General features: G+C 44.3%; 1 long non-coding RNA gene across 1 annotated transcript; it reads left to right on the top strand.

Annotated features, from left to right (window-relative positions):
- The first annotated feature begins 13,889 nt into the window (after positions 1-13,889).
- LOC140689705 (uncharacterized) lies at positions 13,890-40,780 on the top strand. The gene is made up of 3 exons (XR_012064754.1): positions 13,890-13,997; positions 38,173-38,295; positions 40,701-40,780. It is a non-coding gene; the product is annotated as an uncharacterized lncRNA (long non-coding RNA).
- The last annotated feature ends 31,309 nt before the right edge of the window (positions 40,781-72,089 follow it).

Below are 72,089 nucleotides of genomic sequence, written 5' to 3'. Positions count from 1 at the left end.
TGATTCAACTATGGTTGTAGCCTTATAATAAGTCTTGAAATGGGTCCTGTTAGTCCTCTAACTTGTTCTTTTTCAAGGTTGTTTGGACTATTCTAGGTTCTTTATGTTTCTATGTGTATTTGAGAAGCAGTTTGTTAATTTTTACCAAAAATAGTGTGGGGATTTTGAATAGGGATTGTGTTGAATCTACAGATCAATTTGGGGGGTATTGGCATACTAGTAAGATTAAATCTGATTACTGATGAGTGTGACATCTCTCTCCATTTATTTAGATCTTTAATTTATCTCAGCAAGGTTTTGTATTTGTCTTATCTGTTCCCAGTTCCCCTTTTCCTCTTTTTTATGTCTTATTTTGCTTTAATCAAATATTTTTAATGATTCTATTTTATCTCCTCTGGCTTGGTAGTTATAATGTTCTGTTTTGTTATTTAAGTGGTTGCTTTAGGGCATGTAGTATACATCTTTAACTTCCCACACTCTGGGTGATATTATATGGTGATATTATGTGACTTGACATATGATGTTCTGTGACTTCTGATGATACTACATGACTTCGCATGTAGTACGAGAATGTTACAAAATAGAATACTTCCATTTCTTCTCTCTCAACCTTTGTAATATTGTCATACAATTGATTCATTCATCTGCTATAACCCCACACTTCATTGTTATTATTTTTGTTTAAATTGTGGATTATTTAAAGGTATTTTATTAATAAGAAAATCACCTTATGTACTCATCCACACGGTTACCATTTCTGGTTCTTTTTCCTGTGTGTAGAGCATATGTGATACCATTTTCCTACCCCTGGTGGACATCCTTTAATATTTCTTTCAGCAGGGATTTGATGCTGATGAATTCTTTCAGCTTTTGTAAATCTGAAAAAGTGGGTATCTTGACTTGGCTTTTCAACATTTTGCTTGGATATAGAATTTGAATTTGACAGTGTTTTTTTTTTTTTCCTTTCAGTATTGAAAAGATGTTGTCCATTGTTCTGTTTTGCTGTGAGAAATATGATGTCATCCTCATTTTTGTTGTTCTGGAAGTCATATGTCCTTTTTTGCTGCTTTGAAGATTTTTCTCTTTATCACTTGTTTTGATTAGTTACGCTTATTTGATTATTGTGCTTGAGGTTTGTCAAGCTTCTTGGAATTTGGGAATTACAGTATTCTTTGGTAAACTTTTGGCCACTATTTCTTCAAACCTTATTTCCTGCCCTCTCCGCCATCCTTTTTGAGGATTCGGATTAAATCTATATCAAGTTACTTAAGTCCTACAGCTCACTAATGCTTTGTTCATTTTTTAAAAAGCTGTTTTCTTTTGATAGTTTCTATTCCTGTATCTTCAAATTCACCGATTTTTTTCTTCTGCAATATCTAATCTGTCATTAATACCATTAAGTGTATTCTTCACTTCACGTATTATAGATTTACTCTTTAGAAGTTTGATTTTAAGTCTGGTAAAAAAAAAATCTTTCAGTACCTCAAAGCTGGGGGATAAAAGAAAATCTCTCGATCTCTACTTAATTTTTGAACATATGGAATAGTTATGATAACTGTTCTCGTGTCCTTGCTTGATAATGCTAACATCTCTGTCGGCTCTCATTCCGTTTTCATTGATTATCCACCTCATTATAGGTCATGTCTTCCTGTTCCTTTGCATGACAGCGAATTTTTCTTATTGTTTTCCAGACATTGTGAATTTTGCCTTGTTGAGTACAGAAGATATTTTTATTCCTATCAATGTTCATGAGCTTTGCTCTGGGATGAAGTTAAGTTGACCAGAAAGAGTTTGAGCCATTTTAGGATCCTTCCTTGTCTTGCTTTTAAGATCTATTAGGCAAGACTGGAGGGGAGCTCAGTCTAGGGCTTATTCCCCACCTCTGAGGCCAGATCCTCCTGTGTGTTTGCCTAATGCATTGTGACGTTTTCCAGTCTCCCTGTAGGAACATGTCCTGCATGCAGCCCTGTGTGAATGCTGGGCACTGTCACCTCTAATCCTGTGATCTGGTCTGTCTCCATCCATGAGTAGTTTCCTCGTGCGTGTGTGTGGATCACTGCAAGGGAGGCTCTGAGCAGATCTCTCTGTGAAGCTCTCTACTCCCCAGTACTTTGTTCTGAGAACTCTAGTTGCCCTGATTCTCCTCCCAGATTCTCAGCTCCTTCTCCTCAACTCAGAGAACGCTCTGGGCTCCACTGGGGAACGCAGTCCCTGCACCCTAGTCTGGGAACTTGCCAGGGAGTCAGATGAAGCAGTTTTATAGGGATCTCCCCATTTGTTTTCTGTCTTACAAGGAGCATCTTGCAAACCATTGTTTAATATATTTTGTCTTTTTTTTTCTAATTCTTGTAATCTCAGGCTGGAGAGTAAATCTGGTACCATTTTTCATCTTGCCTGGAAGCACAAGGTGTATTACCATTTATAGATTTTTGGGGGGTCATTTATAAATTTTTCTCATACATATTGCCAATTGCTCTCCAGTAACATCAGACAATAAGTGGCAAAGCAGTTGAACCACATTTATGAATCTTCAATGGTCATCCCTTTATTAAAACTGTCAATTTGTAAGTGGCAAGTAACACACGATTCTTTTCATCACCACTGAAATGTAATGTTCTTTCATCTCTTTGTTAGCCATTTGCATTTCTTCTTTGAGGGGCCTGACTGTTCATGGTCTTTATCTTATTTTCATTAGTTTCAAGGAGCACTTATAGGATCTGAGCCAACACCAAGGATAGAGAGGCCAAACACTTCAGATTTCTGTTCCAGAATGTTGCTCTGTGTGGACAGAGGCTGTGGAGCAAGAGAAGGGGTGGAGTAGGATGGAGAAGTCAAGCCAAGGTGCCGTGAGAGCCAGAGAGGGCCTATCACCTAACCCAGAACGTAAACGAACTAGATCTTTGTTAGCAGCAAACAGATGTAATTAAACTCGAAGAACCAAGCTCTGTTCCACTGTTCCTTCCAACAGTGAGCTGCCTTGTGTGTTTGCAGATGGAAGCCAGAGATCTGGACTTCCTGGCAACCTTGTAGAAATGATGGGCGGGTTGGCAAATAGAGCTGTGTTGGTCAGGTCTGAGATTAGTCAGACTCTGGGCTGTGATGTCTACGTAGGCTGAATAATACTCCCTATCTACAGTAAAGTTTTGCTCATCCTTGGCCCATTTCATTTTAAAAAGTTTATAATTTAGTTGATTTTCCCTACCATCTTGCTTCAGCAGCTGATAGATCAAAGGTAAATGAGAAAGGGTTGTCTGAAATTTGAGGTTTTAGTTCAACAAACTTTGAAAGTTCTTTTTAATAGCCTACATGTCTTTGATTACACTGGTCCAATACAAGTATGTGCAAGAATGTTTTATTTTAATCATGACAATTCCCAAATGAGTAAAATTTTTGAATGAAACTGACAGTTATAATTCATCTAGCAGATCAAGTTTAATTATCTACAGATCGTCCAATCTTCTCCATCATCTTTAAATGAGTAAACTTTGTACCAAATTAAAAAATCAGAGTAAAACATAAATTTATGCACACAAACATGTTTGCACATATCCCAGAGCCATCATTAGTCTGTGCATTTACCACGAAGAACTAGGAGATGTTTAAGGTTATTCCAGCAGTTCATCTGTGTATTAGACTCCTAGGGCTGCCATGAGAAAATACCACGGATTGGGAGGCTTAAATAATAGACATTTATTTTCTAACCATTCTGAAGCCTGCAAGTCCAAGCAAGTTCAAAGTGCCGGCAGGGCTGGTTCCTGGTAAGACCTCTATTCCTGGTTTGCAGATGGCCGCCTTCTTGCTACGTCATTAGTGTAATGGCCTCTTCTTTGTGTGTGTGCCTCCCTGGTGTCTCTTCCTCTTCTTATGAGGACATCAGTCATATCGGATTAAGACCCCTCACTTATGACCTCATTTAATCATAATTACCTCTTAAAGGCCCTATCTCAAAATATACTCACACTAGGGGTAAGGACTTCAATATATGAATTGGGTGTAAGGGCAGGGGGGCAAAATTCACTACATAACAATTTGCAAGGGAGTTCTTGTGCTTTTGGGAAAGTGGAGGAAGCACAGAAGAGTTTAGGCTTCACTTTAGGTCTCATGATGTTTCTGAAGAATACTGCTAAAAAGGTGTGAGCGGCATACTATTCAACTCCTGATGGTAGGAGTGGTGGTGGGTTTGTGGCGGGGGAGGGGGTATCATGTTTGGGAAAAAGAGAACTTGCCAAAACACAGAGAAGGGACAGTGAATCAGAGTCTGCTCTGGAGATAACATGAAATATTACTAAGATGATTTACTTTCTTAAGGCAACTCCAGGGAGCTTTAGGTGACATACACGGGGTTCTTCATTATTGAATCCTGTAGGTTACACAAGATTTACTAGGAAAGCAAAAGTCCTCATAGCATGGAAAAATCCACTAAAATCTAACCAGTTTAAAAACAGTTCAAACCTCACTTTCTGCTTAGTCCTGGGATTTATTCAGTGGGGTGCTGGAGCTGGCTCACACAGCCTCTCAGAATCCGTGTACACATGTCTTCCCTACTCTGCATTCAGTTACCTCGCATGAGTCACTTGGAATTGACCGTGGTGGAGTGCTGATACTAGGTAACTGGAAAACACTATAAATCAGAGCTCTTTGTTTTCCTGAGAACCGGTTGTTCAAGATTCAAGCCAATCATTGGATTGATTCATGCCCATTGAATCGATATCATTGCTGGACCACTTACTGCCTATTGCTGATAATAAAAATTCAGTGTAAATAAAAGGCAGAGTGAAACTCAATGTCCTGCAAAATGATGTTAGATTTTGTGACATTGTTGAAAGTGATGCTGTGCTACTATTCACAGCACACACAACCACTGACAGACAAAGATGGGAGAAAGTTTGGTCAATTATCAACTAAGCAAAGGAAAAAGAACAAAATGCATCCTTAAATGCAATATCAAAATATAAGAGAGGCCCTAGTGAAACATGATAACATCTTGATCATTTCTTTTCAAAAGTATTTTTATTTTTACTTATGGCACAGCAGTCTAACCTCAAACCACAATGTCCTCATAGACGCTGTCAGAATTTTTTGAAAAATTTCGTCCCCCAGTACTATTTCTAAAAAACAGTGCCTACTTAAACATATTCTAAATTTTTTATGAAAGAACTTATTTCAATATTTTAATCTTATTTTTAACATGAAGTTCAAGGTAATTTTTTCTTTGTCATTTTAAGTGAATTTAAAGAATTCTTTCTCCAGTTTCAGTTCTGCTCAGAGAATCAAAACATGGAATACTTGAAAATGTTCATTGAGCCTTCGTCCATGCATCCATCCATCAATTTATTCATCAAACAGTAAATGAGTATCCAGTATTAGACACTCTAAAAATGTCTAGGAACACTGAGAGAAAAAGACCATGTTCTTGTACTTAGGTTTTTATTCTAGGAGGAAGACAGAGGTATAATGAACTTGCAGTACAGCCAGAGAGGAAGTGACAGTAGGATCACACACAAGGTCCCAGAAGCTTTACAACGAGGAGAGTCGTGTAAGCCCAGGAAGGACCTGAGACAAGGAAGGCTAGATTCAAGCATCACTCCAACGGAGAGCCTTCTCTAAACACCTGGTCTGGCACCTTTAGATGTCCCTCACCTGTGCTCTGCAGTACCCCATGCAGTTTTATTGGAATTGTCAACTCATTTGTCTGTCTCTCCATCCAGACTAAATACATCTTGAGGGTAGAGATGGTTTTTGTGTCCTGAGGATGTAGCAAAACTCTGCTCCATGCTTGAGGTTATGATGAATAATGAATGAGGGTAATGGGCACTGAAAGATGTTGCTCAGAGGAGTATTTTAGCTCTAGCTGCTATGACAAAATACTAAGGACTGGGGAGCTTAAACAACAAATGTTTATTTCTCTCAGTTCCAGAGGTTGGGAAGTCCAAGATCCAGGTGCCAGCAGATCTGGTGCCTTGGCTGTCTTCTTGCTGTATCCTCATGTGACTTCCAGAGAGATCAAGGTTTCTCTCATCTTTTCTACTGAGAGCACTAATCCCATCATGAAGGCTCCACCCTAAGGACCTCATCTAAACCTAATTGCGTCCCAAAGCCCTCACCTCCAAATACCATTACATGGAGGACTGGGGCCTCGACACGTGAATTTTGGAGAGGCACCAACGTTCAGCCCAAAAAAAGAGTTTGAAGAATAAGTAGGACTTTCCTAGAAGGTCTGGGAATGCTGGGTGGAGAGTGAAGGCTGAGGGCTCAGTATTGAAAGGCAAGGAACCCTAAAACAGCATGTGCAGATTGGCCAGTTCTCCTTGAAGAGAGATGGGGGCGGTGGATCTCCACCAGTCCCATGGGCTGAAGAGTTCACCTTACCAATTTGGGGAACAGATAGCCTTGGTTCAAAGCCTGGCTCTGACAGTGGTAGTTTTCTTAACCTCTCTGAGCCTCAGTTTCCACTATAAGGGGTGTGTGTGTCTGTGGTAAAGGCTAGTAACAGTGCCTATTTAGTGGAGTTATGGTGAAGATGAAGAGAGATAATACTTGTTAGAGTGCCTGGTGCATAATGAACTTTCAGTAAATGTTAGTCATTATTCAAAAGACATCATATGCTTTGAAAATCTGAATGTTCTACATGGAATGGTTGAGACCCTAGACCCAGAACATTTTATGGCGTATTGCATTTCCTTCTTACGGAATTGAAAACATAAATATTCATTCTACTTGACACAATTTACATGGATGGACTTCCATTTTAACAGCAGGGAGAGAAATAAAAGCTCGCTGTGAATAATTTGGGAAATATGCTAAAAGCTGATGCATGGATTTGTCAATGCCTTTCTTAAACCGAAAGGCAGAATAAAAGTGAAAAAAATAACGTCAAGCTGATCCCTAAAGTTCCCTGAATTCATTTCATTTTCTTCCTTGTTCAACTGTTGAAAAGAAGGGTAGGCATCTCCTGCTCTCTGAACTCACCCACTCTGCGCAGGCTTGTCCAAGTGTTTGCTGCCGGCCTGGCTCTCGTGGCGTTTCCCGTGAAGTTGTCTTTCTCCTCTGCCTTCGTCAGATGTTTCTTACAACCTGAAACTGTTAATCTTCTTGTGAAAGTGCGTACACGCATTTTGTCAGTTAAGATTCAGCAGTGGATACAAGGGCAACGCCTGATTTAGACGTCCCCACCCACGCCGCAGGAGCACAGATGGCCGTCATTTTCTGAAGTGAAGATAATTTCTCCTCCAATCCATCCTATTTGGAGTCCAGCCTTTGGCTTACTGGCAAATTCTGTAAACACACACCAACAAACCAGCCCCCGTGGTGCGAGGCCAGCTAACCCTCCGTGGCTGACATCTTTTCTCCTTAAACATTTGAATCAACTTTTCACTGGACAGCAGATTCTTATAACTGTCTTCTTCAAGGATACAACTTCTCTCCTCTTTCCCCACCTACTCAAGTGAGCAGGTCCAGGGTTGGAGCCCTGACCAGCTGACCGTGGCTGGGCTCCAGCACCCGGGCGCTGCCTGAATCACCCACGTGACTGTCAGGAGCAGGAAGGGGGGCCCGCGGATGTGGTGGGAGCGAGCACAAGTCCCAGGTCCTTACAAGCATAATTACTGGACATCCGTGTCTCATTAACATTGTAGTAATAATACCAGTTAAACCTTGTAAGGAGTAAATTAGCATCCAAGAGACATTGTCCAACAGCCTGCAGTTCTCTGGCTGGCTGTCTGCTGAAGGATGGTGAGAAATGCTTTACACCGTGTGCATTTCTGCCCCTCCTTCCTCCTGATGTAATTCTGCCTCTTTTGCAGCAACTCAGAAATTTTCCACCTCCTGCATCAAACAAGTTTTTCTTTTCTTTTCTTTTCTTTTTTTAACAGCCTCCTTGTGAAGGGCAAAGCCTCTTGCCACCTCCTGGACCACACAGACCGGGAGTCCATCTCTCCTGTTGTCCCCAGACCAAAAATGCCCGGGGGCTTGCATACTTCCCCGCAAAATGAACTTATCCTAGTTTCCGCAAATGGTCTCATCGTTTCCATCTCCCTGGTGATTTCTGAATATACAAGAGTGCTTTTGAAGTGCAATTCAAAGGCTAATTGTGAATACCTTGGGGCATGCACTGTTCAGAAATGATTGGTCTTCCGGACCTAGGGGAAAATCTTCCGTGTGACTCAGTGGGGTCCCTCGGCATATGTCAGTGGGCTTCATGGGCTTCTCCCAATACAGGATTATTTGAAAAGGGGAGACTCTGCCCAGGTGATCACTGCATAGACTGTGAGTGTGGTAAAAACTGACTCCGGAGAAGCCTCTCGCAGGTTGTCGTGGCTCAAACAGCTTTGTGCCTCTTTTCTCCCAGTTTTGGATTAGCCAAACGTGTGCCTGTGGATTCCAGCCTTTGGGGGGGCCGCCTCGTCCCCCTCTCAGCTCCCCACTCTAGTCCTGCTCCCCCTGCCCTCTCTGCTCCCACCCCTGCTGATTCAAGGGGTCTTGAATGCGAACCAACCCAGAGCTCTGGGAGCCAGATTTTGAAGGAAGGGAGGGCAAGCACATGTGTTTGGGCATGTGGTGCTTTTTTCCAGAAACAGCCAGGTATCTAAGCAGAGGGGGCATGGAGGTGGAGCTTGGGAATTCAATATGAATGCTGCTCCTCTGTGATGAGCTGTGGGACCTTACTTTAAAGTAAGGGAGTTTTACCAGGAATTCTGAGGTCTCGTCCAGCTCCAAAAATGTTCAGTGTTTTCGACTCTGACTCAGCGTTAAATTCACTCGGGCAACTTTAAAGCAGGCTGGTGCCCAGGTCGCATCCCCAGAGACTCTGATTGAGTTGGGTTGGGTGGAGCCTCAGTCCAGGGGTGGATCCAGGTTTGTGGGTCTGGAAGAGCATAGAGTTTGAGGGCCTTCATCAAGAGGAACACAAGAGCATCTTACTTTTGCAAATTTTACAAAAATCTGACCTTGTGAACACACTGCAGTGTCCCTCCCCTCCCAGGACCTCGAGAGGTGTCTGTGCAAGTAAGTTAACCCCAAGGTTAATTTTACTGCTTCGGTATAAATCCAGGGGTCTCCAGGCATCAGGAAGTCATAAATGCTTCCCAAGTGATCCCCACATGCACCATTCCAGTGTGACAGTCCCGGGGTGGAGTCTGAATCCTGTGGTGAGGATGAGTGTGAAAGCACTTGGTGATGTGTCCAGCTCTGCCTGCAATATCCTTGTTTGGAAATTCCCCCTCCATGTATCCCTCTTCTTACTAATTCCTACTCACCAGTAAGGCTCAGATTCAAGGTCACCTCCTTTGGGACCTGTCCCTAATTCTCCGGTTAGGCTCTCTCTTCTGTGTTTATCTCAGACCTGTGCCTGGCTCTGATACAGCCCTTAGCACATGTTGTTATGATTATTTCTTTAGATTCATTTCTCCCTGCTAAACAATGAGCAATTTGAGGGCAAAGACTGTGTCTTAAGCATCTTTGCATCCCAGGACCTAACGCGGTCCCCAGCACAGAAAGCCTTTGTGGAAAAAAGGGGGGAAATGTAAGTTACTTTTACATAGAAGACCTTTGGGCCTCCCCTCACCCCACATTATATTTTCTAGCCTCTTCTCAATAGTCATTAATGATACCACACTTGAGATCTAGTCAGATTCTCCTTGTTGACAAATGTGAGCTCTCAAAACCCCTGGCAAAGACCTAATTAAAAAAAAAAACTAGATTAACCATTGGATGGCGCTGCTGTTGGATCAAAAGGGCATCAGCACAGACTGGGGGGGTATCAGAAAGAATCCTGGCACGAACCAGGAGACACGCCCAGCTGAGAGTCTGAAGGTAACGGAAGGTAAGGACTATTGACAGAGGCGTGTACAAAATGAAAGGAACTTGTCAGAGAAGTTGAGGCATCCAGGAGCCCACTATCCTCCAGGTGTTAGAAACCATGCTCCCCAACCAGGTTGAGGGTTGGAGCCCAGAAAAGGGACTGCCCAGTAGGAGCTCTGATTTGAGAAGCATGGAGGCACCACTAGAATGATGTTGCTAAAGACAACAGCACAGGAAGAAATATTCTGATCTCTATCCAGCCCTCCAGTGTCCCCCTGGTGTCTCCCATTAACCCACCCACTGGAAACCAGAGCCCCAGGGACGCCTTACCTAGGGATGGCTCCCCTGACCCCAGCTCAGAGGTGGGGGATAAAGGTGGAGAAGGATCTGGGGAGAGAAGATTAAACAGAGAAATCAGCACAATGAACTGGATGATGCCATATTATAGGGAGGGGAGGAAATAGCTGAATGTCATCTACATCTGTAATAACGTGATGTAGTTTAAAGTAGTTCTGCTGTACTTATTTAAAATGAGAAACTTACCAAACCCTAGGCAACTTATAAGTAGCTTAAAAGTAAGGGAAGATCGCAAAAGTGATTCTACGTATCCAGGAAAGAGATGCAGCGGTGTGCAGGAATTCCGACTCCCACCTTCCCACCCCTGCCCCTCAGTTTTGAGAAGTCCTTGTTTCTATTGTACTTGCTGCTTGGGTCCCAGAGCTGTTGGCACCCACTTCTTTCCCTGACCACCTCCCGCATGACCTGCAATATTTCTAAGGGATTCTCCTTCCCAGTGTGAAGATCCAAGTTTGCCTATTTGAAAGAGCTTCCAGCTTAGCTGTCAGCTCCCGTGCATGGCTGATTACCTCGGGGACAACATTTGGGATCCACTGGTCCCCTCCTCAACCGGAAACCTCACACCCACCTTGAAAGGGGACAGAAACAGCGCTGCAGGTTGTGCGTTCACGGGGAAGGCAGGCTGGAGGAGCCCTCGCACTGGGTACACGGGGTCTGCACTGCTGGAGGCGGCCAGCAGGGGCGCCCTCACCGCACGCTCCCCTTAGGAGTCCCCTCTGCCCCTGCTCACGGGTCCCTGCGGTCTGACGTTCCCCTGACCGCCTGCCTCCTCGCGCAGGCAGTGGCCCCAGGCAGTGGGAAGAGCCCGCTCTCAGAGGCTCTGCCAGGGCCTTTCTCTTGCCTGAGGTCCGCCGTTCCCCCCACCTCATTTCTCTGCTTCTCTCGCTCGAGTTCTTCCACAGTTGGGAGATGACCGTGTAAGGGGCACGTAGATGGGATTCTTTGGTTTCTCGGGTTCTTCAATACCTCTAGGGGGAGGGTTGCAGATTGAGGAGGCGGCGGACCCCAATCATTTCTGAACTTTCTAGCTTCTAACCTGTGGAGTGGGCCACTGCGTTGTCGAGGAGTCGCTGCAGCTTGGTGGTGCAGAAAGAAGGGGGGGGTCCTAATGGAGTTACAGCAGGGGTCTCAGCATCTCGGTGGGGGGTGGTGGCGGGGAGGGGGGCTCTGACCTCTCTTTTTATTCTGCTCTCAAGTCCAAGTCTATAAAATCAGACCCAGAGCTCTAGACAGGGTGTGCCCTTGGCGTTTTGGGCATATGCTCCAGCAGGCAGAGCCTTCCAGACCACAGGATTTGTCCAAAATCAATCTCCCTGTATCCGGGGGATAATTGTGAATAACCATCCCTATGCCAGAACCGGAGATTTCCAGGGCCTTAAAAGCTCATTAACAATACCCTGGGAGGACCAAGTATGTTGCTATAAAAACCAACTGCCCTGTTGCCTACTCCAGCTCAGAGGGCTCCGTGACTCACAGGGCTTGTGACTCAGAACGCTCCTGGGCAGGTTTTAATGGGTTTTGAGAGCATCTCCTCTTGCTACTATCTGAAGACAGGAGGGAGGCTTCGCCCAGGTGCTAATTGCCTTGACCTCGAGTCTAGTAAACACTGGCGAGGAACATGCTATTGTGGTCTTGGAGTTTTCAATGCTTGAGAAAGTGGAAGCAAAGCCGGAGGGTGTGGAGACAGAACACAACCTGGGTCCACAAGTGGGTCGTGAAATGGAATGATCTCAGGAGGCCTCGCAGAGAATCCTGTGGCTTCCATGAAAAGCCCAGTCCTAGTTAGTAGGCATGAGGCCACAGGGGGGATTTATTGTGGTGGCTCCGAGCGGGACTGATAGCCTCAGACCTCCCAGCTCTGTGACCATGGCTTCCCTGAGCCTCCATTTGCTCCTCATTCAAATGGAGATAATCGTAGGTTGTGAGGATTAAACAAGATAGCATAGTGCCTGGTAGATAATGTGTCCTATAGCAATCACTTTCTTCTTCAACACGCCAAGGTGAAGTTGATGGTTGGGCAGAAAACTCTTTCAGAACATTTATATTAAATAACAATGTTTTCCTCTTTTCCCACCACTGATATCAGATCCAGCAAACAGACAAATAAAATACATAAACTGCAACTGGAAGGTTGATTCTTTTGCTGATGTGTAGCAAAATTCTTCACAGAATCACAGTACTTAAGCAGTACCCCAGGCCGCACCGAGATGCGACCAGTGTATTCTCAACAGGCTTCCATTAAATGCCTATGTTTACAAGTTGACCAAGAATTATGACAATTCTGCCCTCAGGAAGGTCATAGTCTACGTCGGGACACATAATATTGGCACAAGGGCAGTTGTGCTTGAACTAGCCTGTCTCATAACCATCTGGCAAGCTTGTTAAACATGAATCCTGGACTCCGTCCCCACTGAGTCTTGTTCAGTAGGTTAGGGATCTGCCATGAATTTACATTTCTCACAAACTCCTGGTGATGCTGACCCTTTGAGTAGGGCTGTTATAATAGAAGTCAAAAGTTACAGGGCTACTGACAGTGCAGAAAGAGAATAGTGAATTATTTTGCTTTATTACTGGGAGGAGGTGCTATTAGGAGTGACTTCACAGAGGAAGTAGTTTAAGCAAAGCCTAGAGGTACAGACAAGACTGCAGCAGGCGGCAACTAGAGGAAGTGTTTTCACGTGGACAAAATACTAAAAAGTCAGGGAAAATCAGAGTACATTCAGCAAGCTGAAAAATGCCAGAGTGTATGTGTTGGGGAGGGAAGGGAGGAAATGTTGGACATTGGTTTCCAGAAGACCTGGGTTCTCAGGCAGGAGGCTGGGTTTAGTCCATCAATAATGGGGGCTGCCAAATGTTTTTAAGGACAGGAGTAATGTCACCAACTCAGTGAGCTGATGCTTTACGTCTGTGTGGGAGACAGATTAGAGGAAGTGGTGAGAAATGGGAAAACCAGCTGGCTGGCTGAGTTTTTAAGTCCTGTAAGTGATAGGAGTTCATCCAGAAGCCTGAACTAGGTGAGCTGGAACAGAAGGAAGGATTCAGCCATGAAAAGACCAAGCGGAGGGAATACCAGGACTTTAAAATTAAATTGCATATGATTGATGATGGAGAGAGACAAGTCAGAGGTGGTCCTAAGGGGCAAAGCCTGAGTCCTAATGAGGAATTAGGGGCTTTAGGAGGGAGAAAGATTTAACAAGGAAGATAATGACTTTGGTTTGTATCTACTGAAGTTGAAGTGCCTACAAGTTATCTAGTAGTTTGCAGTGTAAGCCTGGGTTCAGTAGAGACTGGGTCTGAGCATTTATATCTGAGTGTCTCACAGATAGAAGATTGTGGAAGCTGGGAGAGAAGATGACTTCATCAGAGGAGAACCCCGAGAGAGAAGGATGTAGGCAACAGAACATGTCTGCAAATGTCTGCATCAAGTGGCTGGTGGAAGAAGAGCTAGCCAAGAAGACTCAGAAATTGTGATCAGGGAGGTGGCTGAGTGTCGTCAGTGAAAGCACTGACAGACAATGAAGCAGACTGTAGGAAGGGAGTGATTCATCCTGTCACTGCCAGAGAAGCTGAGACGGACAGGCCACTGGATGTGTCAGTTGGAAAACTTCAAGAGTGCACTTTCCAAGGTGGGGCGGGATCTGGGCTGGGAGAGTCAAGGAAGAAAGAGGAGGCGAGGAAGTAGAGGAAGTGGGTGTTGAGTGGTGACAGAAAGAAACTGGGACAGGAACTTGAGAGGGAAACAAGTTCATGGGCCTGTTTTGTTGTTGTTTTAGGATCTGGGGGACCAGAGCAAGTGTGCAGGCCAAGTGGAAGGAGCCAGTGGAAAGGGAAAGATTAAAGAGGTAAGAAAGAGAGGAGATGATTGATGCCGCAGGGTCTGGGAGGAGATGAGAGGGTGGGATGGAAAGCCCTGGGACAAAGGACCACTTTATAATAAGGTCCTCTGGGTGTTCTGGCAACAAGACTGCTTTGGATGGGATCCAAGCATGACTCTCCTTTTACTAAAACAAACAGCATGGCGGCACCAATGTAGCTCTGGGAATCTCAACTACAGAGGTGTCTGCTTTTTCCCAAGACCAACCTCTCCCCTTTCAAGCATGCAGAAAGGACCAGAGGTTAAATGAGAGTTTCAGGATTCTAATTTTCCAACAAATTTATTTCCTCTCTGGGTGAGCCAAACCATGGAGTCTTTTCCCCTCACCTGGGCTCCCAAATTTAATTAGCCGACTTCCTCCTTCCCCTCGGAGAGTCAGCTCATAGACCTCCTTTCTCTCCTCCCTTCCTAGCTTTTGCTTATCTAAGCTAAGGGCCCCAGGGGAGCTTTCCGCTGATTTATTTCAGCTGGTCCTTTGTAGCCACCCCGACTCTGGGTTAACCTTTTTGGCCCCTGTGGGACCATTTTTAGGAAGGCTTGCTAGGTATTCTGACCTCCTAATGGGCCCCCCGAGGGGAAGTCCACACTGTCACGGTGGATCTTACTACCTAACACCTAGTGAAATCCTAGGCTTTGCTGAGTGCAGCCAGGACACTGCAGGAAACACACGGGCTGGGGTTCCCAGAGAGGTTGTCTAGATCTCAAAGAATAATGCTAAACAGACAGCGTACAAAGCCGTCTGCAACAGGAGGCTTTGGGGTTTGAGTTTAAAAAGCTGTCTTTTTTTTTTCCTAAAAAGTTTCTGGGGAGGGAAGAGCTTTCTAAGGATGAAATGTGTCTGTTTCTCAGAGTCTGTATTATTTTCAGATAGTATTACGGCGTTATTAATTATGAGACGAGCCGTTTGGAGAAACGATAGTGTCAAAGCCGTCGTCCCCCTTTTGTTTGCCTGGAGGGAGTGGCCTCCCCGCCTTGGCCTTGCTCCGCGTGCTTATGCTTTTTTAGGGGCACATCATCTTTCTGAGTGACAGAGACCCATTCTGCGCCCTCATAGAGACACATTAATCGCTGTTCTTAAAACCTCTTCTTGAACATCAAGTTCTGTTTCCTACCATTTACACAGCCATAGCACTGGAGGTTGTAACTCTGTCTCTTCCTTCGTGTTAAATTGAAGATGTCAGGAGAAAGAAAATGGCCAAACGCGATTATAAACACAGTGAGGGGGATATGAACTTCTGCTCCAAGACCTATTTTTAAAACTCTGTTCCAACACGTATATAAGTTTGTCTCCTGCTGTCTTTAATTTTTATTTTGGCCTTTAAAAATAAGATATTGATGAAAATCATGAGACACATAGAGTCAGTGACATATAATGAGCTGTGCTCTAAACTTAGAGATGGAGTAAGAAATAGGCACTGTTGCATGAGGGGTGCATGTGTTTGGTGCAGGAGCCTTGCTCACAAGTCTCTGTTCTTTTCGGAAGTGTGGGTCTGAGTCAATCTTTACGTTGCGGTAGTGAAAAATAGTTACTGTCTCTTCGTGAAATGTCATAGTCATTTTGTCTGAGGGAATGAGACTGCTAACCCAAGAGACTCAGTGAGTATGTAAGGAAGAGAATTTGCCTGTTATGCTGCTTCAGATCCTCCCATGCAAAGAGCAGCTCCGTATGGAGGCTAGGCATGCGTGTTTGGGGCAGACTCCCTTGAAGTCATGGTTTTGTGCAATCTTCATCAATTTCCTGCCCTCTCGGTGTCCGATTCCTCTTCTGTAAAACAGGGGTGGTAACCTACCTGGGAGGTTAACTACCTCGAGCAGTGTGGAGAGTAAATCATATTTAATATCGGTAAAGTGGTACCAGGTGCTGTTCCTATGCCACAGGGACCCCTCTTCCGGACATGACACCCATCCCGTCTGCTACAGGTTTGGCCTGCTCACACCTGCACCCTTCCCAAGAGACTTGCCCACTGCTGGCGGGCGCTGTCTTGCTGGCCATGCTAGTTGTGAGCTCTCCCCCCCCCCCACCCCGCTGAGGGTGACCCAGAGCCAGGGACCTCTGGTTCAGGAAAGAAGAGCCAGCACTGTTGCTTCTGGAAGGGTCAGTACTGGGCACAGTTGCCACCCGGGGCTTCCGTGGAGTCAGGCTGAGGCTAGACTTCTCTAGAAAGTCCGGCTCCTCTCCTCGCTTCTCTCACTCGTTTACTGGTTTCTCCTCAATACAGGTCTCCCCGGCTGGCACAGGGCTCCCCATCTCAGGCCCCGCCAGGGAACTTGACCCGAGCCCAGTCCTTCAAAGAGTGCTTGGCACTGAGTATTCATTCCATAGATCTTAGCAACTTGAAGAATTGAAAGTAATCAGAAGTTTTGATCTAAATCAGGTGTCTAAACTGGAGAAGGCTCTGCTGTTCAGACTTGAGGGACCTGCAAATTTGTCACTGGTGCTGAAAAACAAGTGCTTCTCCAATCAGTTGTCTTTTGAACTATTTTTCTTTTAGTGGCTGTGCTTGAGTGTCCAGAGTGGTCAGTCAAGGGTTGAAGGTGAGCACACACAATGAGGGAAGCCAGATCCGTCCCCACAGTCATGAGTGTGCGGAGTCTCAGGTGTCCCAGGTTTCAGGTCCAAGGGCTACGACAGGAGACGAGGGAGGGAGCCGGAGCAGAGGCAAAGCAGTGGTGACTGCGGAGGAGAAGTGGTCCAGTTCTTGCTCATTTCTTGACTGACAGGGGGCAGGTTTGAACCCTGGGGCTCAGTTGTTTGGGGTAACCAGACTGGACATACTGTTTTGTTCAGATCATCAGGATGCAGGACACTCCTCTCAACCTTGGGAGGGAAGAGGGACAGGGCAAGGAAAAGAGGAACGGAGAGGAGAGGAAGGGGGCTTTAGCTGCCAGAAGGTGGTGGCCCTTCTGGTCGTGCAGGGGAGAGAAAGGAATTCTCTAGATTTGGGACAGTGGACAGAGGGTTTTGAGTCAGCTTAACTGCTAAGCCGAATCATCTGTGTTGACAGGCAGGCAGTATTCCCTCCCGGAAGGTGTTGCTCCTGGGGAGAAAGCCACTGCAAAGAGCTAAGGGGGCCATGTGGCAGGAGCACAGCCCCCAGAGCTGTGCCATAGCCCTTATGTGACAGAGAGTGACAGTCAAAACAGGCCACTGAGCCTGCAAATTTCAGCTTCATAAGTCCAAATGCAATCTTGAAGAAGTTCTTGCCCATTTGCCATCTCACAGTCAGGAACTCAGAGACCTGGGGAGCAATCTGCAGGTGTGTGACACCCATTTCATTAATCACCAACCACTGGCTTTTTCTCCTGGAAGATGGGCCATTGTCACCAACATCATTAACAGCAGATAAATTCAAGACACCTGCGTTAGGTCAAAATCTGGTCTTCTAGGCCTTAGCATCAGATACTGATTTGCTTTACGACCAGGATCACTCATGTGACAAAGGTGGGGTCACCTGGAGGCAAGATGGTAAGGCTGGCTGCATGGTTGAGATAGGAGGTACAGGAGAAGCACTTCTAAGGGTCTCAAGTCCTTTCTAGTGAGACTTCTTAGAGAAGGTGATGTTCAAAATGAAAGGAGGAGGAAAGGGCGCTCTGGGGCTCGGGTTCATGGTATTCAGCAAGACCCTCGGAGTTCACCGCATCAGGCTGGTTAATAACCACTGGGCACTGGGACTATTTTAGGGTTAACTCTGCCCTTTTACACTTTGTCTTGGTCAACGCTGAACACAATAATATTGTTGTTTCCTCCCTTTTTTACTTTAAATGAGAAAGCATAACTCAGGAAGCAAGAAAGTCAGCATTTGGACCCTGACCATCTGCCTGATATTTCTCTTCACTGGAGAAAAGAGCTCAGCTGTGCTGTAAATATGTTGAGAGAGAGTGTGCCTTTAAGCACAGGACATGCCATTTGTCTCTTATTTCTTGATTCCTATTACATTCATGTGTATGAGACTCCCCCCAAAGATAAAACTCTCCCTGCCCTCCTAGCCCCTCATCTGCCAGGTTCTCCCCTCCCAGCCCCACGGGTGCCCTCTGGGATTAGCCTCCTCTGTATTCTTGCAGGGTCTCCTGACGTCCTAAGAGGAGGTAATGGGAGTCAGCCCTTCTTTCTGCCTTCACATGAAAGTTAGCGTATTAAAAACATTGCTGAATCCTTTTTTCCCAGTGAACTCTTCCTCCTAGAGATCTTTCCACATCATTTGACAGGAAGCTTCCTCAATCCCCTTTCCAGCTGTATTGTGTTCCATTACGTGGAAGTCCTGTCATTTATGGACTCAGTGCCCTACTGATGAAACTTTGGGTTGTTCCTTATTCACTATGAGAAAATATTGCAAGGAGTAACTTGCACATTCATCCTTCCACACATACACAAGTACACCTTTTGGTTAAATTGCCGAAGGTAGAATTGCTGAGGGAAATGGGACGTATTTGTATTTTTCTGTGGCTAGTCACCAGAAATTTTGATAAGGCCACAGTGAGACACAAAGCACTTGCGAACCATGGACACACCCAGCTAATGAGAACCCCAGCCGAGCTCCTCCCGGGGGTTAAGCACTGGATGGGTGCCCTGAGCGCTCACTGGAGCCCAGGACGCCGGGCTTTGGCTCTTAGGTCTCCCTCCGTTCTGTGCCGGCTGTAATGCAAGGAAACTGGTATATCCTTGGGGTGCTTCCTCTTGCCCTTGGACACGTCGTACTGTGAGACAGAACTGAGACAGGACACCGTCTGTGCCCTGCCTTAGAGACACAGAAAGAGCCCAGGCTTGGGGCCAGAAAGACCAGAGTTCCAGTCTTGGCTCGATCACTCTTTATCTGTGTTATCCTCTCTGGGCCTTGGTTCCTTCATCTGGGGAGAAGGGAAAATAATCAGACCCATCAAGAGTGGTTACGGTGAGGATTAGAGAGAATGTGTGGAAAGCCCAGCACGTGCTCAATAAACGGTTGCTCTGATTTTGTAGAATTATCCTAAAATCCATGCCTATAAACATACTCTGTGTCACTGAGGCCCAGCACCGGCCTCTACCTGGCGTCCCTGTCAATGACTCAGAGCCCAGCTACAAGGCATCTCATCATGGACGGCCTGACTCTTCGGAAGCAGTTCCTGAGTGGTTTGCCACATCCTGTTGATGATGCAGTGTCAGTCACGACACAGCCACATTAAGCGCCAACCACACTCTTATTGAAGGATCCTGGCTCGTTCATTAGTCAGAAACCAATTTTTCACTATTCATTCCAGCACCTAAGCAAGCCCTTAAAAGGCACTAAGATTTATCTAGAATCAGATGAGCTTGGAAATCCTGCAAATAGGGCCACCCGCAGCCTCACCGTCCAATGACAGGTGCCTGGACTCACAAGAAGGAAAGACCCACCAAGTACAGGGCAGGTGTTTTCAACGCCGATCTGAGACTTGCCCCTTCCAATTCTTTTTCTCATCTTTTTTTTTTTTTTCTGGCAGTTCTTGACACCCAAATCAGTACACAGAGGTCTGTGTCCTCTTGGAGAAGGAAGTGGACGCTCTCTGAAATACATCATGGCAGTGATGCAAGAGGGATTTCTCTTAAGTTTCCTTATGCTCTGAATCCCTTAAAAGGGGGGAATTGGATTTTACCTAGTCAGGCCCCCCCCCATTTCTTTCCTTAATTGCTTTTTAAACCACTGAAACGAAAGGCTGCAAACAAGGCACACATTAGCGATTCCTCCCATTTTCGGCCTGTTCCTGCCACAGTCACATCTTCTGCCCTTCCAAGTAGTTCAGCAGCAAAATGTTCAAACTGTGAGTCACTCCCGGATTGTTCAGGCAACCGAAGGAAAGTCTGTTAATGGGATTCACAGTGCTTACAGCTGAAAATAGAGTGAGATATGGAACGGCCAACGTGTAAAGGATTCTTCCGTGTCGTTCAGAGTAATGAGATTCTGTTGCAGCTTCTTCCTGAGTTGAAATCACTGACAGTATATATGCATATTCATTTTTGGACACTTTGATGTAAAAACCAGTCATCTGAGGAAGTCAGTCTAACATCCGAGAATTGTAGGCACTTGGGAATAAAGGAGAAATTCTCTAAGTTTATCTTCTTCCTTAACATTTTTGCGTTCTTGAAGAAGATGTTGAAGACTGAGTATCTGGGGTGATAAGCTCACGGGCAGGAATATTAACCTACAGTACTTGCAACTTTTGACTTTTCTATCCTCAAGGATTAGCTGCAAGCTCTTATATCACTGTGGAGATTTGAGTGGAAATGTTCTTATATCTGCTCTGTGCAATACGGTAGCCATTAGCCACATGCGCTATTTGAATTTAAACTAAAATCAAATTTAAAGTTTCAGTTTTTAGTAACACTAGCTATGCTTCTAGTGCTCAGTGCCCGCATGTGTCTGCTGGACGGTGCAGCTCGGAGGTGCAGAAAGTGGCAGGCATCTGTGTGGTGGACATGGCTCCCCCAGCCTGAGTGTGACGGAGAGCTAGCTCCCCAGTGGGTAACGGACTAATCGGCAGCCTCTTGCAACAGCCTTTCCTTCTCATGAATGTGGGACTAGACATCCCTAAATGTGGTTAACTCTGGAGGGATAGGCTTGCAAATTCAAGTTCGTACATTCATGTTCAAGAACTAGGTTCTTATGCTTCAGTGTGACTGAGTTATGTGTAGTAGTCAGCCCTTCTGAATCACCAAGTCTGGCCACATTTCTTGACTTAAAATGAGTTGGGACCTGCTTTGGGAGATAATGTTCCCTCTAGAGAAGAAATGCATCAGTTTTGCAGACTGATGTTATTTGGTGTACAAGCATTTGCAAATTTCCCACCATTTGAAGTAGTGCAGGAGTTGGGTCAGATATATGCCAGAATGAGCCAACAACCCACCCCCTGCCCTGCTCAACTTAATGGTCTGCGTTTTCCGATAGAGTTCCACTGCCAAGCCTGATGATTTAAGTCAAACACACCTTGATGCAAAAACGGTATGAGGCAGTATTACGTGTGTTTTATGAGTAAAATCTAATCATTGTTCAACATTCGTGTGTTCCTTTGGAGATACCTCCTAGCGAGTTAATGGCTGTTACTACTCTCTCCCTCACCCCCTGCCCTCCCAGCCCCACCTACTGCCAGCATTACGGTCTAGCAGAGACCATCAAATGAACCCCACCAAAGGAAGTCTTGAAGGAGAATACAAATTCAAAGGGCTAAATGTGAACATCAGTGTGAATTACTCTTTGAGCTTTATCAAGGGGGACAAATGGTGATACAGGCTTAAGTGATGTCTCCAAAGTAACTAACTTTTATGAAGGAAGTCGGCAGAGAAAGACAGATAACATATGAATGACACCAATGAACTTACTCACAAAACAGAAAGAGACTCACAGACAAAGAAAACAAACTTATGGTTACCACTGGGGAAAGGAGGGGAGGGACAAATTAGGAGTTTGGGATAGCAGATACTAATTACCATACATAAAATAGACAAACAACAAAGTCCTACTGTATAGCACAAGGAACTATATTTAGTATATTGTAATAACCCATAATGAAAACAAATACAAAAAAGAATATATACATGTATAACTGAGTCATTCTGCTGTACACCAGAAATTACCACAACATTGTAAATCAGCTCTACTTCAATAAAATACTAACTAACTTTTAGAGGGTTTATTCTGTGCCAGGCACTGTTCTGTACACTCTGTATTTACTCATTTTATTGTCACAGCAGCCACATCTCTCTGATGAGGAAACTGAGACAGGGAAAGGTTAAGCAATTTACCCAAGTCCACATAACCAGGCTACAAAACCAGGCAGTCTGGGGGGGCCTAGACTCCTATAACCATGAGGCTAATTGCTTCTCTGTTTGTGTCTTATGTCTGCATAAGTACCAGGCGGGCTAGTCCTTTGTCCCCAGTACAGTCTAGTAGGGTCGGCTGCTCCCTGGAGCTGTACGAAAGCCTGGAAATGTATGACGTGAGCCCAGCACCATGTGTCATGACTCAACCAGAAGCTAGAAGGTGAGCTGAGTAGTCACTGGGATGCTCACCTCCATTCTCCCCTCACCTGGGCTTCTTCTGTTGGCCAGGTACGGAGGGGAGAGAAGTCTTTCCCACTCTCCACCACCCTATAACAACCTCTCCTTGGTCCTGCCCTGGGCTCCCTCGGGGAAATTCAGGAGAGATGGCCCAGTCCTGCCAGCTCACTCTTTTGGTTCTTTGGAGGATTTGAAGTAACCAGGAACTAGTGAAGGCTGAAGGTACGCAACGTCCCTTAGGAACAGAAAATTGTCTTTGGTAGGGTCCAGCCTGGGTCCCCAGTCCCCTTGAATAAAGCATGAGGGTAAACAGGCTCCCAGCTCCAAAACAATTCTACTTTAATGTTCCATACCTGACAATTAAAACCTAAGATATGGTTTGAAAAGGGAAAAAAGGCTTTCCTTTGTAGAAGCCCAAATTACCCCATTGCCAGTAGCCTCTAGGGCATATACATGGAAGCACAATGTCGTTAAAAAGCAGCCAGCACACTGTCTATGCAGGCAGCAGACACTTAGCTGACTCACGGTCTGGCTGCTTGGTCGGGGGAAGCCGTGTGATTGGCACACGCACGTACCCGGGGCAGTCCTGCTGTGTTTGTGTGGCTGGGCTGGGAATTCACTCCCCTATCTTATCTGTAGCTGGGTGACTGACAGATGGTAGGGTTACAGGGCCAGGCGGAAGGCGAGAGGGCCCTCTCTTCTCTGCCTGGGTGGTCTCTTTGTTCCCATCTTCCTAGAAAAGATGATTAGATACAGAGCTGGGTTAGGAAAGAACCTTTGAGGTCATGTAGACCCACCCGCATTGCTGCTTTGCAGATAAGAAAAAGGAACCTTGCGGTGGTAAAATGACGAGCCTAAGGTCAGTTTAATGTCACAGATGATGATCGTGGTTGTCATCCAAAGAAAGTCCCAATTCTTGTCCCAGCCTACCAAGTGAAACCAGCTTGCAAGATCGCTTTCTCAGAGGTCTTCCATGCTATTTCTTGGTTAAAGCCTCAGTTTTTGTGGTTTATGCTGGGCAGACGAAATTGAGGCAGAGGGAAAGGGTTTTTATTATTATTTATAATGGGTACTCTGCTAACTGTCTAAAGGGATTTGTGGTGGCTTGTAAGGAAAGGGAGGCATCTAATAAAGCTGTTACTTTTTTAAAAAAATTACATATAGAAGGACAGGGAAAAACAATATTAAACTTCTAAGTTCAAGGCAGCCAAGGGGAACAGTATGAGTAACTCAATTCTCATTATCTGTTGAAATGCATTAATTCTTCAGGTACAACGTTCTTGCAGAAAAGTTCGATGGCTCCCTCACCACTCCCCACCCACTGCAGAGCTTTTGTTTGTTTTGTGATCCACCTCGGCAAGGGCCCTGGGGCTGCAGCGATGCTCTGGTCCTCACTGACCGGGTGCCTGGTGCCCCAGAGAGGGTGCCCAAAGGCATCATGACCATGCTTCACCTTTATTCTGAGACACTATTTTCATGGTATGCTGTTTTGACTCCACATAACTTTCATCTTGGAGTGTATATTGTCACCTAATAATTGAGTTGTCTTTTTAGAGACTGTCAGGGTCTTTTCTTCTAAATACAAGGACACATCTGGGCACACCAAAGGCAGAACAGCCAGCCAGGGAGGTCTCATTGGAATTCCTTTCTCTGAATTCAACAGCATGTACTGAGTACCTGCTGCATGTCCTACCCTCACTGAGGAGCAAGGGATAAGATGCGAGTTGGGCCTGATAGATTGATAGAGGTGGGTCTGATGACTTACAGTACAGTGTAATGACACAATGTGATATAATGGAACAGTGATCAGAATGGCATGTCTTAGGAACACAGTAGAACATCAGATTCTGCCCAGGAGCATGGGAGGAGGCTTTCCAGGAAATGTAACATTTTATTCATTCTTTCAACAAATAGTTAATGAATGTCTGTTTTTCTCCCCAGACAGTGTGTTGGGTACTGGGCTGATCAAATCAGTTCTGATCCCCCTATGTATAGAGGGAGAAGGGGAATCCTAGAGTGATTCTAGAGGAAAAGAACCCTGTGAACAAATGTGGAAAAGGCACAGAAGTTAAAGGGTGACCAGATAATGTAAGGGCACGAAGGAACTTGAACTTAATCCCATAATCAATGGGGAGATGGGGAAGGATTTACGGAGGGGAGTGGCATGATCAGATTTGTGCTTTCAAAGTTAATCAGCCACAAAGATTTAATTATTTCAAAAACAAAACCATTAAAGTACTAGAAAAAGACATAGGTAAATATTTATATAATTTTCACTTGGGGGAAAGCTTTGTCAGTGTATGACCTGAAAAAGCTAAAACCATACAGAAAAAGATTTGAATATGTAAAGATTTAAAAGTCGGGTAACAACAAACCACTATTAAAAGGACAAAAGGGTTTTAAAAAACTTAAAAAATGTTTGGCAAATTGGAGAGAATTTAAAAGCCTTGGTATAGAAATAGCTCATACACATAAGTAAGAAAAGGAAGATCACCTCCTAGAAAATGGGCACAAGGAGATGTTCAAATGTGCAACAAAAGAGATAAAAGACGTTCAAATGCACTAGCAGCCTGAACATATGAAAACAGGCAGATACCAGTTTTCATTTAGCCGAATGAACAAAGGCTTTTTTTGTTTGTTTGTTTTTTGTTTTAAGAAAGTCATGCCCAGTGTTAGTGAAGAACTAGAGAACCAGGCACTTTAAAAGTACTGGTGGCGTAAGGGGGTGTGGAAGAGCCACCTGTGATGTGTGTGACAGTGAGAGGTGCACTGACTCAGGAAACCTACTTTTAGAAATAGGTCCTAAGTACATAGGTTCTTTCATAAAATCTTCATTCCAAATGGTTCGTTCTTATGTTGTTTATAATAGTAAAAACAAAGCAAAACCCAGCACAAACAACAACCCAAAAAACGCCAGGAGAAAACGATGTAAATGCCCGCCCCGAAACAGAGGACTGGGTAGCAGTGCGGTGGCCAGCCGTGTGCCACGGGGCCAAGAAAAAGGCTGTGGCTCTGTGTCTGCCGACGTGGACGTTTTCCCACAAAATGTTACTAAAGAAGAATGGAAGGTTATGGAGAATGATCATAGTAGGATCTCGTTTTTGTGAATATATACTCTATGCACACATACATCAGAAAAATCTGCGAAAAAAGACAACAAAGCGTTACATGTTATTTCTGATTGTAGCTGGTATTTCTTTCATTATGCCCATCTTTATCTTCTCACTGTGCTTCAGAAAATATGAATCAAAGAAATCAGTTTTGGGGGGAGGGTGTAGCTCAGTGGTAGAGTGCGTGCTTAGCGTGCATGAGGTCCTGGGTTCAACCCCCACGGCCTCCATCAAAATAAACAAATCTAATCACCTACCTCTCTTCCAAAGAAAAAAAATCAGTTACTGTAACACAGTAAGATGATTAACTCAGGTGCAAAAGACTGATGGCTTTGAGGAGGCCTTTGGCACAATCCAGGTGAGAAATGAGGAAGGCTTGTGCTGGGCTCCACTGGTTTCCTGCCCTGGCTGAACTTCAGAATCACCTAGGGAGGGGTCAAAAAACACTAATTTCAGGGCACAACCAAGACTGATTCATTTCGAGTCTCTGGTGTTGGCTCTGTTTTAACAACTCTGCACCCCAGCCCCAACCCCTTCTAAGTGACTAAAATGTGCAGCCAGAAATCAGACCACTGCTCTCTGGGGCAGGGGCAGCTAGAAAGGAGAGAAGGATTTGCTGTTTCATGGGTGGGATCTCTGAAAAGGATATTAATCGTAAGACACCCACGAAGCTAGCTTTAGTGGCTTTCCTTTCATTCTGCGCAGCTTTCAAGGTCAAAATGTATTGCTGAGACACGCAGGGGCACTGAAAAATGGCCCCTGTTGGTTGATCCTTCTGGGCTAAGCTGCCTCTGGTATTGCAGATTGTTCCATTTTTGCTCTTGTGTGGAGCAACGCTGCCACAGGGACAAATCCTCCATCTTCCCAGCGACTGCATGTGAGCAGTCAGCTCCAGAGCTCAGGCGATGCAGAGGGCTGAACAGTTCACACAAAGGATGACATTTCATATACGTCTGTGAATGGGGCTGTTACTTACATGATGGTTTTTTTTTTAGAGGAGGTTTTGTTTTAAAGCTCGCTGGAGTTGGTCTTTCGTTGCTAATTGCAGTGTAGGTAGGTGTTAGCTAATGTTCCAATAACTGTTTCCAGCAACACTGCAGTAGCTTCCCTTAAGGTTTAAAAATTATGATTTGCTTTTAATTGCCACCCTTCTTAATAGGGGTTACTCAGACAGGAAGGAGAACTTCACATATTCTCACCAGTCTTTGATGTTAGAGGTTACCGAGGCAACTTGGAGGGGTATCTTAAAAGGTGTCAGGTAAATACAGGTGAATTTTAATCATGATACGCATTGACATTTTAATTCGCAATAGCAACAGAGACCCTTTTGTATGGCTGGGGAGGAATTATATCAGATTTTGGCTATGGATACAGGATTTCTCACTTCTTATTGGCTAAAAAAAAATAAATGAGGCCATTATAAACAGTATTGAAATATTAATCACGCCTCCCATAATTAAACACCCCCTTTAAAAATAAAAGTTACGCAATCTGTCTTTCACTTCATCTTTGACTTTCATTCCAACACAAGTGGGAGGAAACGAGCTCTGGTCGAAGTTAAACTTGAAAGTGATTTTGACTTCGCAGGGAGTAGCAGTGCTGAGGCCAAGAACTGGACTTTGTCTTCTCTCCCGCTTGGGGTCAGTATTTCTGTAGACGCCAGAGAGGCTGAGGAGACAGGACCAGAAATGATAATGCTTCCACCAAAGGCCAAGGGAAGATTAACAGAAAGGTGGCACTGCAGACCCAGTGCGGACCGGCCCTCGTGAACTGCTCCCAAAAGGCACGGTGAGGTCAGGAGCAGTAGGGAGGAGGTCGATGTTGGGGGTGAGGCTGGGGGATTCAGCGAGCGGCTCCAAAGTCCCCCTCCGAGGCAGTCTTTGACATCAAAGGGCATGTGTCTGCCTTAACTGGAAGGTGAAGGTGCCGTGCAGGTGAGAGCAGGCCTCTGGGAAGATAAGAACAGAAATCATTGAGCTTCAAATCACTGATCTTTGTGCTTCACTAAAACTGGTCCTGTCTCCCTGGGGCCTGATGACAGAACCCTGAGGGCAGAGGCTCGGGTCCTAATAAGCCCATGGAGTGAGTTAATAAACTCTATTGCCATCATTTCCATTTTAATTTTGAAGAATACAGATAAAAGTAAAAAAAATACTAAAAGGTACACATTGAAGAGCCAGCCTCCCTCTGTTCGCCACTCTGTTCCCTGGACCCACCTTCCCGTGTCCCTTCCCTGGAGACCACCACCGCTAGTTACTTTTAGACATCCTGCCACAGATCTCCACTTCCTCCACTTTCTTCTTTTCCTTTGTCTTTTCTCTCCCTCCTCCCTCCTCCATCCCCTCCTCTCTGTGTGTGTATATATATATATACACACACTACGTATATGCACACACGCACACTTTTAACACAGGCGAATGTCAACTTTTCACATTGTTCTCTCTTACTACGTTCCCTCATGTTCACTTATCAATAGATTCTGGAGATCATTCCACACAGGACCTACACGTTCTGTGAAAGTCTGCACATCACTCCACTGTGGAATTGGACTGTAATATATGCAGCCAGGTCCCTAACTGATAGCCTTTCAATTTTTTTCTAACCTTTGTCCATGCTTCAACGAATGTCTTGGCACAACTGTCTTTATGCATGAGGGAATGCTTCTGAGGGATTAATTAACTTGGTCATAAAATTTCTGAATCAGAGTATAGGCATTTCAAATTTTGATTGATAGTGACCCATTTTTATCCAAATATTGAGTTAATTTACACTTTATCAAGAATGAATGAGACCTTGAAAATATTATGTTCAGTGAAAGAATCAGGTTACCAAAAGGCCACATCTTATGTAAGTCCATTTATAATGAGATATCCAGAATAGGCAAATCCATAGAGACAGAAAGTAGATTGCTGGTTGCTAGGGGCTCGTGGGGAGGAACTGCTAAAGGGGACAAGGTTTCTTTTTGGGGTGATAAAAATGTTCTGAACTTAGATAGCCGTGATGGTTGCATGACTGTGAATACACTAAAATCCACTAAATTGTATCCTTTAAAAGAATGAATCTTATGTGAATTATATCTCAATAAAGCTGTTATTTAAAAAAAAATGAATGAGAGCATCTCCCTCACCCTTGACAGTATATGTTCACATTTTTCTTTTATCCTCCATTCTAAGAGTCTTTCTCCATTCTTCCTAAAGGAGAAATATGGAAAAAAGTCCAAAGATCAAATGGGCTAGCCAGGGATCTAAGGATTTGGGCCGTCACCTTTATAGTCTAACAACAGTGAAAAGGACCAACATGGCAACAATCAAAATAGCAGGTTGTTAACAATTGCCAGTGAATTCAGCCGTCCCATAGGATTGAGACTTAAAAAATTCCAGAGAGGATGAAGGACCCATTTCTCTCAGCCAAAAGGATTTTGAGCTCTCCTTTTGTTTACTTAACTAAGGACGTTAATGCCGTATCTCCTGAATGCAGAACTTAATCCAGCAACCTGTCTCTATAAGAAAATATACTGAAGCCCCGTGGAGGTAAAGAAAGTTTGGAAGGCAAATAAAAACGATTATTTTGCAGCCCAGTTCCAGAGCTCCTGAGAGTCAGGCTGAAAAATTAACCATTGCCCGTCTCCAACTGGCATGTTCATCAAGATGAGGTTCCTCAGGATTGCATTTCACCCCTTTTCACCTCTTGCCTCTAGCTTAACCCTGCTTGATTCTTCTTTTTCTATGATGTCTTCTATTTCAGCCTGCTTGTGCCCCGTGGGATTAAGAGCTAAACACTCTTTAAGAGGAGTAATCCCCTAAGTGGACATGTTTCCGAGGTTGTTAGACATTTGATCACAAAGGAAAGGAGAGAAGGGAGACGTATGAAAGCGAAGAAGATGGAGAGGCTGGAGACTTTCACCTTAGTAATAACTGATTGCAAAGGGGCTCTCCAAACCAATATTTGCATGAAAATAGACCTGTTCCTCATTCCCACGAATAAGCTCATTTTCTGTCTTCCTTTGAGAGACAAACCCAGCTCCAGCAAGGAAAGTCTTGATGCATTTGACATTTCTCAGTTTTTGAAAAAACAGCTAGCACTTACAAACAAAGCTTGATTCACACGAGGCAGCCACTGGTCCAGGCACCCCACATACACAGGCTCATCTCCACCACAACCCTATGAGGAAAGCCCTGTATTTGTACCACTGCCTTGAACTGAATTGTGTGCCTCCCACATTCATATGTTGAGGCCCTAACCCCCCAATGCCTTGGTATTTGGAGATGGAGCCTTTAGGAAGTAATCGGGTTTATAGGAGGTCATGAGGGTGGGGTCCTCATAGTGGGATTAGTGTCCTTAGTAGAAGAGACCAGAAAGCTTGCATCCTCTCTCTGTTCCACGTGAGGACATGGTGGGTAGGTGGCCATTGGCAAGCCAGGAAGAGAGCTCTTGCCAGGGAAGCAAGCGGCCAGCTTCTTGCTCTTGGACTTCCCAGCCTCCTGAACTGTGAGAAGTCAATTCCTCTTTAAACCACTCAGTCTGTGGTGTTCTGTTATGCTGGCCTGAGCTGACTAATACAAATACCATTTTATAGAAGGGGAAATTGAGACCAAGAGAAGAGGCCAAGTAACTTACCTACCAAGGTGTAGAACACTACAAAGGGCAGGATTCAAACCCACCCAGTCTGCCTCCAGGGTCTGCGGTCCCCACTCCTGTGACTGTGTAAGGATGAAACTGCCTGACCTCACATAGTGTTACGAATAAGAATAAATGACCGTGAGTCTTTGAAAATAAGAACATTGTAGCGTGGGAGGCTCTTTTGGTAATAATGCAGCTAACCAACAGACCTGCTCAAGTGTTTGCCAAGCCCCAAGGTGAGCGATTTTGTGATCTTTTGTGATAGTCTGAACACACTGGGGACAAGGCAGAAGGGTTGCCGGTTTTCTATTTTGCTCTTGGCTCCTTGCTTGTGAAAGTACCACTGCAGGTTGGATTGCTGCAGGAGGAGCCCTGAGATTGTGTTCAGTGGCCAGGATATTGACTAAGGGGTGTCCTTGACATCTGCACCTGTGGTAAGGAGGGGCCGGCCGCAGGGGGGGATGAGGGTCTGAAGACAAGATGTGATGCAGGGCCAGTGAGAGCTGTGGCCTTCCCCACGGGCAGCTCTTGAGCTGGGGTGGCCCTCCTGGTTGCTCTGAGTGGAGCCAGATGATCAGGTCTTCATAAGCCATGATGACTCGGCCAGTAGATAGGGGCTGCGGGAGAAGGGGCAAGGTCTTGAGTGAAATGACTCATCGCAGTGAGGCTTTCCCTAGAGGGGTGGGCAGACAGCTGAAGGCTGTCCACTGACAGACTCCCAGAAGCTGGGACAATAGGTCTTCAGTCTCAGGGAGAGCTGAGTGGTGTATCACGGTGTCCTCCATGTGACCGTTACTGCAGAATCAGTGTTTTGGCCACACAGGAACCCAGCGTGCCGAGTATTCTCTGGTTATACAATGTTACTGTCATCTCTTGAGCCAGATTTCCTTTTATGACTCTTGGCAGATCCCCAAAGATTCCACATTTGTGAAGGATCTCTTTGAAAAGGTTTCCACATGCACCATCTCTTCTATGAGATGCCCTTCTAAGAGCACTCAGCCTCTGGGTCTTTTCTGAATGTGTCGTCTCATCTTTCCTTCGTATCTCAGAGGAAGGAGGTTCCTTTCTCCTTTCTCAGGTCAATTTCCCTCTTGTGCCTTTGACCTGACCCTTCTTGACCTCCCACAGAGCCTTGTCCTCCCAACGATCCTCTCTCAAGCCTCCTCAGTCTCTTTGCTCTCCTCTGTGGGGGAAGGTTCCAGAATAGTATCACGGAGATGATGGGGTCTTAGCAGGGGAGTAACACAATGACAGTGGCACTTGGGGAGGAGTGCTCCAGCAGCTGTGTTCCACGCTGGCTTGTGAACCCAGGCCTGGAGCAGGGGGACCAGCTGGGAGATGCAGCTCAGCTGAGCAGGTTCGAGGATGCCCTGATGAGTGATCTTAGCTTCTTTTTCACTCTGTGCAGCCCACTTGGGTTGTATGGTAGGAAGTCTCATGGTGCAGTGTCGGGGGATGTGGTTTGGAGAGTTGTTCAGGATGGCATTTGACTCCAACCGAGGTCACTTTTAGCTATGTGACCCCCCTGCCCAGCTGTTTATTAACCTCGCAGCCTCAGTTTCCCCATCAGGAATGTGTGAATAAGGCCTCCCTCAAAGGGTTGCTGAGAGGGGGACGTTCGCTGGGATGACACAGATGAAGACCCTCACGTGGCGTCTGGCAGGCAGCCAGCCTGGGTACACGTGGGCCCCTCCCCACTTTAAGGCAGTTGCATTAAACTGTAGGTTCAGAGAAAGCCCAGCAGGTCAGGAGCTGCCTCTCCTCTGGCTCTTTCTAACAAATGGGCCCAGTCAGCCTCTGATTTTACGTTTAAAGCTAGTGTCCGAATTCCCATCCTGCTTTTATTGGTGAAGCATCTCTCAGTGGCAGCTGAGGAGGTATACTGTGAGCTGAGTGAACGCAAGATTGAATGAACTAAAACAAGACAATCATGTAAGTGAAACTCAAGACACGCTCTGAATAGCCTGAGCTCCAACGGTTTGCGCTCTTCCCTTCAAGGACGTCATGTTATGTCTGCTTTGATAATGGGCTATGACAAGACGGCTTCTTGGTACTGAAAAATGTCTAACAGGATCTGCCTGTCATTGGCCCACCTCCCACAGCATACCCATGTTAACCAATAGATTTTTGGAAGATTCGTCCCTGCCTTTGGGGTTTGCCTTTGAAAAGTTAAAATTCTTATACTGTGAGCCCCTGAACATTCATTTGGAGGCAATAAGCAAAGAATTAGCTACCAGGAAGGGCAGAGCAAAAATATAGTTTATCATGCAGTTGTATTTTAGGCCAAGAATTGGCCATGGCTTTTCCTTGTTTCAGTCAAAACTCCAATAACTGTGACAGAGTTAGGGGACAGCTAGACTAATGCTCGCATAGGCGAAAAGAAGTCGTCAGTGAGCTTCATCAAGCTAGTCAAACACACGTCTGTAAGTGGATTTTGAAGAATGACTTTGTTTTAAGGAAGTGGACTCTTGTTTTGGTTTGCTATGTGACTGACTGAGTTATCCTCCACCTTGTGTGTCACCTGATTTGTTCTGACACTAACCTGGCAGAGGGAGGCAGAGACAGTGCCCCAGGCCGAGGTGTCAGGCCTGGAATAGGACTCCAGTAAATAAAGAAAGCTTTTCTGCCAAGAGAAGCAGGAAAAAGGGGCAGATAAGATAGAAAACTGGAAAGGAGAAACTTGGTGGCCCGTGAGCAATGGTGAGAGGCCGGGGGAAATGACTTCATTTCCTGAGACCAGTCTGTGCAGCTGCGCTTGATCTGCCGAGAGCTCCAGATTCTTACACGGTCACCCCCCCCCCATTCCAGCCCCCTCCCTGACCAGCTGAACCCGTCCCCTCTGCCTTGGGCAACCCTCTCTGCTGTGTGATCAAAGCGCTGAACTTCAGCAAGAAATGATCAACATCAGTGGTCTGCAAATGTGTTTTCCCTGTGTAGCTGGGGAATTTTGAAAAACTACATATATCCCCACACACTTTCAAATTGACATCTACAATTTTTGTTTTCAGTTTAAATATCATATATCATAGAATCTACGTATGTGCATTGATTGCAGGATATTATGCATCACACTTCCTGCATTATTGATGTGAAGCTAAGAAACAATAGTCATGCTGTGACCTGCCATCATTGTAAGTCACACCCCAATTTCAGAGACAAGAAAATGTGAAAGCAAATGGTGTCTTAGAATCGCTGATATGTGGCCCTTACCAAGGATATAATTGCTTTTCTTCTTTGTACACCAGAGAAGGGCTTTTGGGGACACAGGCATGTTATTCTCAGACCAGGTTCATTTTAGGAAAAAGTACAGGCAGAAGTTGAGGATCTGGAGGAAAAAAATCCCTAAACTCTATGTGATCACATATAGCCCTTGGAAAACACATATGTGTCTGTAAATCACTGGCTTATATGTTTGTTTATAAAAATGAGTTTTTCTTTCCTTTCTTTCTTTAAAAGAAATATCATTAAAATTATTAGGATAGCATTAAAGGGTATTTCAAAAAAAAAGAAAAATTCACAATTTTACTGGACAAACAACTGTCCACGTTCCCTTCTAGGCTCCTACCGCCCGTATATGGTGGTCTTAGTAACCCTGGAGGGTCTCCTTTGCCATGTAACCTCTTTACCAGGGATTAGGGCCTGAACATTTTGAGAGACAGTATTCTGCTTACCACCGACCTTAAAATCAGTTCAAGTGCCACTAAACTCCCCGTTTTTTTCTGGAACAAACAAGAGGACCATTTGGTGTTATTGCCATTGCATGCTGTCTGCCTGCCGACAACACACTCGGCTCTCCACTGAAACACATTTAGGAACAGTCTTGCCCGATGTGCTTACAAATACAATTATTGTTAACATTTTCAATTATTTAACATTTATTGAGCACCAGCCATGCGCTAAGCATGCTTCAAAACATACAGTTAGTCACGGTTGATGCCCAGAGGGCTTACAATTCAAAAGTAGACAGGTCTAAAATTAGAAGGATGCAAGCATCTGCACATAGTGGCACTTGGTGAAAGAACTGAATACCCCGTACAAGTCAGGTGCAGTGCTCTGTGTTAGGTGTTCCCCAAACTTGTCTTTACTCCCGTGAGTTCTAGAAACGTACACACTCCAGAAAATACATGTTGGAAAATTATGTAGACAGGAAAAAACTATTGTGTAAATGCCACTTACAAGCAAAGTTTTAAGCGTTTGAGACAGCTGCCTTGCATTTTTATTTCAGATCTTATGACAAATAAAATTTTTCCTGTGTTCCATGATCAGTAGGATTCAGCTGTGAAAAGAAAATGTCTCATCAAGGATGCATAGTATAAAATTTAATTGCTAACTGGAGAAAGGAATTTTTGAAAGCTGGTGTTGAGAATGATAAGTCAAGCTCTTAGAGGCCCAGAATCACTCAGGAGGCCACTTCACACTATAGCTTAAGAACAAGAAGGAAACCATTTCTACAGTTTAGAAGCCTGAACCAACCAACCAATCACTGTGTAAATGTCTTACGACACGTGGCTGAAGTGTAAACATGTGTGCGCTACTTGTTCTAAACCTCCAGTGAGTTTCCCTGGCAACACCTTGCTCCGTGTCCCATTCGGGGAGAGAGAGGGGTTGGTAGAGTTGAGCTCAATTTATGTGCTTGCCTTTTTAAAATGAAATGGAAATATGTTTACAATATCATTTAATATACCAATATATTTTGTTTGATAAACTCTAGGGGTGAAATTAGCTCCTTCCTTTAATGATGAACAAACAAACTGAAGTCCTGAGGTGAGGTGATTTGTTTGAGGTCATACAACAATGAGTATTCTCTAGTTCTATCAGAGTCGGAGCTAGAATCACAGTCACCTTTGCCACCAGCCAAGTGTTTTCCCGCTTCCCCTTGGTGCTCCTTGCCTGACTCATCCTGGTTCTCCCTCAGTCTCCTCTGTCCTCAACCACTACCCACATTTTCCCCTATAACTCTTTAAGATAAAAAAAGGGGGACATTTCTGTAATGCCGTGTGTCTGTTTTCATTGGCTTTTCCCAGATGTTCCTCCAAGGTGTCAGGTACTGAGGAAGCACTCACCTATGGCTGTAAGGAAAGGAAAGCTGTAATGCTCCCTGGAGAACAGTGCCCTGGTGCTCCCCTGTCAGGATGGCTGGTGAGGGTTTGAGTTCCCCAGGCTGATCTGGCCAATTAGCACTCTGAGCACAAGCAGGGGTGGAGACTATCTGTTCTCACCCCAGAGCACGGGGCCTCCATGTTAAGGGGTCCCAGCCACAACGTGCCCGCAACATCTGGATGCGTGGGACACATTGTTATCTAAATTAAAATAATTTAATGCTCATCTTACCATCTTCCCAGCAGTACAATCGTGGATGGAAAGGCAGGAACGTGGCCTTTTGTTTCTAGGGACCAGTGCTCTAGTTGGAAGGAGACACCGTAGCCAGTTTCACCCTTTCTATACTTTTACTGCTGGCTGAGGGTGGTATTACCAACCTTCCTAAGTCCGTTTTTAAATTGCTTGAAGCCGCCTCCCTCTGACTGTACAACGGCATTGCCTGGGTTTACCTCTAGCTCTATCAGACTAGACCACTTTCTCACACCATACACAAAAATAAACTCCAAATGGATTAAAGGCTTCAATGTAAGACCTGAAGCCATGAAACTCCTCGAAGGAAATACAAGCAGTATACTCTTTGACATCGGTCTTAGCAGTATTTTTCAGAATCTGTCTCCTCAGGCAAGGGAAACAAAAGCAAAAATAAACAAACGGGACTGCATCAAAACAGCAAAGGAAACCATCAACAAAACAAAAAAGCAGCCTCCTGAATGGGAAGAGATATTTGCAAACTGTATCTCCAACAAGAGGTTAATATCCAAAATATACAAAGAATTCATACAACTCAACCTCAAAAAAAAAAAAAAGTGGATTTAAAAAATGGGCAGAGGCCCTGAATAGACAATTTTCAAAAGAAGACAATGGGAACTCTGTACTTTCCTCTCAAATTTTCTGTAAACCTAAAACTGCTCCCCCCAAAATACATTACTTAAAAAAAAATCACCCTTTCACATACATGTAATCAATATAAAAATTATCAATGAGCTATTTTACATTTTTGTACCAAGTCTTTGAAATCTAGTGTGTGCATTTTACACATACAGCACATCTCAATTCATACTAGCCACTTTTTAAGCACTTAATAACCACATGTGACTAGTGCTTACTATTGTTACACTGGAAATCTAAACATTTTAGTGAGATTAGAGATTAAAGAGAAATATATACGTGGGAATATTTTATCTCAGAAAATAAACTCAAATGCTTTGGAGAATGCTGTGTGTTACAGGCCACTCCCTAACAGCAAAACATACTAAGATTGTTTCAGTAATCCCCTCTCCAACGGTTTTTAAAGAATAAAAGCAAACACAAATCCAGTCCGACGATTTGCTTGACGTGGGGATTAATTAAGACATGTGGGTGAGCATAAAGCGAGATTTCCTCCTACCATCCGTCTTCCACTGACCGTCATTAAGGACAAAGAGCATTTTAATGGATGAAGCCTTCACCTTTAATAAGCCTTTACTCTGTTATTTCCCATGGAACCATTCATTAGATTAACAAAACAATGGTAGCTGGCTAATGACAGAGCCGTGGTCAGAACCCCAGGGATAGCCTCTGTCACCAGTAGCGCCTCGAGGCAAAACGTCACTGGGTCCACCTCGTCCAACCCGGTTGAGAAGACTCGGACCTATAATTGCATTCGGAGAATTCAAGAGCTCAAGAGGTACAGATGGGGTGAGTGGGTCCGCGCTTTGCATCCTCCTGTCAGCTTGAGAAAAGGATGCGTGGGAGCCTGAATGGAGGCTGATATGGGCGAGGGGGAGGTAGTTGGTTTCTGCTTCCAAAGGACATTCCTGTTTCTTACTGATTGCTTTAAGGAAGGCGTATTTGTGGATTCCTGTGTGGACGAAAAAAATTAATCAGTCGATCTAAGAGAGAAACGGAAAATTTTATTTGAGCCAAATTGAGGATTATAACCCAGGAACAGCCTCTCAGAAAGCTCCGAGAACTGTCCTGCCTGTTCGAGGTCAAAGCACAGTTATTTAAGGTTTTTAAGATAGAGGGCTGTGCATTCAATGACATATTATTGACAGTTTAAACAATCCAGGTTACACGTACAAAGCGTGGGTCATCGTGATCCCTTACAAGATTAAGCGGGAAGGTTATGTCCTGAGGAATTATCTTGCTGATGCCAGGAGGACCGTTGCTCTTGGTGGTTGAGCACGGATTCCTGCCGATGGGGGCGGTTTGGTCGACGCATAATTCAGACACTCAGTGCAGAGTGGAGGCCAAAGGGCAGAGAAAAAATTTGTGTTCAAATTCTCCTTGACTTCCCTTAACATGTACATTTCTTATTCATATTCTATGATGAATTTTTATGTCATCAATTGTTTAAATATATTTTTATTTTGGAATCATTTTAGGTTTACCAAAAAGTTGCAAAGATACTATAGAGAGTTCCCGTATACCCTCACCCAATTTCCCCGTAATAACCATGGTACACTCAGCAAAACTAAGAAATCAACACTGGCACTTTACTATTAGTTAAACCCTAGACTTTGCAGGCACTTTAAAGAACAAACAAAAACAAACAAACAAACAAAACTCAGCAGGAAGAACTGTGTAAAAATTGAAATATCAAAGCAACTTTTGGTCTTAATTTGAAAAAAACTCCCGTTTTGGAGAGAAGAGAGATAGGGATGAAGGAGGACTTAGCTTCCCAGTACAGACATGCCCATGAACTTGCATCATTCAAGTCAGATCAGACCAAGTTGCTTTATGGAACCTTCCCGATTTTATGCCAGCGGTTAGCGTTCCCACTGGAGGACAGACCTCTAGCGCCTTCCGTGCTGCATCACCTGGCACTGGTAGACACTCAGCTACCAGCTGAAAGAAGTAAGGACTCATGTGTTCAAGAAGGAATTATTCCAGCTTCCTCTCCCTCCTTCTTGGCCCTTCCCCCAACCTGTGCTAACTCATGTGCTTTCAGAAAGAATCTCTGAAGGTTTTATGCATGAAGAAAATTGGCTCCTTCTCCATTTGAATTATTGAAAGGGAGCTATGTATCTCTAAAGATGAATAATTTAGGAATTTTCATAGACAACACCAGCTCAGCACATTTAGGTAAAGCTCTTCGTACTCTAAAATGAATTCAGAGGGAATTGGGTTTACTCAATTCAGGACTGACTTTAAATTCAACCAATACAATTTGAGCAACTGCCATGTATTTGGCTCTGCTCTCTGTGTGGTCCGAGGGCCACTCCTATGGGAACACTGATACACAGGCTGTTTCTCTATTAGACTCAAAGCTCCCTGATGACAGGGACTAGGGGAACTGTGTCTTATTTAATCTCTCTCATCCTTAGGTCCGCAATGCCAGAAATATTCCTCAATGTCTGGTCGATGCTCAGCCGTCTTACTGAATCAATAATAGACAAATAACTGCTGGATGGGTAGATGGTTGAATGAATGAATATACAAGTTAATAGGTGAGTAATTCCTGATCACTGCTCTTAAGGAGACTGCCTTCTGGAAAGAGGCAGGGAGGAAGAAGCACAAAGAGACCACCATGCATGGTGGAATGAAGGATGGACCATCAGAGGTGAACCTGCTGAAAGAAAGCACTGACAGCTCCTGGAAACATAAGCAGAAACACGTAGTACCTGTGACTGTCCAGAGGGTGGGCAGGGTGTCATGATCGGGGATGGGAGAGGCACTAAATGAGGAATTCCAGCCTAAGAGAGCAGAGCGAACACACAGCGAGGGGAAAATCATGAACATTTTGAGGACCTGAGTTTGGATAGCTTATGTGGCATGCGTAGATCAGGGAGGGAAAATAAACCAGATTCACATGCCAGGCCCACATTATATGGGTCCTTCGACACCAGGGTTTGTTCATTTGAAACTGATCACAGATGCAGACAACACATGAGAAGCTGGTTTGGCGTGGGGGCTGTAAGATAGGCTTCCTCAAGCACATCTTCTAAAACACGATAGGTCTAAGGAGAAGGTTGGAAGTGGGGGAAAGAGAAAGGAATTTGCTATAACGTGTGATATAATTTATCACTAAGTTCTGTGACGGCAAGTCAGAATTTTCCTATATTTGTAACGCAGGAGTCTGGGCTCTGGTTAAATCACCATCTCTGTCCTGCCAATAAAAGGTGAGGAAGGCCATTAAAGCCGTTTTGTTAAACAAGCAATTAAAACAGTAGTTGGTTTCCAACTTAATGCCTTAACTTTATATGTCACATTAAAAAGTTATGTGATGATGTCGACCTGAGGTTTCTGGACAGAAGCTGAACAGCCAACGTCACATTTTTGAGAAGTGAAAAATCCGTGCTGAATTGCATGATGGACTACTCACAGAGTCCGAAGGATAAAACAGGAGCATCTCGTGGGGGCAAAGTGTTCTTAGTGATAGAGCAAAAAGGCCACGATCGTCACATTCATGTCGTGCATTTCAAGACTCTCCACTGCGGCAGAGGCCCTCTGATGCTTTTCTGAAAACCTTCTTAGGAAAAGATGCACTGAGCCACTGTGCTGGGTGGTTCCTATTCATTTCCACTTCCAGGAGTCTTGTGCTGCTCTGGCTGGGTGCTTCAGGGGCTCCTCTGTGAGTGGCGCAGCCCTTGGTCCCCAGCTCCAGGCTTGCTGGATGTAAAGATGGAGGCTATCGCGGCAGGAGTGGCTGGATGTGCACTGTTGGCACATCTGCTGTTGCCTTCTGAACTGCGTTTTGGGCCAGCGCCAGGCAGCCTCTCCTTGATTTTAGCTGTCACACCATTAAAGGAAATGAGATGATGGCACAAATCATCATTCATATGACTCCAGCACAGAAGGCCGGGGAGACACTGCCGGGATAATTCCACAGCCACCATCGCCCCTGACAGTAATTCCAGTGTGACCACAGGGGATCGCTTTCTACTAGGCTTTTGTGCAGTCAATTCAGAGTCCGTTGTGTGCCCTGAGTTTGGATAATTAAAGTTGTGTCTCAGAAGCCACATGTGGTAGCTCATAATTATGTCGTGGGGTCTAAGAGGAACCTGAGGTGAGTGACACCCGGGCTGGAGTGAGGAACAGGGACCCTGGTGATGAGGAAGAAAGAAACCAGTCCCCTCATTGGGGAACAGGGGGCCGGTGTTCCCTGTCTAGCATCCAGTGCTTTATTTATTTTAAAACGAAAATGAGTAATTACAGCCCTTCCCGGTCCAATCCCTCACCCTCCGGAGGGATTCGGCTAACCCTTTCCTGTTGCCTTCGACAAAAGAATGGTAGCTGACCCGGGCAAGGAAGAAAAATATCAATGGCTTATTGAAACACCAGAATGGTTTAATTATTTAATCATTTGCATGTTGAGAGATTTGCATACAGGCAGGAAAAGGCTCATGTTGGAATTTGGCCTGTATCTCCCTCAGTTTCTCACTGGAGGAGAGATCTCGAAGTGTGGCCTCATTTAAGCTCTTGAATCTTAGAGAAATGAGACTTTTGGAAAGCTTAGATTTGTTATTTCAAGGACACATTATTTGGAAGGAAAACAAACCCAAGGCCATGTCCCATCGGGCCATGTTTCCCTAGTCAGTCTGTGGCTGTCAGAGAAGAAAAGTAGTTGCTTTTCCCCACTCAGGACACCCTTAAAGAGCCATTCTCCTGAGCAGGGCAGGGCAGGGCAGGCAGACCGCTGGGGTAAGTGGGCGCCTTTCAACACTCTCAGATGTGGTCCCAGCTTTTCCAGATTCAATGTGCGAGAGATGCTGAAATGTCAGAACAGGACCTCTTTCAGCTTAAACCTTTAGACTGGAGGATTCTGGGACTGTAATTTCTAAAGGGCTTTCAATTTCTGAGCCTTGAAAGGAGACTTCTGATTTATTCTAACACGGGACATCTTTTCTCCCAGGTTTTGCCAGGTGGAGAACAAGCCCTTCCTCCTTTGAACCCCTGTCGCCCCTTTTAGGGCAGGCGGATTGATTCTTCCTCCAACGTGGGAACAACAATTGATATTCAAAACACTGCCCTCTCCTCAGGCTTTGCCTTCATGAAAATGAAACATACTTCGTCCCGAGCACCATATGGTGTTTGTGAAGGGTGGGCACGCAGATGCCTCCTAATTAAAGCATTAAAGTTGGCCACGAGAAAAATGGCAGCCACAGATGACTTTGGCTGGGCGCGTGGCGGGGAGGGCTGGGTGGGAGGGGGTCCCAGAGAGGGGCTGAAGTGGGAGGCTGCCTCCCGGCTTTTGCAAACACATGCTCTGATTGGTCCTCCGGGAACAGATAATGGCAAGAGGCAGTTAATTTGAAGATAATTGAGAGATCTCTTTCCTGTCTGCACACAATAAAACAAGGTGTCGGGCCTCAGCTGGCACTGGCACCCTGGCAAGAGGAAAAGGGCCCTGAGTCGGTCTGCGAAAGCTGCCACCTCATTTTCACATCTCACACAAAGCTGGGAAGCCCCTCTCTCCGCCTCCCCCGGCCCCAGACGCAGGCACCCATGTTTATTGTTTCAACACATCAGACCATAAATAAGAGTTTCCAAAGGGAGAGGTCATTAGAGGACCAGGGACGCTCTGTTCTTCTGGAAGATGAGCGCTGTGCCTTTAAAAACACAAGCTCACTGACCAGCCAGAAGAGGGGCGCCCTCTCAGGTGGTGAGTTTTCTTTGAGAAGGTGAACTAGTGTTTTGAGTCTTTTTTTTTTTTTCTCTTTCTTTCTCAGCATCCTTCGTGCTCTGGGCAAAACAGTTTCCAAACCCACTGAAGTCTGGGAATACTGAGGGACCTTCTCAGGTTAACTTACACACTCGTCTGCACACCTTTGTACAGACAGGAACCGCAGAGGCATCCTGTGCAAGGGATGGTCTTGAATGAGGCTCCGCCGTTGCCTCAGCAAGCCACACAGAGAAGGGGAAGATGTGGTCGTCACAAGCGAGGGGCTTTTTGTTTTCTTTTTGAAGGATCCTTCCCTCTGTCCTGCCCCAGCCCCTTTTTATTCTTTTAGGACAGCTTGCTTATAAATTCTAGGAAACCCTTAAGCCAAGGAGATGAGAGAACAATCTGCTTTCCTCTTTTAACACATACATAACAAACAAAAGGACTGGATGGAAGGGTTATATAAGTGTGGAAAAGAATGCTGCTTTTTCTCAGGAGTGGGAAACTTAATGGTGCCAAGCTTGCGGGGATCACAGAGATAAAGAACTTTAAAAAGTGAAGAGAGATTTATTCCTCATCAGTAAAGCCCCTAGGAAAAGATTTGAGGAAGTGGGCACACAGGAACACAGGAGTGGTGGGCACCACTCTGAATGAGAGAGCCAGCCGGTGGGACTGAATTCGGTGATTGATGCAGGATGGCTTGGGGATTATTAAAGGTAGCTAGACAGCTGGGTTTGCTAATCTGACTTGAAATTTTTTTGAAGTACAATATATTTTTCTGCTATTCTGGTAAGTTGGGGCCGAGTAAGTTTTTCTTCTCTCTGAGCAGTGAGATAGTGATGGTCTCCCCATGGAGGGCTATGTTCAAGTTTGTTCCCAGGGAGTACCATGTAGGTGGAAATATTGGTCTGTGTGGTCACTTCACTGCTGTAATTACACAGAAAAGGTAGGATGGGGATAAACTGGGACCACAGAAATAAAGGATGATGAAACTAAAGTTAACAATTTCTGTTTATTGGACGAGACCCTAAAGAGATAGGGTCCAAACTTGCAGAAGAGAATTCCAACACACAAACCAACAAATGTCTAGTATCAAGAATAGATAAGGAATCAATAAAGGTATGAAATCAACAGCAAGATGAAAATAAATAGCCAAATCAAAAAACTAGATAAATGACAGAAATAGACATCAGATGGCAACGGAAACACAAATGATGGATATACACAGGGAGAAATGCTCCATTTCACCAGTAAGAAGGAAATGCGAATTAAACCCAGGTGAGAACCTGTCCTATACCCACCAGACAGGCAAACAATTGGGAAGTTTGAAAATATCAGGCAATGACATGAGTAGGATTCCATACTGGCTTGGAGTATATGCTTGGGTACCAAGACATTGGAAAATGATTTGGCTTCATTGAATCACCCAGGAATTCTAGTCCTGGATGTAACCTCTAGGTAACTTCTGGCACACCTACAAGTGGTCACTGCACACTGTTTGTAGGAGCAAAAATTATCCGAATGATGCAAAAGTTCATCAATAGGCAACTTTAAGGGCAGATAGTGATAGCAGAGTACCATACAGCAGTGGAAAGGCAGAAATTAGAACTATACACCTGATGCAGAATCTCACAGACACTGAGTGAAGCAGGAAGAAATCCAAGATTTACAAGATTGCATATAGTATGGTGCCATTTTTCTGAAGTCCAAAGCAAGCAAATGAAATGATATATCATTTAAAGATAGTGGATTCTTATTACTTTCTCTGTAAACTTGGAGTGAACGGTGACATAGCAGATACTGAATTGTTGCTCCTATGGAAAATACACCCGCTCTCCTCCCCCAGATAGATGATAGTTTTAAATTCCAAAACCAACTCAACTGGCAGGTTCTATTTTCTTTATTTTACAAAAGAGAAAACGAGGTTCAGAGTGTGAAGTGATTTGCCTGACCCACCCACTAACGACTAAACAGCTGGGATTCAAACCCATCCAACTGACCCCAGACCCTCTGCACCGCACTGCACTCTCCCCGACCTCCCCATCCTCTGGGCATCTCTGGTGAGAGCTGAAACAAGGCACAGCCTCATCTCGATGGACCCCGTGGTGGGGTGGGCGTTGTATTCACTGGGAGACTCAGATCTCTCTCTGCTTTGTGCACATCCACCAATGACTGGGAGAGCGCTCATTCATTTTGGCTGGCTGCTGTCAGCCAGGCCAGTGGACATGTCTAGTCATGTCTGAGTACTTTCTAGACATAAGCCAATCTCCCTTGGGTGTGTGTGTTCGCACAAAAATATAAACACTGGCTATCACTGAGTGCTATGACCTCTCTCAATCTAAATAGCCTCATAAATTTCTCCTCTATAGGTTCCACCGTATATTACATGTGTGATGGGACCACGATACTCAGGCTAATGACTCGTATACTCTCGGAGAAAAGTACAAAGCCCCAGATAAACACAAACAGGAGTTTTCCCTCTCTTTGCTATGAAAAGAAGTTGTTACAGGTTTTAATCTGCTTTTGAGAGGACATTTTGAAACCCATTTCTCCCTAGTTATTGGAATGGATGAGGTGAGGACAGCAGAGCCATGAGGAGCTAACGTGTTGACAAATGTCAACAGACTTTTCTGTGGATCAGCGAGAATGTTACAAAGTAAAATGGAAGACTATCCCACTCACCACCACAGTAAAAGACATAAAATTGTCAGAAAACCTTAACAGGGAATGTTGTGAGACCCCTATGAATATAGGGAGAAAACTTTATTGAGAGACAAAATAAGGCTCAAATAGCCCAACTCACTCCCTAGATGACCAGATGGCAATATTATCTGTTAAACCTGGTAGTTCTTCACAAATTAACTTACTGTTGTGAGAAAATCATGATTAAAATCCCAGAGAGGTTTTGGAGGGAAAGAATGGGCAAAATTATTTTCAAAGTAACCTATAAGTATAATTGTTACCCCAAAAGGTAAAGAGGAAAGACCCCAGTCCTTATCTTAGCCAAAAGACAAGATTGCAGATGGGAGATGGAGTGCGTTGTGTAGTGAAAGATTTTAAAGGATTTATTTAGGAAAAGAAAAGTTCACTTCCAAGAACGGGAGGTGGGCTGATCCATGGAGGAAAAGCATCCGTTTTTGTCTCTTTCTCTTAATATCCTCACTTACAGGCGGTCTCCTGATGGATGATGGCGCTTGTCCCTGGAATGCTTAGTCATGTTTGGCCCCTTTTGGGCATGTCCTTACCCATAGTGTACACAGAAAAACCCATGGGGGTGCGTGTGTGGCTAAACTGCAATGTTAATTATAATACAATGAACACTGGGTCATTTCCAGTTAAGTCCTTTCTGCTACCACGCAGTCATGGCTGTCAGATTCTAACTGGTTTCTTGGTGGCACTCATTTAGAAGAAGTAAAGTCCTTTTTGGGCGGAGGTGGGCATAATACCATCTTCTGAACCATCCTCCCTCTCCTCCACCTGTCTGCCTGGTGCCCCCACTTATCTAACTACCTAACATAATGAGTAGCGAATAGCTAAGACAATGTTGAAAATGGAGACTATTCCTGGATGCTGCGTAGACACAGCGGATCACCATGGCCTGCTGGCTGCATCTTCTAGTATCAACCCTACAGAAACTACTGAAGTAAGATGAAAGCAGGGATTCCAAGAACTAAAAAATAAGTGAGCACTGCTTGGGCAGACTGAAACCTATGTAAGGGCGTGTGTGATGGGAGAGGAGGGCTGGAGGAGAAGGAGGGGGTTGCAGGCAGGACCCAGGGCCACCGGAGGTAGCTGGGGAGGATGGGTTGGAGAGAGACCAAGCTCTGCTTTCCTATGTGATCTCAGGAGCATCCTTACCTGCCCCAGGACCATCGCCATAGGCTCTGTAGCTCAGGCCACTGATATCCCTGTAATATCAGAGCAGCAAAAACCCTACGGGAAAGAGCAGTTAAGAAAGGACATTTCTTCTTCTCTGCCTCTTTTTCCCAATCCCCAAATTTGGTGATTTTCTATATTTAAAAAACTGCCTTCTAATAATGCCATTTCTTTCTAAGAGTTTAAAGGGCCACAGATAAAGGAGGTCTCAGGTATACGTAGCTTTAAAATATATTGATCAGGAAATAAGAATGGTTAAGAGCAAAAATAAGCCAAGGGTTTAACTCACAAATTGGAAAAAGAATAGCAGAACATTCAAAGAAACAAGAAGGAAGGGAAAAAAGGAAGAGAGATACAGAAATGAATAAAAGAGTGCACATGTATCCACCTACACAGTCACAAAGGAGAAACAGAGAATAACCAAGCTTAGTGCTGTTTCTTTAACGTGTTCCTAGTAGTGACTGATTCTAGAAGAAATGATCAGGAAAATAACATGCAAGTGTACCAAATACAGCGTGAAAAGGGAGAAATTACTACAGGTAAGACTTCTTAGAGATCACATTAAGAAAATGACTAGGAAAGGCACGACCTGGAAGAAAATATTTGCAAAGCTTATATCTGACAAAGAACCTGAGTCCAGAATATATAAAGTGCTCCTTGAACTCAAGAACAAAAAGCTGAACCACTCCAACAAAAACTCAACAGAATCTTCACAAAGAAGAATGTCAACGTGACCGACGAGGACATGAAAAAGCTTTTAATGTCATTAATCACAGGGAAAGGCAAATTAAAACCACTGTGAGATATGATACACCCACTAGAAGGTGTAAAATTTTAAAAGACTGTTGATGCCAAATGTTGACAAGGATGTGAAACTACTGGAACTTTCCTAAATTGCTGGTGGCAGCGGGTGAGCCAAAGGCGGGGGAGCGAGTGGCCATCCTGGGTGCAAGCAGTGAGTGGGTGGGTGCATTGTCTACAGAGAATTTAAAAACAATAATAAAACTGCGCATAAGTCGGTCTGCTTTTTATTATCAACATATGCCAGCAATTCGAAACATTAGCGATAAAGCACTTCTCCCTGAAAGATATCTTTTTGTTGGTCTCACTGCTAAACAATTGTTGAGGGTTGGTCTTGAGTTTTAATAAAGTACATGTAAGCTTCAGATTAGCACCTTTTTATTATTGATCCTTTAATAATCACCACATTTTACATGGAGTCCAGTCCTCCCAGTCATGTCAGCCTCCTGCACGCTCACACTCAGCTACATGTGTTTTGAGAACAAGCGCCTTAAGATCCAAAATCTTTTCAGCTGCCTTCAGAACACACTTTTTTTTTTTTTTCGGTCTCCAACTCCTGTGCAGTCCACATGCCTGTATTTAAACAATAGATTTAAACAATGAAAACACAGTGATTGTAAAGTCAAAGAAACAGAACCTTAGTTACTTGAATTCTGTTACTCTGTGTGACCACTTGAAGGTTTTATTTGTGTTTAAAATGTACGACCAGAATAGAGGCCGAACTGTTAGGTCTAGTATTTTTATTTACAGAAGTGAACGTTTTAATTCATGTGTGAAACAGTTTGCTGAATTTGAGTAACATTTTAAAAATTGAACATTGGTTTACTTTCAATTTATTATTGATTCGTTTATTTTAAATTGAAGTGTAAATGACATACAATGTTATAGCAGTTTTCAGTGTACAACAGTGATTCAGCATTTATATATATTGCAAGGTGATCACCACAATGAGTCTAGATCCTGTCTGTCCTCATTTAAAGTTTTTATAATATTATTAACTATATTCCCTATTCTGTATAATTTATTGCCACCATTTATTTATAACTGGAAATTTGTGCTTCTTAACCTCCTTCATCTGTTTCACCTGTCTCCGCCCCCTTCCTCTCTGGCAAACACAGTTTCTTCTTGGTATCGGTGGATCTGTTTCTGTTTCGTTTTGTTTGTTTTGTTTTTTAGATTCTATATATAAGTGAAATCATACAATATTTGTCTTTTGCTTTCTGACTTATTTCACTTAGCACAATACCCTCTGGTACATCCACATTGTAGCAAATGACAAGATTTCATTCTTTTTGTGGCTGAGTAGTATTCCATTGTGTATATATATACACACCACATCTTTATTCATTCATCTGTTGATGGACACTTAGGTTACTTTCAGGTCTTGGCTTTTGTAAATAATGCTGTGGTGAACATAAGGGTGTATATATCCTTTTGAAATAGCATTTTCAGTTTCTTTTTTAATCGACTAGGTATTTAAACCTAAAGAATGAATCAGGAAAATAATGATTATTACTGATTATTGCATGAAAATTGCTGAAAATACTTTTGTTCTATAGCAAAGAGAGCTAAAATATCTACTCCCACTGTCAAACACTCCTGGTACGCTGCTGTTTGGTGAGAGTTTAAAATGAGATAATCAAAGTCAGAAAGATTTGGGAGTTTATTGTAAAGTTAAACATACACCTAGACTTGGCCCAGTAATTCTACTTCTAGGTATGTATCCAAGAGAAATAAGAACATGTGTCCAAAAGACTTGTACAAGAGTGCAAAGGGCAGCTTTTTTCACAATAGCTGAAAACTGGAAGCAACCCAAATGCTCAATAACAGGAGAATAGATAAACAAATTGTAGTATATTTCATAAACAAACTACTTTTCATCAATAAAAGAACAAACACTGACATATGTGCAGTAGGGATGCATCTTGCAGGCATTGCTATGCAGAGTCAGGGAAGACATGAGCACGGGTACCTACTGTGTGATTTCATTTATATGAAGTTCTAAAACAGGCCACCAAAAACCAATCTAAAATGAAAAAAAAATCAAACTAGTGGTCTTCTCTGATGAGGGTCTGAGGGAGGGAGTACTGACTGGGAAGGGACAGGAGGAGGCATTCTGCGGAAGTGAGAATGTTTTATATGATAATAGGGTGTGAGGCAAGATTGTGTGGCTAAGTTTGTGCATTACAATGTGTATAAGTTATCCATTAAAAAACTAAGATTGCTTTAAAAAAAGTTTCTGCGCAGCAGAAGAAACAACAAATGACAAGGCAACCTATGAAATGGGAGCAAATATTGACAAATGATTTATCAGATAAGAGGTTAATATCCAAAATATATAAAGAATTCATACAACTCGATAACCAAAACACAAACAGTCCAGAGTTACTCAGTTTTTCTGGGTCTCTCCAGTGTATATATATTATTAAACTTTTGTTTGATTTTCTCCTTAAAAAAAATAGCCCAATTAAAACATGGACAGAGGGACTGAATAGACATTTTCCCAAAGAAGACATCCAAATGGCCAACAGGTACATGGAAACGTGCTCTACCAACATCAGTAATCATCAGGGAAATACAAATCAAAACCACAATGAGCTATCACCTCATTCCTGTAAGAATGGCCATCTGACAGAATGGCCAGAACACAAGAGATAACAAGTGTCAGTGAGAACGTAGGAAAAAGGAAACACTTGTGCACTGTTGGTGGGAATGTAAGTTGGTGCAGCCGCTACAGAAAACAGTACGGAGGTTCCTCAAAAAGTTAAAAATAGAACTACTATGTGATCCAGCAATTTCACTTCTAGGTATATACCCAAAGGAAATGCAAACAGGACATTGAAAAGTTACCTGCATTCCCATGTTTATTGCAGCATTATTCACAATAGCAAAGATAGAGAAACAATCTGAGTGTCTATCAATGGATCCCACACAAAGGAATATTATTCAACTGTGAAAAAGAAGGCAGTCTTGCCATTTGCTACCCATGGATGGACCTTGAGGGCATTATGCTAAGTGAGATGTCAGAGAAAAACAAATACTGTATGATGTCACTTGTGTTTGGAATCTAAAGAAGCTGAACTTGGTGAAAATAGACAGTAGAATGATGGCTACCGAGGGCTGGGGATGGAGGTGGGGTTGGGGAGATGTTATCTAAGGGTAAAAGTTTGCAACTAGCAGATAAATAAGTTCTGGAGATCTAAAACCCCAGTGTACCCATGATAGTCAGCCATACTGCATTACAAATTTCAAAGTTGCTAAGAGACTAGATTTCAATTGTTCTCACTACAAAAAAAAGAAATGGCCATTACGGGATGTGCTAGAGATGTTCGCTAAAGCTATGGTGGTAATCATATTGCAACATAAAAATGATCAAATCAACATGCTGAGAACCTTAAACTTGAGGTTATATGTCAACTACATCTCAACAGAAAAAAATTGAAAATAATTTAAAAATTAAAATAAAAATAATCCAATGGGAGGGTGAGGGTGGGTGGGAGAAGAGATGACAATGAAATGTCAGGATGCCGATCATATTTGCAGCTGAGTAATTGGTACATGGATATTCATTATGCTAGATTGTTTTCTTTGAATGTTCTGAAATTTTCCATAATAGTAAAAAAAAATATGCAAAACAATGCATGAATAGAATACATTTTTACAAGAGCACATTAAATAAAAATATAGATCTGAAACACACCAAAATTGTTGCTCAAAGGGAGGAGAGGGGAGGAGTGGGAGGATGGAGATGCTATGGAACAAAGAAAGAAATCCAGAGAAGGGCCTAGCATGGAACAATGCTGACAGTGTGAACTGGGGACGTCTTTTATTTGCTCTCACCTGTCTCTCATTCTCTTTATCTCTATAATTGTACATTTAAAAAATTATTTTACTTTCATTTTAAATGGGTTTTAGAAGAGCGAGAACAGAAACACGTGTGGACAATATGGCACATTTAATGAGAAGTCTATAAATCTGATAACAGATAAGTTTATAATGCTTAATATAAAAAGGACACATGGTATTATAAACAGTGTGATCTCAAGCAGGTTATAATGCCCGGAAAAAATAAAGGAAGAAAAGTATCAAAGTGTGAATTTGTACTGCCTACATAAAATACCGTTGATTTTTAGCTTCTCTTTAATCCTTTTATTTCCAAGTGTCCTCAATGAGCGAGAAAGACTTTTGTAATCAGAAGAAAGCTTTTTTTTTTTTTTAATAGAACTGCAAATAAAAGTAAGATCACCAAGTAGAGAAAACGTTTGGAAGAAATTAAAGTTCATCTCAGTTGGAAGTGTTTTTCTCCGGGCACAGTGTGCACCTTTGACCTTGGACGCTGCAGATTCCACCCCCACAAACGAGAAGTAGACAAAATGCCATGTGTTTGCCAGACTCTATTGATTATCTCATGTGTTCGTTATAGTCATCACAGAGGCAGATTACTTTCTCCCCCATTTATAGATGAAGAAACGAAGGCACAGATGCAGCACACTCATGGCCCGAGGCTGGTCCATGGCAGAGCCAGACTTCAGACCCACCACGCTTCACTCTAGAGGGGTTAATGCCTTAGCCACTCCATTGCAGTCTCTTACATGTATATATACGTGTACGTGTGTGTGCATGTGTCCCTATCTAAATCCCTGTACATATTTGTGCTTATGTCTACACGTGTGTTCATGCAGTCAGGAGCACGCCTTGGCTCTTGCACAACTGATAAAGTGAGGGCGGGAAAGAAGGGCAGCAGGGCGTCTCTCTGGGAACTGCGATAACAAACACTAGAGGTGGCTTGGGGTCTGAATTCTCACTCCTTCTCTTTCTCCTACTCTTTTCCATGCCAATAAATCACCCTCAGCCCACGGGTGAAGGATGCCTTGGGCTTCCTGAGTGTGTTCAGGAAACGAGCAGCACTCACACCTGTTTAGGCTTATGCGCTCTGACAGCTTTAGAGGCACAGAATGGCCCCAGGTCTCTGGTCTGAGTCTGGTGGGTGGAGAGGGCGTCTCACCAGCCAGGATACATTAAAAGTTCATGGCAGCTGCCTAGAAACTACTGCAGTGTTTCCCATTAAAGACAAGCTAGTTTAAACTCCCCAGCATTTCCAGGCATGTAGGAGTCTGGGGCTCTGGAGTACTTTCCATCCTGTTGTCTCAGAGCTCGAATCAAACGATGCCACACATAATACTGCCCTAGGCCCGGAGAAAGAGGTGATTTGAATGATTTGGGATGGTCCTGCTTTCTTTAAAAAGCGCTCACTAGTTTTTAAGACTTTTTCACTTGCAGGCAGTAATTCCTGATGTGACAGCCTGGGGCCACATGCCTGATCCTAGCTGGCAAAGGATTTACTCTGCACAGTTCTTGTCCATATAGTTCTCTTTTGCTTGTGAAAGAGTACGCCCCGAGATTAATTTTCTTTTTCCCCCCCTCTTTTTAATGAGCACTTTATTGAGATTCACATATCATACAATTCACCCATTTAAAATGGACAATTCAGGGCTGTTTAGTGTATTCGCAAAGGTGTGCAACCATCACCACAGTCAATTTTAGAACCTCTTCATTGTTCTGAAAAGAAACCTCGCACCCAGAGTGTGGTTTCCAATGCCATTCTCCAATAAAAGAAACCGGAGTTCTGTGGGGAAATGACCGATTCTAGGACTGGACAGGAAATATATGAGATGAACCTGGAGCATCTGGTAGTGCCAGAAAGTGAAAAAGCGCTAAAACAAACGAAAACAAAAGAAAAAGCCCAAACCGACCAAACTGTACATTCATTGATCATGTCAACTGAAAAGGCTTCCAACGGCCAAAGCTGGACCAATGAGAGCAGCAAAACGTATGAGCGTTGGATTATAACCCAGAGTATGAAAGAAGATAAATATCCACGTGTTCATACTGATACAGAGAAATGATTAAATAAATAAATGGGGAGAAAAGAGAGCTGCAGTGCAAAAGAATTCCAAGTCATTTATGAATATTACCTATGAGACATTGTTACCATGTCTTCCTTTATCGCCTAGTTTCCTTTCTTATTTTGCAGTCTTTGTCTGTTAAATCCAGTATCTGTGCCCTGTCACAGGCAGTTTCTGTTTCTTCGGTCCTTGGGTGTGGGTCATACTTTGTTGTTTCCTTTCCTGTCTCATAATTTTTTGTTGAAAACTGGACATTTTTAGGAAATATAAAACAGCTACTTTGGATCCTGATCTCCTTCGGGGCTTGTTTTTGGTGCTGTTTCCTTGTTTATTTGGCTGGTTCCTTTCAGCGAAATCTGCTTCCCCCATAGTATGACGTTATGACGTCACCTCCCAGAGGGTGAGACTTGGTCACGCACACAGCCACCCGAGGTTAGCAGTGGTCTAAACAGGGCTCTCCTTGACTGTTTTTTCCTTGGTTTGACTATTAAGGTGTCTGTCTCGTTAGGTATCCCACCCAGCTGATGGTCACCTCTGCTTGCTGGCTGATTGCACTACTGTTTTTGACAATGCCAGGGCATGAATTGCTCCTCAGCCTGATCCTATTAAATCCAGCACCTTTGCAGGGGCAGGCTGAGGTTTGTTCTGGCCCCAGGAGGGCTTTTCTGAGCCACCTCTTGCCCTTGCTCTCTCTGGTGAACCAGCTGGCCTGCAGTTTAATTTGTCTTGCTCCTAGAGCGACCAGCTGCCTCTTAATTGCTTGCCACCGAAACTTCCAGCGCTTTTGAGAGCATCCTTAGGCTTGAACTTCCCCACCGTCTGTTTCAAATAAAGTCAGTTCCCTTGGGAAGCGCTTCAGAGCTCTCTGTTCCTGTGGTCTGCCTTACTCCCAGGCAAAAGCTCTGAGTCCCTGGGAAGAGGGTGGCACCCTTGCCTTAGGAGCAGGGTGCTGGGCAGGGGCAGTGGGCTTCGGTCTTCTCTGTGTGTTTCTCCCAGCATGGAATCTCCACCCTTGGAGCAGGCTGAGATGAGGGCACCTGGAGCTCCAGTATGCTTGCCCTGCCATGTCTGAGGTAGGACCTCTCCCTTGTGAGTCGGGGATTGAAGGAAGGAAGGGAGCAGCCTCTCAGCCGCACTGCCAGAAACCTATCCTGCAAGTCAGAGCTGAAGAGGATGAGCAACCCTGGTGGCTGTTCCCTCTCAGCGAGACACTGTGTCCCTTGACTGGGAGATGAGGGGAGAGGGTCCCTCCCCTTCTTCTTGGCCACGCCTGCCCAGAGTGGAGTTCCCATCTCCCTGAGTGCGGGAGAGGTGGGAGGAGGGAGGGATGGCTTGTGGCTCAAGGGCCGCAGATCTTACTGCCCTTACCAAGATTTAGTAGTTTCTCAAGTAAATGTTTCTGTGTGCCCTGAGGACAATTTCCAGAAACTTTATATGATTGCTTTTTAAAGTAGTTTTCACTAGTTAGGGTCATTTTGCTGGGGGATGAGTCTATGGAGCTCTTCCCACTGACATTTTGAAGGTGGAATTCCTTTTATTTTCTTGCCCTGAATCTAAACCGTATTGTTGCCCCTCAGCATTCTTAGGGGGGGTGGTTCCGGGACCCCCAGGAATACTGAATCCCTGGATGCTCAAGTCCCTTGTATAAAATTGGTATAGTATTTGCATATGGTCCACACACATCCTCCTGCACACTTTAACCACGTCTAGATTACTTATAATACCTAATACAATGTAAAGACTATGTAAATAGTTGTTGGTTCATGGTTAATTCAAGTTTAGCTTTTGGGAACTTTCTGGAATTAAAAAAAAATTTTTTTTTGATTCATGGTTGGTTGAATCCACAAACATGGACCCTGTGGATATGGAGGGCCGACGGTCCTTTATTTTCATGAACTCTCTGGTGTTGAAGAGTCTGTTTACCCATGTGATATGAATCCAGATTTTCTGGGTGATAGTTGCTCAGGAGAGTCAAATGGGGCCAACTTCCTTACAAAATAAAAGGGAGGGAGGTCTGAGACCAGGTCCTGCCGTGTCCACCCAGATCGATCTGACTAACCTGCACAGTATTCCTAAAGCACCGTGTTTAGCGACTGGATCTCTAGGATGTGAGGAGCAGGAAGGCTGCGAATTCAGTAACAGCAGCTAGTTTAAGTGAAGCCACACATCAAAATGCTCTCCCCCACTCCCTCCCAATCAACCAACTAAATCTATGAACCACTTATTTACAAACTGTAGAACATAGGATGATTTTATATAGTACATGACTAACACTTTTTTTGGTTGGTTTTTACAGGTTTACTAGAAAAAAATACGTATAGGAAAAGATGAATAAATGTGAATATAGATTTATAGAGAGTGCTTCTGAGCACACAGATAGATTAAAGATTCAGGGCAGGTGGCCAATATTGCAATGTTTCCCTTTCAAAAACAAATAAACAATTCAGTTTAGATGCCCATGCATTTCCAAGCATGTGGAAGGTCTCTGATACTGTTTTTCTTTCCATTTTATTGTTTCACTGCTCTAATTAAGGAGTGCCATGCCCATATTTTATTATTCTCCAAGGCCCTAAAAAATTTGCGTGATGTGAGATTGCACACTGTAAAAATGATATATGCATGAACACTTTGTACACGCACAAAGCATATCAAAATTGTAATTTCACAATACTGTTGCTCAGACAACTCTAAAATAGCTATTTACTTTTGTCAAAATAAGCCAATTTAAAAGTGACCCAGGGACACAGCCAAAATTATAAAGGTAGTGTGAATTTTGAAAAAAGGTGTAAACATCAGGTGAAAAGCTTACATGATAGCCAATTTGTTTAAAGAAAAAAAAATTAAATTGGCTGTTTCATTATAAGCACTGAAGAAGAGGCATTCAGAATTCTCTCTGCTAATTACTTACACTGGACAGCTTAAAAAATAGTGGCTTCAAACAGACAAAAGAGAGAAATCATGATTCTTGTTTTTCCACCCACGCAGCCTTCTCATTTCTAGCTTCAGGTACCGCTAATCTTTCCTTTTCATTCTTTGCAAAGTATGGTGAGGAGGAGCTTGAATGAGCAGACAGCCTGAGTTAACTTACAAGAGACGCATCCGTGGTCCTCCGGTGGGCAATCCAGTCAGTGGCACACAGGTCAACGAGGAGGGAACCGACAGAGCCACAGTTCAGATGGATCCAAGGCTTCTGATCAGCGGCTGATAACATCATTTCCAAGTTGAAGAGCAACCTTCCGGAGAAGGCCCATGATCGTTTCCATGGGCTGGTCACCTCCAAGACCATTTACGTGTATGAACTCAGAGCATTGTTTTCTGGTTGTCATCTCTTTTGTTTTCAAATGTTGGTCCTGAAGTCATTTTCATGTCTATGAATAGAGCAGGACGGGCTGTGAGGGAAATAGTTAATATTCCAGTTCTGCCCATCTCATGGCAGCCCTCTGCATGGCTTTCCATGACAGTGACTGTGAACTTTGTGTCTCACGGTGCCTACGTGTGCTCTTCTTCCTGGTCAATGTCACCTCCTCTTCCTGCTCCTCCTCCCCTAAGAAGAGGAGCAAATTTCAAGCAAATGGACACACTGGGTTCCAAAGCCCCCATTTAAAAGAAAGAAACGATTTTGCTGAAAACCAAGCTTAAGCAAACATAGTCAGGAAACTACCTCGCCTCCATCCCTCAACTTAATGCCACCTGTCCTTATTCATCTGTACCTTGCTTAACCGGTTTTGTCAGTGAGCTTCTAAGTGACAGCATTAAACGACATGGGGTTGTCCTCCTGTCTCATGTTGCCCTTGTAGAAGATCTAAATAATTGGAGAAATTGGACAGTATGGAGAAATCAAAGAAGCAACAGGTCTGGAAATTTCTTGGTATAAGGGAAGGACTGACCACAATTATTACGATACATTTGTGTGGTAATAACACACAATGTCTAGTATAGATCACGTCCAGTGGGCCTCACCAGCCCCCTGGGCCCTCCGCTCCCGGACGGGCAGCTGGGGGAAAGCCTCCATGCAGGACCTCCTAGCTTCCCCTGGGTTGTCTTCAGCTCTTCCCCCACTTCTGATTCCATAAATGCCAGGTTGTAAATTATAAGATCTGCTTCCCCCAGAGAGGCCAGGTGACCCCACCCAGAAATAAGGGGGGGGTCCCATGGCTTTCGTTTTCATAAATGGAAAAGGGAAGGCAGAGAGGAGTCCGCAGCAGGACTTTCTCTCCCTTCCTCCCTCACATAGGTTGTTCTGAGTTCCATACGGTTTGTCTGGAGACATCTTGCACCTGCCCAGCCATTGGCGGGGTCTCTTCTTGGCTCGTTGTGACCCAGCAGCTAATGCAGTGATGCACGTTCTGCCATTCGCTTCCCAGCCTCCTCGGATTTCCTCTCCATCACTCTTGCCTCTTGTGTTTGTACTTCCTGATGAAGCCTGAGCACTTAGACCTTGCCCCACGATCCCAAGTATTCCATCTCTTTATCTCTGTGAATGTTTTGGTGTCGGCCACAGTGTAGGATTCCTTCTTTTTTTTTTTTTCCCTTCAGAAAGTCCCCGAGATGAGATGTGAAGACTAAAGAAGGTAACAGCAGCTCTTTAATTCAATTTTAAAATTTCTGTCTTCGATTTGGTAGCCTAACTTTCCAAATCTTGATCCTCTGCTTTTGTGTGTTCTTTTTTCTCTGCCTGGCAAACTCTGACTTGTCCTTCCCAGCCCCGCTGAATGTCACCTTCTGGGTGACACCTTTCTTGGCTCTTGTGCCCATGCCTGCCATGTCAGTCTCTGCTGTCTCAAGCCAGACGTCAGACAGACTGCACACCTGTGCTTCCTAAAGCACTAACACTGTGTCATTAGTTCGATACAGCCTAACCCCAAGTTTCCCCGCCCCCACCAAGTCTTACTTATTTTATCTCCAGGACCCGCCCATAGAAGGTGTTCAGTGACATTTGCTGTGTGGAGCTGGTTCGAGATCTCCTTTTTGCATCCATCACTGTTCCATCTATCTCAGCCCTGACAGGCCCACTCCACCCTGGACGGGACAGTGGCCTTAGACTCCAGGCTGCCAGTCACCTTCTGACAATGCCATCTGCATAAACTACCAGGCTGCTCTTCCTAAAAATTGTGTCCTCTCACCCCTAGACCTCCAGAGTCTACAGAAGAAACTTCAGTGCTATGGAGAAATAATATAAATGTGCAAAGCCCAGACAGCCAGTAATAGCCCTTAATAGATGTTGGATACATCATATTTGATGTCAGTGCCTTCGTCTGGTGTTCATGGTCCAGGTCAGCTTAACTCCTATAACCTCACACCCCAAACAAACTCTGCATCCTGGTCGGGTTGCTCCTCTCCCTGCTCAGCCTGCTGAACTGTCCTCTGCATTGGAGTAACTCAGGAAACCCCTGCATTTTTCCAAAGCCTGTCTGTTTTTCAGTCTCCCACCTACCTGGATGCTAGTGGAGTTGCTATAGCCAGACAGATCCCCTCTTATCGCAACTTTTATAAGCATCAGAAATAGGCCATCCAGTTTCTCAGCTTGCAAGCTCATTGTCTTAGGCTTTTCTCATCTCTTTCCTCAATTAGACTAGAAACTTTCCAAGAGCAGGACCCATGTTCAGACCTTCTTCAGTAATTCTACTGAGAGTTGACACATTAGCAGATTGATTCATTGCTACAGAAATTAGCCTAAGCCAGGCAGAAGAAGTTAATGGTAAGTTACAGTCTGATAGAGCGTATTATTAGATTTTAAATTCTAAAAAAGGAACTTTCTGTTATTTTTATTTATGTCAGCATAGAATAAGAAAAACACAACATGTATTTTTCTAGACGTCTAGTGAGAAAAATACTACTGTATGTTACAATAATTCATTAAAGCTTTCTTCTGCTCCCTTTCCTAACATGTGCTATGAGTCTCCATAGCAGTCAGGGTCCATTTTTTCCCCATTAATTTTTTTTTTTTTTTGCTTTACTGGCAGTCAGTTTCTAATAGCCATTTTTCTAAGTCAAAGACCTTAATTAAAGTTGGAATGAAAAATCTGATTAAAATCTAAATTGTCTCAAGGAGCTGTGATCTTCTGGTCTGCACTTTGCACTTACATAATTTATACCCCAAATGGCTACATTAGGACTTTCAGTCCTCTTTCCTTACCCAATGGGTTTAAAAAGGTCTGGAGCTTTGAATCAAATAATCCTCATTTGGGAGCTGTTGCGTCCCCAATGTCAAGAATTTCAAGACTAGCAATAGGTTGTGGAGTGAATTTCCAAAACAATTTAATTTTTGAGCAATTCCAAAAGACAGGCAGACTATTTCTTTCCTGTCGGTCACCTTTCCTCTGCTAACTTGTTACTTAAGTGAATCCAATACCCACCTTAAAACTCATTCTCAGTGATAGACGCTCTGCCTGCCACAATCCAGAAGAAACCAACCAATTTTGAATGTATAAATAAATATTTAGTTTAAAAAAAGAGAGAGATGATGTGGCTTATCTGGGCTTAACTTTTTCTACTGTTCAGAAACCTTTCTGATTTTTTAACGCAAGATCTGAAAACCCAGAAAGTTAATGTATTCAAAAGTCAACATGAAAAGCCTGAATCACAGAGTAAGTTGATAAATCTGATTCCCACTTAGTGTCTCAGGTGGATGAATGAACGATTTCATGAAAAATGGGTGAGACCATCAGGGACATGTGAATGAGAACAAAGGCTGAGGGAACAAAGGTAAGGAACACGGGGAGAGTTGATGAGGAAGAAGTCGAGGTTACTCAGGCGTCTTGTTTTTGCAGCTCGGCTCGTGGGGGTCAGACGGGGTAGCGGGCTCTGTTGCCAGCTCCGCAGATTGAAACTGGCTGCCGCGGGCAGAGGTCACCCCACAGTATCAATTACTTGCTGCTACCTGGAAAATTTAATTTCATGCCCGGCAATAGATCTGCTTTCTTCTCTAGCGTGAATGGCAACTGTCCCCAATTGATAGCAAGAATAACTCATTTCCTCAGAGTCATTAGACTCTAGAAGCTTCTCCATTCAGAAAGGGCTCTGCAGATCGCTGAGTGAACGGAATAAAAGCTGGGGGGGGCTGCCCTTCTCTTAACCTTTTAAGATACTGTTTGGTTCCTGATTTGCGGTGGGGTTAGTCCAAGCTCTTGTGTACAATTGATATTTAGATGCACATTGGTTTTTGCATGGAATTCCTCAAAGAAGAGACTGTCCAGGGATGTTAGCAAACAGAAAAAGTCTGTATTTTCAAACAATGGGGCATCTGGTTGAGGGAGAATTTGTACTGGCCCTATTTTTGCCTGGAAACATTGTTAATGTTGTTAAAATTTTAAAATACTCTCTCCCTCTTCCCCTCCCCAAATCATTGTCTTTGGAAAGATGAGGTAAGAGCTCTTTTGATAACGAGATTGATATTATTCTGGGAAGTGAAAGGAATATTTAAAACAAACAAACAAAGAACAAACCCTGTCCGTCTGATCTGCTCCATTGTTGACCTGACTGCAGACTAGAAGGGTGAGGCTGCAAAACTGCCAGGAATTCTGGATCATCAATGACCAAAGGAAACATTTTTTTAAGGATCATAAAAGTGCTTCTCATTTTTGTTACCTTTTTTCTCCTTGGTCTTAGTTCTAAGGCAAAAATGTTCCTAATGGTTTCCTCAGCATTGCAATGAAAGAATAAAACTATACCTCAATTAAATAGCAATGCACATCCCACAGTATCTAAATTTTTTAAAGGCAGAAATGAAGAATTGTCATTATTGATTGGTGTTTCTGGCAGAGGATGGGTACGAGCAAACACACCCACACACACACACACACAAACACACAACAGGACACTAACCGTGCAGTAGCGCATGTGGTTGTGAGCAGAAGCCTTAGGCCAGCTCGCCCGTAACAGAATCACCGGGGAGCACAAAGTGGACCTCACGTGCAATCCTTCCTCCCCAAGTCACCCTGCAGCTCTCGTTAATACAACCAAATCCACCCAGGTCATAAAACGATGTAAGGGAAAGAGGGAAGCTAGGGCTTTAGGTGGGAGGCATCTCAGTGGGTGGGGAAATGACGGGGGAAGTGAGGGAAGATAAAGGGGCAGATGAGAATTGCTTCTTCTCTGACCATTAGTTTCAAGAACAATGCCCCGTCTGAGAAGCCCTGTCATTGTGGGAGGAAGCGGCCAGTATTTCCTGCTGAGGGTCAGAGGTCTTCAATTTATTCCATCCTTTTTGATACAAAAGGCCATACTCTGCTCCTCCTTCTCCCCATGCTAAGAAATAAATGAACTAACTATTCATGTGTTGCTTTTGACTGGTCAGCCACCGTGCTGGCTATTTAAATGATTCTTCTTACATGTAAATTGAATAAAAAATACTCTCAAAACAAAAACAATCATTTAAAAAAGTTCTTTGAAAAAGGAAGAGAAGGAAAATTATGTATCTTGGTTTTTCAAACCTCCACAAAGAAAAAGAAATGAAAGATATTCTAGTGTAGCTCCCCTGTTACTCAAAACAGACAATTGGACTCAAAAAGCAAAGTGAGTTGCCCCAGTTCTCAAAGCTTCTTAGAGTCCAAAGTGTGATGAAAATCATGTGTCTTAAATCTGGGACAATTTGAGCATCAAAATAAATGATAGTAGTACATTATAACCCACTGAATAAAATGCGAGTTCTGATTCTGTATTGATATGAATAAATAGACAAATGGGAAAGAAGGAAAAGTTCTCTTTAACTAGAATGACAACTTATAAATACACAAGAAATGATTGATTCATAAAATTATCAATGGATGCTAAAACTGGAGAAGGGAAGTCATGATGAGAAACAAGTTATCTACACAGTCTAAACTGGCATCACGTCCCTCCTAAGACGATGCGCTGAGAACACATCGCTTCTGTGACATTCCTGCCAAGACTGCGTAACCGGAATCCAATCCTAAGGAAAATCAGACAAATCCAAAGTGAAGGACACCTGGGGGGAGGGTATAACTCAGACGTGGAATACCTGCCTGGCATGCATGAGGTTCTGGGTTCAATCCCCAGTACCTCCAGTGCAATAAATAAATAAATAAACCGAATTACCCCCCCAAAAGACCCCAAAACAAAACAAAGTGAGGGACACCCTAGAAAGTAACTAGCCTGTGCTATTAACAATGTCAGGATGAAGAAGGACATTGCTGAGGCAGCTGACAAGACTTTAAATAGCTTAGAGAATTGTATTCTGACATTAATTTTTAAAAAGAATTTGATAATTGCACTGTGTGTAGGAGAACGCCTTTCTCCTTAGGAAATATGCACTGAAGTATTTAGAAGCATAATGTCTCCATTTACTTTCAAAGAGTTTAGGGGGGAAATGCATGTATGTATAGATATAAAAAGTGCATGTATGTATATTATATATTATTATATATTATAGACAGATAGATGACAGAATGATAAAACGAATGAGGCAAAAATGCAAACAACTGGTGAATCTGTGTAAAAGGTATACAGAGGTCTTTGTACGATTTTTATAAATTTTCTTTAAATTTAAAATGGTATCAAAATAAAGAGTAACACAAAAAATCATGGCTCTAGACTCCAGGCCAGAGGCTACTTTAGTACATTTAAAAGCCCAAATCTTTGAGATCCTCAGTGTTTGTGTGTATGTAACACAGCTGCCTTCGTCAGCCGGGCTGCTCAAACAAACTACCATAGACGGTGCAGCTTGAACAGCAGAAACTTACTGCTCATCGTTCTGAAAGGCAGGAAGTCCCGAGATAAAGGCGTTGCCAGATCTGGTGTCCGGTGAGGACACCCTGCCCGTATCTTCACTTGGTGGAGAGGAGAGAGTGAGAGCAAGCTCCTGTGTCTCTTTTTACAAAGGCACTCATCCCCTTCACGAGGGAGGCTAATTTATTCTTTTACACTGAGGCTAGAAGCATATCTATTATTTTGCACTGAGAAATACTACTGTCAAGCCCATGTAGGTAATTTATGGGATCAGAAAATGGGGGAGTTTTTTTCCCCTTCATGGGAATGTTTAATGTGGTCATGAGGAATTTTTTTAATAGATTTTATTTTTTTAGAGCAGTTTCAGGTTTACAGCAGAATTGAGCAGAAAATACAGAGTTCCCTCATAGCCCTCCCCACCCACACACGTATACTCCCCTACCCTCAGCATCCCTCATCAGTGGGGCATATTTGGTACAATCGATGAACCAACATGGACACATTAACATCAACCAAATTCCGTACTTTACATTAGGGTTCACTCTTGATGTTGTGCATTCTGTGGGCTTCAACAAATGCATAATGACATGTAGCCACCACTATAGTATCATACAGAATAATTTCAATGCCTTAAAAATCACTTGTGCTCCATCTATTCATCCCTTCCTCCCTCCCTCTCCCCAAACCCCTGGAAACCACGATCTTTTTATTGTTTCTGTAGCTGTGCCTTTTCCAGAATGTCATTTGGTTGGAATCATACAGTTTGTAGCCTTTTCAGACTGGCTTCTTGCATTTAGTAATACGTCTTTTAAGTTTTTCTTCCATGTCTTTCATGGCTTGATAGTTCTTTTTTTCCACTGCACATATATTTTTAAAGTTACATATATGTACTGTTCATTGTTTCTAAGAACATTTAGAGCTTTAGCTTTTTAAACTTGCATAGTTATCGAAGGAATAAAGCCAACCACAGAATAAAAATTAATTCAAAAAGATACACAAGGAATTGACACACTGGGATGCTGGCTGTGGTATAAAAGAGGGTAGTCTTTCCTGCCTAGTGCCAAGAGAGGCAGCGCCAGTCTTTAGTTCTGAATCTCTCCTTGTCTAAGATCATCATGGGACTGGCTGATCAGTCTTCCTGGTTAGAATGTCACTTACTTATCTGTGGTAACAATTTCAGATAGATTTGCTCTGCAAGGGAGCTAGAGCCACCTGGACCTTGCATATTTTGATTGTTACAGACGGTGTCCTGCTAAATTCATGTTGAAATCCTAACCCCCAGTGTGTTGGTATTAGGGGGTGAGGCCTTTGGTGAGACATTCGGTCATGAGAGCAGAGCCCCCTTGAATGCGGTTCATGCCCTTAAGAGACCCCAGAGAGTTCCTTTGCACCTTTGGCCATATGAGGTTATAGCAAAAAGATGACCAGCTGTGAACCAGGAGGTGGGCCTTCGCTGGACGCCCAGTTGGTCAGCATTGTGATCTTGGCTTCCCAGCCACCAGAACCGTGAGAAGAAAGTTTCCGTTGTTGGTAAGGCCCTCCACCCATGGCATTTTGTTATAGCGGCCAGACCAAACTGAGACTCTGTTCAAGTCCTTACATCAGTTACTTGAGCTCTCTTCAGGCAAGGTTTCCCTCACTTACAAGTTCCTGAGGAGCAGCTCATATCTGTCTTGCCAAGGATCTGTTCCATGACCGATAGGAGCCTGCTAACACTGATTTCAGCTTTTTTAAATTTTCAGTTACAGAAAATAAAATACAGGGTAACTGAGATTTGTATCTCCACATGGAGGCTCTTTCCTTTGACTCATGGTGAGCTCTCTGAGTCATGTCCTCTTGAGCAGGCGGGCTGAGATGTTCCTTCCTCCCATGCTATTTTAAGAGCATATTCCTTTCGGATAACATGTTAAAAAATTCTTTCTTTTTTTTTCAATTGAAGTATAGTCAGTTTACAATGTTGTGACAATTCCTAGTGTACAGTATCATGTTTCAGTCATACAAATACATATGTATTCCTTTTCATATTCTTTTTCATTATAGGTTACTGTAAGATATTGAATTTAGTTTCCTGTACTGTGTAGTATAAACTGGTTGTTTTCGGTTTTGTATTTCCCTGTATTTCCGATGTAAGAGAGATTCTGCCAAAGTTCAGTAGGTGCTCTGTTCCGTGCAGAGCAGGTGTGACTTGTTCCGTACAATGGTGTAGATTTGGCTGTACTCGTGGGCGAGGGTGAGCTAGGTGTCCTACTGCTCTGCCATCCTGGCCTGGCCCCTAAACCTTTATTTTCTGGGGGGGCCTATTGTACCATTCTGCTTCCTCTTCTCAACTATGAGCTCATGAGGGTACAAACCGTGCTTGACTCACCTTTGGATTTCCCGGAGGCAGTAGAGGGTCAAGATCCAGATCTTGGTCTCTGGAGTCAGACTGCCTGATGGGGGGATACCTGCTCAGCCTCCGCTTCCTCACCTACAAAAAAGGGGTATGAACAGTTACTGCCTCCTAGGTTGTTGGGAAGAGTATGGGACGACAGAAGTAAAATGCTTAGCCGAGTAGCTGCCACTGAACAACGCACACTAAATTTTAGCGTCCAGTTAGTAGTAGTTAGCACATGGAACAGCGACGCAAAGAAATGTGTGCTGAGCAGATGAATGAGTGCTGAGCAGATGAATGAATGCAGACATGCGTGTAAACTGAAGTCCCAAATAGAACTCCAAAACCACAAAATGGGTCCCCCACCATAGCCCGTTGACACACAAAGACATTTACTAAGTGTGACTGCAACAGAAGGAGGAATTCTGTGACTGCCACAGATGGTGACTGAATCTCTGGGCTCCCTGAGATTTTCAGCATCTCCTTTGCCCGAAGGGACCTTTCCTCAGAAGTCGCCTGGTAAAGACCCCACCCCACTGGATGACAGAATTAGTATGTGAGGAAGAGACATTAGAAATCATGAAACCCACCCCAGTTTGCTTCAGAAGTGGGAGGTTTAGACCTAGAAGTCTGGTGAGGCTTCTGAGGGCTGAAAAATACTCTTCTGGGGTTTTCTGCCATCCTTATTTAATTTTTTTAATTAATTTTTGAGGGGGAGATAATTAGGTTTATTCATCTATTTATTTAATGGAGGTACTGGGGCTTGAACCCAGGACCTTGTGTATGCTAGGCATGCACTCTACCACTGAGCTGTCCCTCCCTTACATCCCTATTTAAAAGTCAGGACCACTCTGGTTGGTGGTGGGACTAGCAGTGCACAGTGAAGAGCATCTTCATCTCTAAGGCCAGAGCTTAACTGCAAAGTTTCCAGGCACTTCTTTGGCAGGGGTTGGGGGTGGGGTAGTTTTCCTAAAAAGGCTGCTTCAGCGCACACGCACTGGCATATGTCACTGTGACAGGTAGACACGTCTTAAAACAAACCTCACAAATACAATTCAAAACAAACCGAGTCTGTAAGAACGGATTCCTTCCATGAGCTCACCAAGTCCACCCCCTGGTGAAGGTGAACGGAATCTCCAGGTAGAAGACAAAACAGTTGATCCTTTCCAGCAGGCCACGCAGATTTCACTTCTTCCCCTTCCAGAACTGATAAGATCTCAAATAACCACGTCGGCCTGGCTCAGGGGAGGAGCTAGACCTCGCTTGGCTCGGAAGCTGGTAGTTGTTAGTGAGAGGCCGAGAGCCCCGAACAAAGAGATTCTCAGCTCTGCGGCTGTACTTCGGTCTGGTTTCCCCTCAGGCTCCCTCACTCAGTGCTGACCCCACCAGCCTGTTACGTTGACCAGATGAGACGCATCTAACAGTGGGTTTCAAACCCCCGCAAAGCTCTATGCACATGCGATCCGCCCCATTTTTCAGGGCATTGTGAGCTCATGATCCTTAACCTCAAAGAGCTCCCAGTTTGAGTAAGTTTAAGATCTGTCTGTCCACAGGATTTATGGGGGTGTGATCCTGGTAAGTCAAGTTGGCTCAAGCCACAGCTCTTGGACACGGGAAGACATGAGGAGAGGGCACTAGACACAGGAGCCTGGACTTTGGTTTAGAAGGTACCCTTGTAACTCAAGTCTCCCACACCTGAGGGCACATAAGCAAACCTACTCCAAGCCCATCGTCTCTTGCTCCCTCTTGTCCACGACGGGCTCGTCCCTGTTAAATGCCCCTCCGGTATTTTGGTCTGTCGATGGGTGTTGCTCCTACACTGCCGTCTCCCACTGGGCACCACCTTCTCCCTCTGCCAGGCCACGCCCTGGCCACTGCACGCGTGGCCCCCGCACACCACGTTTCCTCTCACTTTCTGTTCTGAATCACGCTCAGTTCAGTGTTATCACAGCAGGATGGCCCGAGCCCCTCTACTTCCCAGAGTTTCCAAGAAAGACTTCTGCATTCTTACTTGCTGCCCATACTGTTCTCCACCGAGCCCCACACTCAGTCCAAAGTGCTGCCCCAGGAACACAGCTAAGCGATGCTCTCGGCGTGCACAGAATCACTCTTCCCTCCCCACAGCTGAGGCTGCAACTTAGGGCCCAGGGGCTGTACCCTGTTCCTGCCACAGGACTTCACCACCTCTCAGGAGACTCAGCCTCCCATGGGCTGTGCTGTGGACTGAATGCTTGTGTCCCCTCTGAACCCCTATGTTGAAATCCCAGCCCCCAAAGTGATGATCTTAAGAGATGGGGCCTATGCGGTGATTAGATCATGCGGGTGGAGCCGCCGAGAGGGGGATTAATGCCCTTAGAAAAAGAGACTCTAGAACTATTGATAGTTCTGTTTCTCACCAAGTGGGGATACAGTGAGAAAACGGGCCATATGCAAGGAACAGGGCCCTCACCAGTCACTGGTCCCCGCACTTTGATCCTGGGCTTCCCAGCCTCTAAGACTTTGAGAAAGAAATGCTGTTGGTTACGCCTCCCCATCGATGGTGTTCTCTGTTTGGAGAACGGAGCGGACTAGGGCTGCCTGTCCCACCAGCTGCTCTGTTTGCTTAGTTTTACAGATACCCGCAGAAATGTCTGCATCTTATTTAGACTTAACCTCCCTCTTCCCCCGCCTGCCTCACCACACCTGCCTTGTAAAACTCTCCTTGCTTTTCTAACATGCGTTCATTCCATAGATTTAGTCGAAGAGTATTTACCCTGTGAAATGGTTCTCAAGCTGTAAAATGAAATTGCGTTCCAACTCCAAGCTGTGCTGAAAACGTCCTGTAACTTAAAACCGTGTAACTAGAGGCACGAGGCTTATGGAAAATTGAGGGACCTGTGACTATAATTTATCCTGTGTATTCAGTTTTAAGAGATGATTTAAATCCAAATACTGAAATAGATTTAAAGGGTTTTATTAAAAATATTTATTCCAAAATTACACCTTCATGAACCTGTAGTATATATCATTTTACAGTTCCAAATTGCAAAATAAACAAAGTAAAATTTGTGGATACTTACCTAGTTCTCCCAGAGGTAAGCTCTAGGGAGGAACTAGAAGTTGGCAGAAGCTGGAGTGGAGAGTGGTTCTGGGGTTTGCTGGAGGCAGCTGGGTCGGGTGGGGAAAGGAATGGGCTCCCCACTCCTCTGTCTTAACTCCCCCCACCCCCCACCCCCTTAGCCTCACTAGTGCCTTAGGATGGTTTCACTGACCTCCATCTGCCTGCAAAATATCTCCACTTGTTTGTGATGGGTGGGATGGGGTGCTGGGAGGTGGGACAGGATTCAGAGAGGGAGGAAAGAAGGCGTTCAACACAAATTCCATTTATTTAAAAAGTTTTCCAACATCCTCTTCTCCTGTAGCAGAGCTGATCACATGCTGACCCCCACTCCCCAAGCTCCTCACATTGTCTGGAGAGTCTGATGTGAGAAGGGGAGAAGGAAGGGAAGGTGGGCAGAGTTGTGCCCCTCTTTGCCAGGACACCTTGTTCCCCCTCAATCTGACTTTGACTTTAGAAGTCCCAAACTGTGACAGGAGTCTCAGTTTCACCTTTCTTCCTACTTAGCCCCTGTCCCCTGAAGTTCACACCCAAGGGCACCACAGTCACACAACACCCTCAGCACAGCCTGACCTGGCACTTGCTCCCCACTCTGGGTCATAGCCCCCCTCTTCATTTTTGGCCCCTTGGGGTTTGCTTGACTTTCTTGTTTGTTATGTTTTCCCAGCATTTCTAGGTATTCTGAAGTAGGAGGGGTTTTCAGAACACATAGTCTGCCACATTGGCAGCAACAGAACCCCTACCAATACTTCTACACCAGTAGAATCTGGTTAACAACTGACATGAGACAAGGAAAAGAGAACCACTTGAGTGGTCAGTGGCCCTACTCTTCAAATCAGAAGTAAGGACGGACAACTACAAGCTTTTTAGGAGTTCAAGGGATGGAGTGTTAAAAATAAGGACTGGTCCAAGAGATCCAGGAATATGGGAGGAGACAGGCATCATTGCCAGCCGGGCTCATCAGGACCCCTGGCTGAGGAAGACATATCCAGAGACCAGCATGAGAGCTAAACTACCCCTTCCTCCCCAGCCCTGCCTCTCTGAGTTGCCCCCAAAGAAGGCAGGGCAGGGGCAGACAAGAATCCCCACCTCCTGCCCTGAGAAAGGTCTCTGCCATGGCCTGGAGTGCCTCCAAGGACAGGCTTTGCAAAACACAATATGTGTTCAAATGTCAAGTTTTCTGCCACTCTCCCTTATAACAGGCTGGGAAAGAACTTTGAGAAATTGGCTCTTGCAGTAGGACACAGAAATAGAAATCTTGAGTCAAACATCCAGCTATTTGGTCACATTGCTTAACATAAGGTGGCAATGAACGTTCTTGATTGAATCATATCCGTTTTGTCAGTCGCAGGTGTCTTCCTGAACAAGCAGATGGACTAACTTTGGGAGGCTTGGTGGAGGCGACGGGGATGGTGGGTGGCTGGGGAGTGGGTGGTGAGGAATGGGGGCCCTTGTTCACTGCTCACTGCCCATCCGACTGACATCTGAGCCGGGCTGCCTTAACCTTCACCTTGCACACTGTCACCCAGGAAGCTCACTTGTCTCAGTGAACTCTTCTTAAACTTCCCCCATTGGATTTTCAACTTTGTTATTAAACCAGGGCCACACTTGGCATGCTTTTTATATAAGAACCATCTTATTTCACGCAAATGCTTCAGCTGGAGAAGAATTGCTCCTACAAAATGAATTAGCCACGGGAGAGGGGCACTGTGGACACTTATCATGTCAGATACACTTCAGTGATTGAGAACAAATTGGTATTTATCCTAGCGATGGGAAACTCTGGGCCTCAAAAGGCAGTGCACTTAGAGTTTACATCTTCTCCTTATTCCCTTTAGGGCCACCAAAGCCTCTGAGCCACCGTGGAATCTACTTTGTATTTGAAATCCCCAGTCCTTTAGATAATTTTAAAACAGGGAGGGTTTTTTGCTCTCCTCCCACCTCTTAAACTAAGGCCCAGAAAGATCTGCTCATAGACCCAGGATCCTGTTGCTCACCTAAGGCAGAGTCTCCAAGTCCTAGAGCACTTTTCCTTCCCCTCATATCCTCAGGGCTTCCCATTAAATGGTAACAGGAAGCAGGCAAACGGCTGGGAAATACCGTCCTCCCCCAATCCCACCCCAAGTGGTAGGCGAGGCTGTGGGGCCTGCCATGGGATTTTGTTGAGTAGAGACACCAGATCAAACCCTGGGCTCTGTCTTTAAATCTTCAGCCTAACTCATGCCATGTCGGGTGAGAAGCTTAAAGAGACAAACACTTGCTTTTGACTTTCATCATGGGGTGACGTCACCCAGGCTGCTTGCATAGAGGGACCACCATTTTCTAGGCATGTAACTTCTCCAACTCTGTTTCCTTCTCCCCTTGAAAGGATGTCATAGCAACAGGGTCTACACCTGCATGTGCCCAAAGACCTTCATGTTAAATTTCCTAGACAAACAGCCTCAAAGAGACTCTCCTTTGAAACCAGGTCAAAGAAATCTAAGCCTCCTGGAAAGTACAAAATGCCGACCATATCGCTACCAGTCTTTGGGCTCATTACAATATTGGGAACTTCTCGTTCTTAATCCATCTCTGGGAAGGGGGAATTCTCAATTTTAGAGAAAGCTCTGTTGTCAATACCTGTCAATTTTGCCTTCCCAACACCTGAAGCCCCAGAGATATGCTGGAGGCAGGGCTTACCTCTCATCTCAAAGCAGGAGCAGGTCAGATAGTTTCTCTCTCAGCAAACTGGCCCCTGGCGTGTGGAGATGGATGCAGCTGCCCTGGTCTTGGAATCTGAAGGGAGTGATACAGAGAAATATGGGACACTTAGAGATGAATTCCGGCAGGACCAGCAACGTTAAGCTGCAGTGACGTCCAGACCTTCCTGTGGCATGACCCTGACTGTGTATCTAGCATCTGGCCTTCCTCGGCACCTGTATATCGCCCACGCCTAGTTCTCCATGTGGCCTTCTCATCAATTTTGCAAGCTATCCAATCTCCTTCCAGTGAATTCCTTCTCAGCCTAAGTTAGCTAGAAGTAGTTTCTACTGTTTGCAACCACAGATCCTGACTAGCCCCGCCTCCTTGAAGCTGTTTCCATGAATGGATGAGTATTTGAGGAGTGAGTGAGCTATGCTCAAGCGTCTTTATTAAAAGGGAATGAGAGCCTGCCCTCTCTCCCTCTTCAGAGACGACCCGCATTCAGTCTATGGAATGTGTACCTACTTTTCATCTGAGCACCCAGCCCCCACACCTCATGGCCTTTCTCCTGCCTTTCAATGTATTTCTCTGTATAAATCTACCTTCACTCAAACACAAAAAAAAAAGGGGGGGGGGGAATGAGAGCGTGCGAGTACCACGACTGAGGCCTGAAGGGCTTTTCCTGCGCTAGCTGCTGGCAGCGGGGACAGGAAAGGAGGTCGTTTAAAGTCAGCAGGAGGTGCTCTGTCTTCTAGCACCCACGTGCCTTTGCTCCAGCTCCCATGCCCCCACTGGAAACCAGGTACTGACAGGCATCCTGTGGATTTATTTTTCCAGCTCTGCCCTCCTTCTCTCTCTGGCTCTCCTTTTAAGCCGAAAGTCGGCCCTCACAGCTGGATGAAATAAAATGGTTATATTGAGAGGCCTTAAAATTAGCATGGCTCAGTGTGTTTTAAACTGGGGACCATTTGGAGTAGAGAATGGAGGCTTTTCTCACTTTCTTTGCTGTGGCTGCTGGGGATAAGGTCTAGAGCGGTCTGCTCCAAGGGCTTCCCGAACCCAGGCCTAACCCTCCCCTCCCCTGACCAAGCCAGCCACTCCCACACCTGCCATGTACCCCCGTGCAAGACAACCCCGCCCCATCAATGGCACATTATCATGTGGCTTTCCATTTTTCTTAATCACTTTATTCCTTTGCTCTTCCAAAGTTGAGGATAAATTATTTAACAAGTCTCCGGGGGCTCACTTTATGAGAACTTAAAGCCAGTGCCCAGATGCTATAGGTTAGGGCAAGCCAAACGCTGAAAGTTAATCCTTCTTGTTCCACTCTGGAAAACACCCAGCCATGCACACACACGTGTGCACGCATGAGCCATCACAAACCCACACACTCTGCAACAGCACCTCCCGAACCACATGGCCCGAGCCGTAAAACCTCAAGGCTTGAACCGCCCTACTCAGGCCAATAAAAACTTAAAACCTTAACTCTGGGCCCTTACATAGCGGAGCTCGTGCTTGCAAAGTATCCCCCACACGTCTGGCTCTGTGAGCGAGACGCTATCATGCCTTTCAGACAAGGGAATAGGTTCTATTTAAATGTTTAAACACTTACATGCACCTCTATCTTTCTGGCACGTGCATTGAAGAAGGAAATATCAGAGATGAAAGGCAACATACGTGACATGTGTAACACACACACATCATATGTATCATTTTATAATTTACTAATTCCACCACATTTTATTTAATGTTGATTTATGGGACAGAGGTCAGCTAATGCAATATAGTTTTCAGTCTTTTATGGAAGAAACGGGTTTGAGCATTGGCTCTGTCATATTTCAGGGTGACCTCTTTAAGCCAGAGCTGCTTTTTTATCTGTAAAATGAGGACTGAAAATCGTATCTACCTTGTATTATTGTGACAACGAAATGAAATATCAGCTGAAATCTTAGTACAGAGTCTGGCAAACAGAAAATGCTATTATTAGCTAGAAAAATGGTAGCCATTATTATTAATATTATTCATACCTGAATGGATTCTATTTTGGAGATGACCAACAAAACTATATTTATGGATTAGTAATGAATTCACTCTCCCTGTCTTTTAGTTTTCAGACACATGAATGTCACCCCATTAGAACTTTTCATCTGAGAAATCAGTTGCTGTAACTCCGGTAGAAAGTAAAGACCATGCCACGTAAGCAGTCTTATTGTCAAGGG

This window comes from Vicugna pacos, chromosome 3 (genome assembly GCF_048564905.1).
Source record: "Vicugna pacos chromosome 3, VicPac4, whole genome shotgun sequence".
NCBI lineage: Eukaryota > Metazoa > Chordata > Mammalia > Artiodactyla > Camelidae > Vicugna > Vicugna pacos.
The sequence above is the reverse complement of the archived record's forward strand: the minus strand, read 5'-3'. Positions and strand labels throughout refer to the sequence as shown.